The sequence below is a fragment of the Polyodon spathula genome, chromosome 18, assembly GCF_017654505.1.
Source record: "Polyodon spathula isolate WHYD16114869_AA chromosome 18, ASM1765450v1, whole genome shotgun sequence".
NCBI classification, from domain to species: domain Eukaryota; kingdom Metazoa; phylum Chordata; class Actinopteri; order Acipenseriformes; family Polyodontidae; genus Polyodon; species Polyodon spathula.
The window spans coordinates 23,141,591-23,213,679 of NC_054551.1; the positions used below are offsets into that span (position 1 = coordinate 23,141,591).

A 72,089-nucleotide genomic window follows, 5' to 3' on the forward strand; every position below is an offset into this window, starting at 1 on the left:
AAAACTCATAAAACTCTATCTCACCCTGTTCCCATGTCAACCGGGAGCTGCCACCAGTTTACATCTGCAATAATAATCTCACACTGCTGCTGATGGAAAAAACAGGAGCTCTTCTCAGGTTCAAATCAGATGGCCTCTTATATATACATATATGTATATATGGGGAATACATTTCTCAACTTTTACTCAGGATCATTTGCCTCCATGCTCCCTCCTGCAACAATGTTAAAATGAGTAACATATTGTGGGAACAGCCCCCATAGCAGAAGGGAGCATGATCCCTTGTGATTTTTATAAGAGAAATGCTCTTACTCCAAGCAAACACTAACAAGTAAAAGTTGAGAAATGTTTTGCCCATGTGATAATGATCTATGAAAAATTTAGATTATGTTTAAAATGATTTTGCTGTAAGAAAGATGGCACGAGACACAGCAAAGGTAAAGTAGTGTGCTTGCTGTAGACACTGCAGGAAGTTCTGTAACACTTTACTATGTTGTCTGGGTTCATGGCTATAACTAGCTATGAGGACAAAGAGGTTGTGTCTGTGTAGTTTTTTTTTTTTTTTTTTTTTTTACATCATCAATGCTGATGCTCATGTAAAAATTCTGGGAAAGTAAAAAAGACTCCATAATTTTCTCTATTGGTTTGCCGTGTAACATAGATTTGGAGGTTGAATACTAAATACCAAGGAGTCTTATAAATACTGCCAACTATTGCTTGAAACCAAAGTTTGACCTCGTTAGAATGTCATCTCTGGTTACGACGCTGTGTGGGTTATGTGTAGTGCAGCTTTTCACCAGTTTGGGGGAGTGTGGAAATGGGCTAATGTAGTAACCTAAATCCACCTGAGATTCACTCGCAAAATACAGGTTGGAAAACTTTTGGAGATTAGGAATGTTAAAGGCGTTGTAGCTAATGAAATAATCTCATAAATCTTACGTGTCGTGCACTACCTAACATGTTTTTTTTATATATATAGTGCAACCGCACATTAACTGTAAGATTAGTGGAATTATATAATTGACTGACCCATTTAAGATAATTGATCAAGGTGCATGAATAAAGCATAGTGTCAAATCACCTTAGCACAAAATGTGAGAGAAAATAAACAAAATACTGAACAGATTTCAACAATAAATGCAAACCAAACCTGCATTATTAAAAAAAAAAAAATGTGTAAATAGCCAAACTATTAAGTCAAGAGTACAGTTTTGATCAACCCATTAGTCAAGTATGAGCACCCCATGATTGGTAAATGATTAAAGGATAATGACCCATGAAATCTCAAATATGAAATCAATTTTAATTAATATAACATATAATATTTTGCTGGCTATCAATCCTTTACCTACTCGTTAATCTTACTCATCTATCTACATTTTCTACAAAATGGATACAGATCACAGGCCTACTGTATGTTAGGCACTCTAGATGAAACCCCTTTTTAAGTTATGTTAACAGGCTTTTGCATATTAAAGCACCAGGGGCATCGTTTTAGAAAAATTCTGCAGGGGTCGGGGCAAAGTTGTGTCAACACTGAACATTCTCTGTCCCAAATAGCATCATGAATGAGAAAAAAAAAAAAAAGCAGGCAGTAATTGGGTCCGTTTACAACGGGATAGTGCGCTGCGCTTTGTCAATGTCATTCTTATTTAAAAAAAAAAATGATACAAAATGTGCAATGCAAGTATTTTTAAAGCACAGAACTGGTTTATAACAATGTCGTTCCACTAAGTCTCATTTTATAGTAATAAAGTGTGTAATGTTACAGCTGTCGTTTTCACTGAAACTTGTGTGTTTTAAAATATCCCAGTAAAATAAACACTTCACAGGCAAATACTGTAATTACTGCTGCATTAAACAAATAGTACAACATCATTTTTTAAAAATAGTTTTACAGGAGCAGCTAGGGACATTAGACTACTCTAATGTCAGATCATTGAAAAAAAGTAATGGGCTTTACAAAAAGAGTCAGGGGTAAGAATGCTGTTCAACTTTATATTAGAGCGTCCATCCGAATAGATCTCACCAGATTTGATACATACTGAATAAACACCACATTCCTGTGAATGATGAAAGTAGAAATATGCAGCAAAGTTTTAAATAATATGTTTACACAAATAAGCACCATTACTTACTTAATTCGATAATGTTGACCCAAGGGACTTTTTCGACCTGAAAAAAGAAACAAGGACCGGGGGTCACAAATGGAGATTAGACAAATGGGCATTCAGAACAGAAAATAGGAGGCACTTTTTTACACAGAGAATCGTGAGGGTCTGGAATCAACTCCCCAGTAATGTTGTTGAAGCTGACACCCTGAGATCCTTCAAGAAGCTGCTTGATGAGATTCTGGGATCAATAAGCTACTAACAACCAAACGAGCAAGATAGGCCGAATGGCCTCCTCTCGTTTGTAAACTTTCTTATGTTCTTTCTTATGTTCTTAAAAGGTGGGAGCGTCACGCTTTCATCTGGACAAATTTGTCAAAACAAGACTGAAATCCATAAATTTTCATGTAAAACATTCCATAATTATTTATTTCCATATAAATGCATATTTAAGGCATGTAACATTTTAAAACAATAAATATAACAGCAATTATGTTAACCAGAATGTATTTAATACTGTAGTATACCACCTTAAATATTTTTTTCTGCCAATCCACTGCGAAAAAGACACAGATGAGTTTATAGAGAAGTTATGCAAACCCGAAAATGTACATCACAGCCCTATGTCTTGCCTAAATTTTGTTTTTAATTCTGTGGTGTAATGTCTTGATAATAATGTAGTGCTGTTTGATCCAGTCTGTGTTTTGAATGTGGTTTGTTTTAGTTGTATGGTGTTATGCTCCAGTTCCGGGTTTTGAGTATAACCTCTAAAGCCAGGCTTACACTGCACGATTTTTGGAATCGGGAGACGCAGTGCCACTCACACTTATCGATTTGAACTACGATTTCTCACTGTAGATTGCAAGCTACACACACTATACGAGATATCTTGTCGCGGACTGCGCCTATTTTCATTGCAGAATCGTAGACATCATTCGGGAGAATCGTGGATTCAAGCGAGGAGGCGATCGATGTTGTCTGTGCATTGTTTTGCACAGAAAAAAAGAAGAAAACGCGGAGAAGATCCATGTGGGTGCGCAACTGGCTTAATAGACGTGGCCAGTATGAACTGATGATGCAACTTGAGTCAAGGTGCATCCAAAATAATAAAATATAATCTGTTCAAAAAGCGCAACACTCACTTTTAGTACAAAATATTTATTAGATTAAAAGATTGGCGTGGGAGATTGGCCATCAAGCGATCTTCATCAGAATATCAAATTCTAATGAATATTTTGTACTAAGAGCAAGTGTTGCGCTTTTGAACTAACTAGAATACAACTTTAATAGTAGGCTACTACAAGTTTGTTAAAGGTTTAAATATGCAACAACATAATCTACATTCTCTCTATTTCTCAAAAAGATGCGTACCCTTCCTCCTCCTATTTTGAATAAATTAGCAATACAAGCATACAGTAGGGGTTTGAAAGGGATATCGAATACGACTGACTGTAGAAATTGATTGCCAAGAGAGCACACACTACCACACACAGTACCTGCTTCGGCGTTAACAAGTTATAACAATTATTTACTTACCAGGTACCTTCAATGAGTGATCATGATAGGAAATGTCACTCATGTCAAAGAGGGGCACGACCTTTCTCTTCGTCGCTATTGTTGCTTGCTTGTCCTATTGGCTGCTGGCAGCATTCGTCAAGAAATCGGCCTGTAGCACCTCACACACTTCATTAATTGCTTTGTCGGGCACTAAAGTTTTCTGACATGTTAAAAATTTGTTGGGACGTCGTAAGAGCGTATTAATGGGGCATCGTACACCCTCTCACACTTATCGAACATTTTGTCCCAGATTTAAAAAAATTAGTCGCCGACTCCTCAGCTCATTAGCGATCAGCAAAAATTGTGCAGTGTAATCCTGGCATAAGTGAAGTTGTAGACCGTAGACCATGTTGCACTGCTGTTCATCATTTCCTTTGTTTTCCTTTAAAACAGTTCAGAAACATACAAACCACATGGTCTCTGTTTATTCTTTCGATACTGAGGACACTATATATGGCACCTTTTCTTTAGAGTTTATATAAATAATTGTACATGGTCATAAGCAATATTAATAGTTTCTTCTTCCTTGTCTCACTGTGTTTAATTTCTTCAATTTTCCACTTGCTGTGGCAAACATATCCAACATTTCCCTCTGACTCATCATGATATCAATAATATAATAGAATGCAGTGTAATTCTCTGTTGTCGATATAATCACCTGACAATGACGTACTATCAATAAAAAAATTAATGAATGCCGCCTGTGGACAACTTCAGACTCTGAGCGCGAAGAATTACATCACATAGCAACCGTCACTGACTTCATTCTGGATCCGGGGTAGATTAGAAAAGAATGATGTTTGAAAAACATATTTTATTAGTTTGTGAAGAAAACTTTGACAGTCTTACATAGGATTATATTATGTGTCGGGGGGTGGGCAAAACATGGAAGACATAATGCCATGTAGATCGTCTGGAGGGGGCAAACCAAGGTCTGGGTGGGGGCAACTGCCCTGCTCAACCCCCATAACCTATACCAAATGATGCCTGCGGTCCCCACATGTTACTATGTCTGTTAAAATAAAATACCTGTAATTTTTCATTTCATTGTTAACATCCTGGCAATTTTTTTACATGTAACTTTATAGTCTGTTTCGAAGTTATTTTCAAAATTTTGTTTAATGGCTTGGGACATTGCTGAGTCATTGTCGACAGTCATTTCTGTTGCATTATCACACGGTGCTGCAAACAGAAATAAGAGAATGGGCCCTGTATTTAAAACTTAAGCACTGGAACTTTAAATAGCACTTAGATCGTCATCATTTTAACCAGCCTTGAGTTAATACAAGCTGAAAATTACTTGATGGCTCAAGAATATTTTAACTTTTAGACATCAGGTGTCATCAACAACCTGGAAGCATTAATTATAAGTACATTAAATCTGACTGAATTCAGCTAAAATGGGGTCATTATGGGATTTCATTCCATTACGCCGACCTTCGAAGGCTATAAAAATAATAATTGGTAGTGCACTAATGCATAGGGGGCAGAACGATCAGTGCTGATGGCATGGGTCTAGATTTAAAAGTTACTGAACTTGGTTACCAGTTCTTTGTAAATACATGACATGAAAGACATCATTCACATCCCATTGAATTCCAATATATATTTTGCATTGCCACATGCTTCAGTGTGCGGTGTTTCTTTTTCAAAGGTAAATGGAAAAAGTTAACATTTACATAAACATATTTTATCTAAATCTCATGCTGTGATGTTATTTATGTTTATCCTCAGAAAGTTAAATACTTTTGTAATGGTTTCTAGTGCAACCAAAATGATTAGAAGGCTAACCATTAATATATTTTTTTTTCCCAAAAGACACCAAATATGAAACACTGCAACATCTATTTTCAGTCCAAGGAAAGCAATAAGTTTCCAGTCAGACTGGGTCAGAGTAAACCCTGTCAGTCAAATAGGATTTAAAAACAAAACAAAAAACATCTTGGTTGACTGTTTTTATACCATAGCTGGTATACTGTTTCATATTTTATATATTGCTATATATAGCTATGGATATCTGGAAGTTGTTATTTTTATTTTTTTCTGAAATCCTTTTGTGGTTTGAGTCCAGTGAGTATGGCTGTGCTCCATGTTACATCTTATTTACTACCAATAGAAGTACATAATAAGTGCATATAATATGTACTATAATACCTAGAAACAGTGTTGGAATTCATTTTATAACAGAACTGTCTCAAACTTGATTATTTGCTATGTCATGCTGTGACTTTCACTGGGCATATTTTCCCATGTAATAATAAATTGACTTTATTTGAATTATTCCCCCTATCCATTAAACATTTACCCTTATATCAGGCTTTATCATAAAACAAAGAAAATCACATACACTTTGTGTCCTGGTTAATATAAAGTGTGACCATATGACCACTGGATTTTTACAGTCCTGTTTACTTACAGATTCTTAAGTCTGATTGGTTTCCAAGTAATTTGCCTTCAGGGGTAGAAGAGGCATAATATTAAAACACCATTTCCTTAAAGTACTGTATTTATATGGTTGCTTCTGGAACTGTATACATTTCAACCCATGTCACTACAGAGTGAGGAACATTTCAACTCTCATTTCCACATACACTCGCTAGACCCTGTGGTTATCATTTAAAATTTAAATTTAAATTTAAATTAAATTTAAAATACAAGACCTTTCTACAAATATGCTCTCCCACTACTGTATGTATGTAGAGAAAAGAAAGAGTGTTAGTTTTGAAAACACCTGGGTAAAATGTATGATTCTAAGAGGCACCATGAAAACAGTATGATTATTGAGGAACTTTACAATACAGATGTCAGTAGCACTTAATAATTTATAGGATATCAATTGGACAAGAACTGTGCTTAATTGATACATAACTATACTAGAATCAATCAAAACATAACAAGTATAAATGAACAGTAGGTTTTTTATTTATTTTTTTATTTTTATTAACACATTTGTCTGTATCTGTAAGCATGAACGTACAGCCTGTTGGGTAGTACATTTACTGACATTAGGAGGGAATCGTGTATTAATAAGAAATTAATGGGCATGCATGTTTATGAACTGCTTTTGTGGTTAATTTTTACACCTGCTGTACCCAGGCCAACAATGCATTAAACTAATTCTGAAATTACAATTTAACATCAAATTTAAAGTTTAGCTCCAGGGCTTGAACTAAGTGATCCCGTAAGGCATTGTCAGTCAGAGTTCTTCACTTTTGATCTGAAGATGGACATTTATTGGTACAACTCAAGAGGTATGCTCTGTGAAATTCTCAAAGGTAAAGGATTTTAACTTTAGGGACATCTTGTTGACAGCACCAAATACTTGAAGTTTTTGAAGTTTTGTATCACCAGAGACTCTCCCTTCACTATATATATATATATATATATATATATATATATATATATATATATATATATATATATAATGAATCCTGAATCTGTCCTTAGAAACCCTGAAATGTGATTGGTTAAAACCCCATCACATGACCAAAAACAGATATAACTATTGCCCCGTGATGCTGTTTTCAGTGAATTTTTTTTTTTTTTTTCTCCTTCCCTCAAATTACATCATCATGCTGAGCATCCTCCTCTCCACACACAACAAACAAAAATGCCAGACAAACCCACATCTGGACATCGATTTTGTGACTAACACAAAATGAATTACAAAACACTTAAATCATCATAAAAACTTTGCTTTCAGTGTTTTTGACTTCCTAAAATCCAAACAAATCCAAGTCGACGAAAGAATACAACGCAATAAGAAAATCAGACAGACAGTTCTATGCCAAAATAAACGGTAATGTACTATTTACGGTAAGTATACTTCCCTCAGGGGCTATAGTTTCCCACTGTGAGCCTCCTCTCCAATCTATATTTCTCTCTCTCTCTCTCTCTCTCTCTCTCTCTCTCTCTCTCTCTCATATACTCATAGATATATCTCATCTATATATATATATATATATAATAGATATAAATTCTGAAATATATACATTCTCTCCTTTACTTTTAAATGTTAAATTTTAAGAGAGGACTCCTCTCCTCTCTCTCTTTCTCTCTCTCTCTCTCTCTCTCTCTCTCTCTCTCTCTCTATATATATATATATATATATATATATATATATATATATATATATATATATATATATAAACAAATTCTAACATGTTAAAGTAGGTATTTTAGACTCTCTATATAAATGTACATTAAGCAAATGGCCTACTAGCCATAGCAATATATATGTATATATATAAATTGGTTTAAATACCATCATAGAGTATTTCACGTTCAGGCAGGGTCATCTAGAATAATTGCTTAATGTGCATTTCTTTGTGGAAGCCTGGCAAATAGCTGTAGGGTATGTAAATAGAGTACTTTAAAAAACTAAACACTTTCACAGAACTCATAAATGAAGCGCTAAATGAATTACCTTTCCTGGTGCCCAGAAACCAATAAAACATTAAAAAGGTTTGCTTTTCCCTTGGGAACAAAAGAGAAGCTGTGCTGGTTTAAAGTGACATTAAAACTCAATCCAGCTCATTCCGCACATTACAGCATATTGTGTGCTTGTTTATAATTATTAAAATGTACTTTTTAAAAACAATACTGTATCTATTCCTATCATTTTGTTTTGTGTATTTACTAATAAAACATGTAATATTGCTTTAAAGACCCTAACTTAGATCGAATATGTATAGGTCTGGTAGTTATTTCTTTTACATGCACGTTACCCCTTACTGAAATGCATTGTACTGCGTTTTAGAAGCATCATATAATACATCACGCTGCTCTTGCACTATATTCAGCTTGACAGCCTTTGAGGACTGGGCGGTGCCAATACAAATTACCTCCGATGTATTTACCTCACCATGGAGATTTCAACAATTGCCATATTGTTTACAATAAATACCAGTGTTGGAGGTGGAGGACGTGACTGTCGTACAAAATTACAAATGTTTTCATAAAGCTATTTCAGATGCAATTTCTGTATATTCGCTCATGTCACAACAGTTATGCTTAAAAACAGATATGCCCAACAGCAAGGGCAATTTTAACTGTCATTGGTAAGAGTAATGTTGCTTTTTGACTGCAACATACTGTACCTGTACTGTTGATGTTATGTAAGCCTTACCCTGTCCGTCCATCCACACTCTATATGGTGAACACAAAAACTGGCTTCATTTTGCACAAATCTTCATCAAACTTTTATTATACTGTGGCGTTTGCGGAAAAATGAAGGAGGCTCACTCAGGATTGGGACTCTACACTGGGCAAGTAAAAGTGTGCTGCTTTACCAGCCAGTGGGACAACTACTGCTGAGTGCTACTCAGACTGTGACAAATAATAAAAGAAAAAGGAACGGAAGTCCACAAACACACTGTTTCGGCCGTGTGCCACCACCACTAAGTGCAGTCTCTGGTTCCTTGCACTTGTAGGCCTGCTTCTCTTTTTCTCACTCCAGCTCGTCTCTCCATCTTAGCAGCAGCAGCAGCAGCAGCTGCACCTTTAAATGTCTAGGTTGTTATTCTTGTTGGATAACTTTACTAAAAGTTGTAAAGACCTTGTGAACCAATGCATTTACAAATTAGAAGCACTAAAGCAAACATGGTCTGGAAAGTGCAGGGTTAGCGAATAACAGAATATAATAAGACTTCTCTCAAACAGATGCCTGCCTAAAAAATCCATACTTGTGGTGGCCCTGAATAATGGAATGTAAGGAACCTAAAGGAAAGAAAACAGACTATCTTTTGAAATCTTACAGTATCTATTTGACTCTTTTTTGGATAAACATGAATGTAATTTGAGTTTTATTTTTAATTTTTTATCATGTGTTATTGTTTTTCTATTGCATATATCATATGGTAACTAAATAATAATAATATATATATATATATATATATATATATATATATATATATATATATATATATATATATATATATATATATATATATATACTGTGGCACACAACACACACACCATATTACTATATATATATCTATATCTATATATATATTATATATATATATATATATATATATATATAATGATTGAGCATGTGGAATTTTTATTTTGTATTTAGTTTTCTTATCAATAATCAATCTCCATATTTTGTGGCCCACACTGTATATACATTTAACCTTATCTTGAATTTATGGAAAGCATCGATTATGCAGGACTTGAAACTTTGCAAAGCCTTCTGCAGAGGCTGGTTTATTATTAATTTAAAAAATGACAAAGAAGTATTGGCTGTCAAAGTTGGACTTGCCTGAGAGTTTGAAACAAAGAATTATGTCAAAGTCATATGCATTATTTAAAAACTAGGTATTTAAAGCCTTTGCTTTACATTCAATTATTTAGGGCTCTTGTATTACAGCAACTGTCATTATGGTGCACTGTTGACCAGGCTCGAACTGCTGGCCCTCGCAGAATATCTGAAATGAGTAATTATTTGAATGCACTAATTAAAACAAAAGCAATCCTCATTATTAATTAAAAGATTATCATAAGTGTGCACCATTAGAAGACACCTCTTCACCGTATCTTAGCTCAGGGCACTTAGCTCAGCCATTAGAGCAATATGTTGATGGGTACCCTGTATATATAATTGAATCTTCAAGGTTGCACATAACCCTAAAGACTTAAAGAGTTTCAATCAGGAATACAGAAGTTAAGGCTTCAGGACTAAAAACATGGAGCAATCTGGCAGCTGTTATAAACCTTTTTTTTAATGAGTAACATGTTTAACTACATTAAAATTTCATTCATGGATATCCTGCATGTCTTTAACTTCCCACTGCATTCCTGGCTGATCCCTCTTACAATTAGAAAAATGTTTGATAAGTGTATTTCAGTGTGTGTCATAATAATAAAATGTTACTGAAATTCCTATCTATACTATTTTGCTGATATTCAACCCCATGCATCTTGGAACTGTCAGACCTTCAATAATTTTAAAGTGATAGTTACATTAAATCCACGCTATAAAAAAACGCTCTATAAACAGCTTTCATGTTTCTTATTTCCTGCATCACTAAGCTGTAGTACTGAAATCAATTTCTTATGATGAAAAGAGACAATAAAATGCCTTTGTAAATTATATTGGGCAAATATAAATAAGAGATGTTGAAAAATGCAGCTGTTTTTAGATCTTTAAAGAGGTTTTAAACCTTTTGAATATCAATTTGATTGCTTTGTGATATTTTCCTTATTGTTTAACAGTGTTTTAAATCATTGTGAGAGCCTCTGGGTTCTGTTGCTTCAGTACTGGATTTTCATTTTTATCTAAATCTGCCTTTACCTGGCTTTCAATATGTATTGGGAGTTAACAGCCTTACTCATTCCAAATCATGTGACACTGTTATTAATCAAATCTGCAAGCCCCCACTCACTAGATAAATGCAGATGAGATGAAGCAAGAGTTGGATAAATAGATGTCAAAAAATACTGTTGTGAAGTTAAGCCCTGACAGAAGAAAAAAACAAGAGAATATCCTTTCACACTAAAATATTCTGGAACTTTGTTGTCATTTAACATGGACACTAAAACAGACTGTGGAAGGGTATGGGTATTCACTGACACAGGAGACAGAAAGATGTGGCTGAAAAAACCCCACAGGTGTCCAGTTTTATTTATGTTCTTCTTTTTAAATCTTATTTTTACCCTGCAGAGGGCGCTGTTGTCCGTGGCTTGAATGCCGACAATCCAGGTAAACAGTCCACTGCAGGTACACTCGCAGGTGCTCTGTAAATAATAATCATAAAGGACAAAAGGCGAAAGAAAAAGGGAAAATAAAACAAAGTAATAAAACTACAAAATAAAGGTGCTTCACTCTTCAGCGTTTACCCCGACCATCTCGTATGGCTTGGGTCTCCGTTCTATGCTCATGCGTTCCCTCACTACCCTATAGAATTATCGGGATCTGCCCAAGTTCTTTCCTTCTGCAAAAATAATCTTTTCTTTCTTTTTCTTTTTATGTTGTGGTTTTCTCCAGATGCGCTTGGTTCACCCATAGCGATTCCGCTGGCTCTTATTCATCTAGAGAGGGCAGCCTGAGGGAACACCGAGCGTAATCTTTATAGGGCCAGCAATCCCCCAAGGCCTGCCTCTCAGCCACTTAGAGAGAGGGAAAGCCACACACCCTTTTCCCCACCTCTCCGTGTCACTGCCATGCCTGACAGGCGGATCTATGAGACTGCTGCCCCCACTTGCAGTACCACGCATGCACCAGACAGTCAGTACAGGTCTCCAAACTTACAAACTTGGTTGCTCTTCTGGAAGGAGAATCCGCCCCTAACCTACACACCATCAGCAAGCGCATAAAGGCTCCATGTATTATTCTCCTTTCTCTGCTTTTGTTTGGCCTCCTCCTCCCCAGACACCACCTTGCAGTGTGCCATGTCCCTTAGTCACTTCCTCTCTGCACCACTGGGATGCATGATATCGTTCATGTTTTTCCAGCCAGCCTCGTGCAGGTAGCTTTCGGGCACCTGCGGATGAGGCATCTGGCCAAATGTATCATTCACTTGGGCTCTGAGTGTTCATCATAGTCATAGAGCCCTGAGCACCCATCACAGATTAAATCATCGTCAATTGCAAACCAATAAATCATCACATTGCAGATTTTCTGTGCTGAAATCAGGTTTGTGATTGTATATTTTTTGTTATTGATTAATACTTTAAAGTCTGACTACCAGAGAAATACATTTTCTGAACTGGAACAAACCTTATAGAACACGTTCTGTCAGACACTGGGGTCCCAATACTGACGCTTGATCTGTCATACAGCTCAACCTTGATTTAATATACCAACCTAAACATCTATGTTAAATAAATAAAATAAAACAATTTAAATACACTGAAATGTAATATTAAAAGTGGCACTTTAACTGCTCATGGAATCAATCAATCTTTGGAAAAAATGTTGGAATGTGGAACGTTTATGCTTCACATCAACACCGTGGCTACATCATCATTGGGGGTTTTGAAGTCTTAATTCTAACCCAGACATGCTCATTACGATGAAAATGAAGCTAGGGCAGAACAGTGAGCTTTCTCTGCTGTAAAATATCATGTGCTTCACAGGTACCTCAAAATGGGAACAAAGATATGCTTTTCAGATTTGTTTATCGTCAGATACCAACAGCCTCAAAGATTATAACATAAGTACCATTGGACACTGACAGGGATTCTGATTTTTCTTAAAATCCTGAGATCATTTACTGTATATCTGCCAGGCAAGAAAAAAAAAAAAAGACTCGAAGGTGCAATTTGGCAGCACATCAGCTTTGGAAGTACCATTCAAAATTGATTTGTGTTTATATAAACTACATCAAGCAGAAAACATACGCTGGTTAATAAATCTAAATTGATATTTGTAGGAACGAGGCAGACACAAGCCAACAGTTTCTTGCAGGAGAAGAGTTTCCAGATTAGTATTGATCTCTCTGTGGAATATTGCTCTTAATGCAGGTTATAGCTGCTTCACATCAATGTATTTGATGAAGACTGTTTTCTCTTGTTTGCTGTTATATTTTCTTTTTTCTTTCTCAAACCCACTCTTCAGTGTGTTAAGCATGATCAATTAATTGCCTTTCAAGTCCAAATGTATTTAGTTTTGGTCTCAAATGAGCTCATAGCACAAAACCATCACATGTCTAGCACACATCTCAATATCTGCATGAGGGAATCCCATAGCTGCAAAGCAGTGGTGACTGTAGGTCGGGATTCAAATGTGCTTGCAGGCTGTATATGTTTAGGTCTATGAAATCTATCAGAAATGTAAATAAAATGTAGTGAACAAATGCAAAATGGTCATAGTTTAAATTTATGTACCTTGGTTGGCTAGCTATTGAGAATGACAGATCATACAGTATAGGACCTTCCCCTAAGAATGTTGCATTTTTGTAGACCCAACAAGCTAACACTGATACTTACTTTGAATCTCTTTATACAGAATATTTATGTTTGGGAAATGTGTTATATTTTTGTTTTACAGATTTGAGATGAAGCTTTCAAACAAGCAGAAACATAATATTCTACATTAATCATACATTCTGTTGAAGATTTTAAAATTGACTACTTAAAAATGTTAGTCATTGTTTATCTTAATTAATACCGTTCTAATACAATTGTATTCAACACAAACGACCATGCAAAACAGAAATATTTACAGTCTCATAACAGAAGGCCATCACAATCTGCTTCTGCAGGTTAGTTCTTACACCTGTGCATTGATGGGTCCAGAGTGATTTGCAGGCTGTTATCAGAATTATAGGTTACTTCTCAATAGGCTCCAGAGCTGTCGCGATACTCCACCTTCATCACTTGTATTTGGTAAATTCCAAGCTACACGCCATATTTATTTATTTTTTTTATCTCCACAAACATTTTAACTCACCTTGAGTGAGTGCTGCTACTGGTTGTTGGGGTGACGGCCTCTTCACAGCTTTTGCTGATATCCTATTGGTTGTTAAAACAATTCATTAAACATAAACCTTCACTACAAAATCCCTTAAGCTGTTGTGCTTGTAGACTGTTATCCCACTTTGTTGCTGATCCATTCATGTACATGGCTCGCCTATCAAGTGGAACTAACATTGAAGCATCCTTGGTTTCTGAAGTAGAAATGGAATTGTATCACAATAATATTACAGTACTGTATAATGTTATTGTAGTGTTTTTACATTCAGTATGTGCAGGGGTGTCTATTACTAATAGCAAGAGCATGAATACCCTTTTTTCTTTGTTTTAGCATAATCTTGCACGTCAGCGCTTAGCTGATCTGAGATAAGTATTTGGTAGACAAAAGTTATAGGCTTGTCATGCCTGAATATCATGGCAGATTAACTTCTGCCTGAATAGCATTATGTATTTTTTGCTGATATCAATACAACAGTGACCATATTCATTGGACAATGGTGTTTGTTTGATTTGTAAAGCACAGTAAGGGTCTTTTTAAAACATCCTCCAGGTCATTTCAATTGCCACATCTCCATTTAATTAGGATCATATGGGATGCACTTGACCAACTGAACTGGTGAATCGCAACCATAACTCATGTATACAATTCTATACACAATCAAATGAGCTTGCAGGAACATGGAGACTACTCACTGGAGACACATTTTTATTTAATCAGCAAATCAAATCTTACTTTAGGCATCTTGTCAATGAATAATGAAATCCTTGAACTGAGTGTCTAATGTTTTTGTATGGATAGCAAATATTATTCTATATATCATTCACTGCAGTAAAATCCTTTTCTCAAAAAACAATCACACCATGGTTTTTCAATTAAATTTTTTAATAATAATAGTTAATCTACAAAACTTTACTGATATCACTTTATGTCTTCACCTATGATGGAAAGCATATCATCATGGTTGCAACAGAACATATAAAAAGTACAAACAAATGTATTTAAAATTGGAAGTTACTGTTGTTTGGTCTCTATTTTTTAATTACTTAGCACTATATTTAGTGGTGTTATTTGGACTATTTGTATACGTCTTTTACAGGTTGGTAAAAGTTTTTTTTTTTTTGATTAGTTTGCACACATATAGTACAGATCTCCTCAAACACTTTTCACATATAAGTTGGAACCGTCTCCATTTACTGACATCATGTTTCTTACATCGGGCTTCAGCTGTCAGGTTAACCACACAATTTTGTTGTTTCGTAATTCATAGAGTTCGGCAATCTGGCACTGAAAGACTGCAAAGAGGAGTGGATTCGCACCACCTCACTGGTGGCCAGTTTCAGTCGGTGACGAAGCAGGCAAGAGAAGAGGTCCAAGCTCTGCTGACCAGGGGGTGACAGTCTATTTACACGGTCTCGAATCTCCAGCAGCTGTAACAAAGCAGAATCCTGCGATCCCTGAGTATAGGGGTAATCAAGTTGTAAAATCAGATCTCGAATAGCTTCTGGATCAAAGGGCATGCTGTACCCAAACACCTGGATGCTGTTTATTTTCATGTAGCCCAAATTCCTTGATGAATCCATAAAGTCCAGAGGTTCATAATAAATGCTGTCATTGCCATTAACACCAGGTTCCTTGATACGACTCCTCAAGTAGATGTGAACAGTCTCAAAAAACGTTTTCCACTTGTTCCCTAGAGTTAAGGTCCAGTTGTAACACTCCAGGGGAGGTTCAATCTTAGTCCGTTCCCAATCAGGAAAACTGTTCTCATTAACAGGCATAAACCAACTCTCGGAGTGACTGCCTCCAAAAGGGTTGACATATAAAGCGAGCACAGGCTCTAGAGTACTGTTTTTTGTGAGACAAATCTGAATGGATATACCCAGCAGCATGTGGACAAGGTTGGACTTGTACTTGTTGCTCTTGAGGGTGAGGAGCATGCGTTTCCGCCATGAAGGGTCAAACCAGCTGTTGAGGCGCATGTCGTTGCTGATAAAGATGGCATGGACCTCAAGTCTTCTGTCGGTTTTTTGCAAGAGGTATTTCAATTCAAGATCCTGCAGGTCTGTCTCGAATGCAAGGTAGTTCTCTGTCGAGTCAGCCACCTCAGGTTTACAGGTCCCCTGGCTCAGCATATACCCAGGGTTGCAGTTCCCACAGCGGGTGTGGTTGTCAGAAGCACAGGCTGCACAGCCTTGCCCTTCTCCTATTGCACATGGAATGGTCACTTGGCAGGAACTGTGATCATAGGCACAAAGGCAGCTGTGAGTTTCTTCAGAAAATGACCCCTCTTGGTTGTTCTCTGTGCAGTAAAGCAATGATTGAATGTATCTCAACCAATAGGTCAGCGGTCTAAAGATAAAATAAATAATTATGATCAATATAACAGGTTATTTGGATTGCAAATATTAGAGGATAATTGGTATGGACTGTTAAAGTATATAAAGCACCAAACAAGTGATTTTTTTTTTGGATGACATGTTGTTTACATGTTGTAGTTTACTATTTTATATACTGCTTCATAACTTACATGCATGGGATTTATCCTGGTTACCTGTGTATTGCCCTCATTCCACTATGTTTTTTTTTAATAGGATTTTCTACCATTTGTAATGATAAGCAATTGTTTCTTTATGTTAGACTATATTATACAGTAATTCTAGTATAGCTTCTAAATAACATCCCATCTATAAATTACTCGCTATTTACAATAGTCTACTCTTAACTAGGTTTTTAATGTAATTAACATTTTAAAATCAAGTTTGAACTGCTATACTATGTTATACCATTTATATAAAGGCTGCAATACAGTATAATCTGTGGAAATGCATGACTTCATGGCCTGTTTGCCAGTAATGTCTGTCCTCATGCAGTCTTCATTAAAGTGCATGGTGATACAGAGTTCAAGTGTGCACAGCAGGACCCTCTCCTCCCTACATAATGCATTTGCTTTTCCATGCATAATTTCTTCCTGCACACCTCCGTGCACTGTGAACCAGATGTCTTTCATAGATAAGCACAGCTTTTAAACCCCTTGGAATCCAAAGAACTCTCCAGTCTTTCATTAGGCCAAACTCCACAGTAACAAAACTTGATTGTATTTAATCAAATATCATGTAATCAGATTGCTCTCTTGCACAGAATTATTTCAAAGAGATTCCAAGGATTAATTGTCCTCTAGATTTTCACCACTACACTTTATGCTCGCCTCTTTTCTATTTAAAGTAATGGACTCCCCAAAGGTATGATTTTGGCCCTTACCAAAAATCTGATAAGTGGAATTAAAATTTTCTGTCCCTAGGGATCAATTAGGATAATACACATCTCTCAACACTAAGGAATATATGCCATCAGTACTTAGATATACTGTATGTATCAGAAAACCCTTAGATTGGTTAAAGGTAGGCTTGCTACTTCCTGATTTTAATCGATAAAGCTTGTTAAACATTGAATTCCCAAAAAAGTTCGACTGAAATAAATTTACATAGGATAAATATTGGTAAAACCACTTGATATTTTTTACCTAATATAATAATTTAGAAATCATCTCTAGTTTAGGTAGTTTTTATACTTGCTGTCTGTCCCATTTCCATTCTGCTCTGAATGGCAATGGGTCGCTGTCAGTCATCTCAGTAGGCTACTGTAGTTTTACTGTCAGTCATTTCATCCTTGATCCTGACAGATATCGTTAACTGAAACAGTGCTAGAATGCTCTCATTTGTTTAAATGACTGTCAGTCATCAAGACCTGCACCAACTGTGCACTTTCATTTGCCAGTTACAGCACCGTATTATTCATAAGACCCTGATTGACGGCTCAAGTCTCCGTGGCAGGATGAAACAGGCCAGTCTGTCTTGCCTTCCAGTGACTCAGAGTCCAGCTGTCCTGAAGCAGGAGAGGGGTGGAGATCAGACTCAGAATAATAAGTGCAAACTAGTTCTGTTAACCTCCGCGCACTTGCGTTCCAGACTGCTGCTTTACTATCTGTGGTATGTGATTCGACTACCTATGCAGTATTAATTGAAAGGAGTGAGTGTTGTTGTCTTTTCAGCTTTTCACTCATGTGGAAGCACATCCTCCACTGGGGCTAGGCTCTGTCTTATCATCGCTGTTGAGTGACTCAGCTGGCTGCTGTGTGGCAGTTTTAATATATTTAAATATATACACCCTAGCCCATGACTGGCCCAGGACGCTTCTTTACACATTCTCACCAGTACCATTGCTCTCGGTCTTTTTGGGAGAAGGTCCGGTTAGAGAAAGTGACAGTTCTTCTAGTGGACCCCAAATGGCCCAGGAGAATCTGGTTCTCGACCTTATGCCACCTCATAAGATGCTAGCCGTGGGAGATCCCGCTTCGCTTGGATCTCCTCAGTCAGGCTTGAGGCACTCTCTGGAATCTGGAACCTGTTCGGTTCTAATTATGGGTCTGGCCCCTGAATGGGACCACTGGAGAGCTCTAAGGCTATCAGGCGCGGTTGTAGGCAGAGTGCTAGGGAAGAATCCACTATGTTGCTCTATGCCTATAAGTGGAAGTATTTCCAGAATTGGTATCTGACTAGAAGTCATGCCCCTTGCCCCTTGCTGGTTATCTTTCAGTTTCCGCAAGAACTGCTTCATGCTGGTAAGTCACCTTCCACATTGAAGGTGTATTTAGTGGCTATTTTTGCATGTCATGCCCCCATAGATTCGGTATCTCTGGGTGCGCGTCTTTTGGGGACCCGGTTTCTCAAGGGCGTTCACCGGTTGCGCCCTCCTAGGAGGGCCGTTCTCCCCAAGTGGAGATGTTGTATTGGAGGCTCTCATGAAGGCCCGGTTTGAGCCTATACACTCCATAGAGTTGAAGCATCTGTTTATGAAGACAGCCTTCCTCTTAGCTCTCACCTCCACTAAGCGGGTCAATGATTTGTTGGTGCTGTCAGTGCACAGCTCCTGTATGTGTATTTGGGATGATGTCAGCAGGGTGTCATACTTTCCTCCTCAAGGTGATTACAAGCTTCCACATGAATCAATCTGTGGAATTGGAGTCTTTCCATTCACTTCTGTTTGCTTCGGAGGAGGATAGGAAATGAATTTTATCTGCACAGTGCGGGCACTGAGATGTTACGTGGACAGGACAAGAGCTCTGTGACCAGCTCTTGTCACAGTATACAGACTCTAGGACAGCAGCCCCTCTCAAAGCCTTGACTGTCTCATTGGATTGTGGACACAGTCTCTGCCGTGCATGACAGTTCTGGCTTACCCCCACCTGGTAGAGTAGCTGTGCACTCTACTAGAGGGTTAGCTACATCGTGGGCCCTCTTCAGAAGGGCCTCACTGCCGATATATATACACAGGCTAGCTGGGTAACGGCGCATACATTCTCCAGGTTCTACCACTTGAATGTGATAGATCCCTCCTCACCTTCAATAGGCAGGAGGGTCCTTGAGGTTGCACGCTCACACCGCTAACCTTCGGTTATACGGTTCTGATGCATCCCTCTTATGCTGCCATTCCTTCGCCTTCTCGACGGCTCTGGTATACATTATTCCATACATAATGTTGTTAGTGGTCGTCTTTGATTTGAAAGGGAATGTTAGGTTAGGTTGATGTACAAAGAGAAATGGCTTCCTCAGTATGACCGTTTTAATGCCTCGGTAGGCAGGACCAAGGGTGTCATCCCAGGAAGGGGCCTATCAGCAGCTCTGGTATAGAGAGCTCAGAAAATACCTACCAAAAGGCCGGCATATCCCATACATAATTGTTGGTGGTTGTCTTCTCTTTCAGGGAACCAGGGTTATGGTAAGTAACCTAATGCTTCGCTAAATTAGATGTTTCTAAATGGCATAAAAAGTCTGTTTCTTAAAGCATAAAAGTCGATCAAGTCTCTGCTTGAATTGAAAAATAAAGATAAAATTGGCAAATTCTAAAATAAACATATTAATCGTTGATTTCACAAAAAATAAATAAAAATCAAACAGCAGCAAGCCTACTTAAGGACAAGTTTCTAGCTTTTATTTAGACAGATCACCAGTTTTTGGAGGTTTGAAAAGCTTAGGTGTCCCTGTTGCAGCTACAGTCACACTGACAAACTAATCAAACAGACTTCAAACACACTTACCTCTTTAGAACTATCCCTATTAAAAAGTTCCTTTACAAGACATGAAATAGATAATTTAATTAATCCTTTATGTACACATGGAATAACCAATGCCTAACAAAAAACATTCTTTACTCTTCTTACTCCCAATTTGACCGTCAAAATAGCTGACCTACATTGTACTAGTTGCATTATACTTTCTAGTTTCAATACAATTCTTATTTTAATGAATGCCTAGCTAGAATATAATGTACTATGCTACTTTGATCAAAGCTTTCTGCTCACTTAAATGCAACTCAAACAGGGATCAATTTGCACCTACCTGAGTTATAACCCTTTCTGAAAATGTAATTTAACAAAGCAATTCCCCAAACTTTGACACTTTTAAACCAGGGAAATTAAACTGTGCTTTTTTCAAGAAGATTAATAAATTCCAGCATTACAATTAATATCATTGGCTAATGTGAAACCCACTTATTATCAGTCTCAGGTTAGCCAACATTTATATTTATACTGGTATATAAGAGATTAATTTAAGTCACAGCTTGACTATGAGACATGGTTTTACAGGATTTGTCTCACAATTAAATCATTAGATCTGCTCTATTAATGTTTTCAAATCCCAAACCAAAATACCACCCTCCTGAAAAATGTCCATAAAAATACATCAGTTTGCATTCCCTAGTGGCATTAGAATTAGACAGGGAAGATACTGGAATGTATATGAAGTGGAGCTAATTGGTGGTTGAATTGACTTTTAAAAATGTTCAACAATATAGGGCACATTAATACTATTTCTATTTCTATTTTAGAGTACCTACCTCTGTCTTGTAAGAGCGACTTGGGGCTGTTTCTGACACCTTTTACTAAGAGCGAAGAGCTTGTAGACAACTTTTTGTGCCTTACTGTAGAGAGATTTCATGCTGTTTTCAAGCAGATCATACCGCCGCTGAAAGCCAGAGTCCATTGACCATAGGTGTTGTAACGTTGAAACGTTCAGAAAATAGTTCTGTGGTAGTCTTTTCAGAAACATTTTAAACTCATCTGTTAAAAGTAAAGAACAAGTAAAGATAAAGACACTTCTTGTCAAAGTTTGACAAACTACTTGTAAGTTTCTTTAGTTTTGTGGAATTTTCCAAGCTAATGCTATTTGAACCTGACTCAAAGGGCAACATTTTTAAAAGTTTGTAAATGATAACTCCAGTGTTAATCAACAAATCAGTATGTAGCATTGATTTTTAGCATTTTCAAGAGGTCGTTATGCCTATCTCGTTATTAAATAATCATGCTAACGTGATTTCCGAAATTGTTGATTTCCGAAATAATGTTAATATCTTAACGAGCAGTGCTCCTTGCGAATATTTCTTTTGTTTGCGTGGGAATTTAAAAGCGAATCCGTGTTAATTGTCAAAATTTATCAGGAGTTAATTTGCACTTGGAAAAGGAGGGTTTTAATTAACGAAAGACTATAACTCACCTTGAAACAGAAATTTAACAGACCGCGGCTGTAATGCAGACAATACAGAGACTACCTAGATAACTCAATATTTGTAGTTATGAACATATTTTAAACTTTGATACACTTGTGGTTATGAATGAGATTTGTTCACTTGTTTTAACAATTTGTAACATCGCAGGAAGGGATGCATGAAAGTACAGTGGCAGTGGGTGAATCAATAGGCGAAAAGATAAGGCTATGGCAGTAATAAATATCTACAATGAGAAAAAGCCACTAAAGACCTGTGGTTTACGTCTTTTTGATGATGTCGGACTGGACAGGGAAAATTGTAATGTCGGACCTGGTCCGACTTAGGACCGCAAAGAGTTAAACACACACACACACACACACACACACACACACACACACACACACACACACACACACACACACGTCCGTCCTGTTATTTTTTGAAAACAAGACCTGACAGCCCCACATCATACTTTTTAACTATTAGACAAAATATTTACAGAATACTTAAAAGCTGCTGCTATAATCATTATTCATTTATTATTAATAGCGCTATTGTTAAATTATACCAAATCACATTTTTTATTTACAATGAAGGTAACCTATACTGTCGTGGAAATGTATATGTGAAGTTATCTAAATAAATGTACATTCTGCATGAAAAAAATCACAATTTTAAACAAAGTTTACAGATTATACTCAAAATAGATATTGCCCTTATTTTTTATTTCATTTCCATTTACCTGCTGCTCGCTGTACACTAGCAGTTTCCATAACAGGGAATTCTGCTTCCATTCATTTTTCTTGATCTTGTTAACATACATTTTGATTAACAAAATCCCCTTATTTAGTCATTGAGACAGGAAGTGATGTATGTGACCAGCAACAATTAAGCTTTTTAACGAGAAATGCATTCATTAATGACCTCATCGACTCAATTTCAAAGTATTAATGTATTGATTTAATTCACACATTTTGTTTGAAAATCACTTGCTACTAAAGCTCTCGTTACTCTACCACGAGTTTGATACAATAACACTGTATTTTGAAAATCCTGCCCCAGAACTCTTATCCTTAATCCGGTGTGTTTCCTAGTTTTTCTGAAGTCAAATAATACAGTTATCAATAAAAATAGTTAGTGGTTTGAATAAAAAGTATTTAAGTATATATAAGCCATATATCGTGGCAGGGCAGATCCCTTCCTGTAAATAATAGGATGTTCATGTGTGTTTTGGTGGTGGTTGGGAGGGATGGGGTTAATCCCTAGCCCCTCCAAATACATATGAGTATATGGCTGTTCCCAAATAAGGTAACTGGTGTTAATTGGGAACAGACACAGAGAATAAAAGAAGAGCTTGAAGTTGATAGTGTGTGCCGAGCCATATTGTGTGTTTATACCTTAAGTAAATGTGTGTGACCTCAGCTGTCCGGTGTGGTTCACAGTAAAGTAAAGATTTGTTGGGGAAACGGCTTAGCAGTCCCAACCCTTTAGTTAAGAAAAGCTGTGTTTAGTCTAGGTCTCCATGTGGAGAGAGGCTTTTTTTTTGGTTTGTTTCTTTTATTTCTGTATATAATTAGTTATAATTATATAATTGCTTTAAAAGGGCAAAAACAAACCTTAACAAGTAAAACATTTAAAAAATCTAGTGTATGAGTGCAATATAAATATATTTACATAACTCTGTTGGGTACCATTTCTCATTTAAGAGCGAGGAATTCATTAAGTGGCTATTTCAGTCATAGGTGTTGTTTGTGTAAATATTAACTTTTCCCAGAACGAGGGACAGTTTAAATTGGTTTGATATTAGTACACGTGTACACTTGGGGCCATACTGAGACCGCCTGGACTTATTAAAAAGAAGAGCTTTGGAAATATATTGTTCTCAAACATATTATAAAACCTGTCTCCAATTTTAATTTAGGTTCAGTAATAACTGTCACAGCAGGGTGACCTCAACTGGCAATAATATCAAAACATTATGCTGACTACACTCATCCATTGGCTGTTATTGCTGAAATATTTAGTGCTGTTCTGACAATAAATGCATATTTATGATTAATATGGGCTACAGCATTTCCAAGTACTGTGTAATGTTTTCAATTGTTACAATATTGCAGATATACAACTCAATAAAGCTGCTTGTAAGCTCCTGTGTAATTAATACAGCAGGGAAGAAAAACTGAAGAACTCCCATATCCAAGACATGGATGCAGAACCCAATTTTAAAACTATATAGACACGAGGCTCATTGTTTTTTTGGATTATTTTAGTCTCATTCTACGATTATGTTCCACATATATAGTTCATAAAAATAGCACTGTCCACAGAGCATCTGTTTTTTTTTTTTTTTTTGTTCCAAATGCTGTGTCATTTCTTCCAACTTGTATGTACTTTAATACTTCAAACGTTTGTCCCTTTTTATTTACTTTGTTTCCTTTTCTTGCTGTTGTCATATTTACAAATAAAATAACTTAAAAAACAGACGGCTCTAATCCATGGAAACAGTTGTGGCAACATTGGTACACCAGGCAGTTAATTACTGGTTAATAATTGATATAATAATGGAATGGAATATAATATTTTGAAACATGTAACGTCAACACATTTGAATTAGTGGAAACCTTTAGTGCAGTGAATATAATGATACAATGGCTGGTCAGTGAAATATTCCAACGTTTTTGTGGAGCCATGCCTAACAGTGGCACACTCAGACGACTGTATCTCCCTAAAGTGTCTTTTATAAAGAAAACACAAAAGCTTCAGTTTTGTCATTTCAGGTTTGCAGTTAATGTTTCTCCTGTGTTTAATACTTTGGGATTAAAGGCAGCAAAATAGTCTATGGGAATTACACGGTCATTGTAATTAATGTGTCAGCATACATTTTAAAGGTTTACAAAAATGTTGAATCTGTCATTTCAAGGTTGTTTTTAAAAAATCTATTTTGTCTGATTGTTATTTTTTTTTTTTTTTTTTTTTGCAGTCAACACAGACCATGTTAAATAACTATTGTTTCCAGTAAAAGCTTGTTTCATTTTTAAAGATTGTTTCACTAGCGACTCGAGTTCCAATGTTCCAATGTAAAATAGCTTTCTAATATACAGAAGAAACTGTAAATGTTCAATAAATGAATGTACACAGAGTGCGAGTGAACTTTTAATTGACTGAGCGAGTGCTTGACTGACTTTTGATTAATATTACATAATAAATCAGAGGGAGATCAAGTTGGACAAACAAATATTTATTTGATTGCAAAGTTAAACATGCATGTTCCATTAACAATGACTTTCTCTGCTTTGACTGTCTCGGAGGACACTGTGATCTGGGACAAGACCGCTGCCCTCCTTCTACGAAGTTCATTTATTTTGTCCTTAATGTTTCATTGAAGTTAATGTTCTCACTGAATCAGCACCAAAAAGCCTTTCATTTTTTCCCCACCACTTCTTCTGCTAATACATTTAGCTCCTGGTCTGTAAACTTTAGATTCCTCACTCTGTCCTCCTTGGTCGCTGTCATTGTGACCAACTCAGAACCGTACTTACCTATATAAAATACAGTGTGTGCAAACCTAATGCATAATTCTGCAAACTGAATTCCGTGCGTTGTGACAACTTGAAAATTAATCTTTTAGCTCACTTTTTTGTGCATATAATTAGCTTAGTGAATAGAGCTACCACTGGTTCATCTTTGCATGCAGTGTGGCTTCCCCCTGCCACGTGGTAATTCTGGTCATTTCCCTAAGGTCCTCATTAGTGAATGAGGACCTTAGTCTACTTTCTCTATTAAGAAAAAGTCATCAACTGTCAGATTGCTAAAGTTATATTCCATCCCAAGAGCCTGAATGTATGTGGCACTGGTACATAAACACATATCTTTATAAGTTGGTCCCATTATTGTATTTTTACCTGCATCTTCAAACTCCTTGTAGAGGGTGGTCCAAGCCTCACTTATTCGAATCAAGCTTTCCTCCATTGCTTGAATGTCCATGTAAGGACAGTTGCATTCTGGGAAGCTCTGGTCACACCGGCACCAGCAGTCGTTGCCCTTACAGATAAATCCACCTTCTGTGTTACAGGCAATGTAACTGAGAGCAGCTTGCACAAAACGTCCCTTCAGATAGTCTGGGAGAATGACCTGCAGACCTTAAATAATAATACTACTACTAATAATAATAATAATAATAATAATAATAATAATAAATAAATTAATAATAATAATAATAATAATAATAACAGCATGGAAATGATGATGGTATAAGATAAATAGAATGATTTGTTAACTGAAAACATCAGAAATGTCTGCAGCTCTGTGCTTTAGTTTATACAGTATATGATCAAATCAATTTTGGATATATGTCAGTAAATATCAGTAATAATAAAAACAAATAGAAGAATACATTTTCTGACATAAATACAAAGTCTCCGCGTTCGACAAAAGGTGACACCTACCTTGCAAATGGACTTTGTTTTCAGGACTCTGAACCAGAACAGAGCTAACAGAATCAAGGTTGTCATAGTTACTGCATCCAAGGGGACCAGTACGAGTTTCAGTTACCTGGGAAACAACAAATAAAATCTCTACTTTTATTAAGCCATTTATCTAAATACGAAGAAGACAAATTGAGTAAATCAACAAGGACTGGAACCAAATAGATGCACCACACTTTGTTAATTAAGATTTGTATTTTATACATGTAATCTAAAATGTGTAAATGTCAATTGGAATGCAGCAGTGATAACAATGCATTAGTCCATAAACACATAAGTCGAGAGTGTATATTTTTCAGTAATACCTGTATCTCTTTAAAGTGACTGGTTAACACATGTTTTTATTTGCCATTTAAGTGATGTTTTTACATAAGGTTTTTCTTAATCTATATCTACACCATTTATAATGATAGATTATGGGAATAAAACCGTGATGGTTCTGTAAACAAATTATAAAATACAACAAATTAAGCAATACAAGTGATTTCTATTATTCTTGTTAATTAAGAGAGAATCAGGTGTCAGTGAAGTAGTAATTAAACAGTACCACTGTATACATACACTCTTAGTCATATATCATCCAAATGATAATTGCACTACTGTGGACAATACGAAGAAGAATCTAGAATCCCTAAAGTAACCTAATTTCTTAAGGAGTGAGTGGGTCGTTCTTTTCTGTCAGAGAGATAACTTTCTCATGTATAATTACCTCATTATAAATGTTCCACTGGGAACGTTTATTTTTATTTTGTATTTGTTCCTGTTATGTCTGTTTCTCAGGCTGCAGCTCTCTATGTTTGAGCATTTCTTAGTTACCATATTGATTGACACGTCTCAGTAAAACTTTTGTGCACATTCATTCATGGTGGTAACTTCACTGTGTCCTCATTAACGTCGTGGAAGCTAGGTTGAAGATATTTTATTTCCTTGTTTTCTTGTATAGAGTATATCTAATTGATAGAGTGTTCTCATTACTGGTGCAGCACCGCATTGCCATTATAGTTGCACGGTTCTTGGCTTTAACCTGTCAGAAGACATTTGATCTTAGGCTGGAAAGGCTGCAGAACGATAAGAAAAGGTATTATACACAGCAGCCACCTTCTTTATATTGCTTTCTTTTTTTAAATTTAAAAACATCCAAGTCTGATGGGGTCACCTTAGGTTACATTTCATTGAGGTGCTTTTTTTTTTTTTTTTCCAGGAGGTGAGGGAAATGATTTAGGATCCAGTAACTGACCACTATTTAAAGAATAGAAGATCACAATACAAAAATATATAGTATTTAAAAAGTCCTAGGCTACATAATTTGAATGTAGATAAGCTGTGTCCGGAAATGTGAAATAGTTTTAATTTGGTTTCATTTAGTTTTTTTTTTTAAACAGAAATACTCACAGTTCCAAAGACTTTGGAAGCACTTAGATTACAGGACAGCTGTGTAGTAACATTGTAACAACTGGATAACTATCAACGGTTCCTGTTCTTACACGGTAAGTACTCTGCAAGTACATGAAAATGACCTTGTGAACATCTAGGCACATGTCCATGTAATTACACACTTACTACACCAGTAGCAACCATCAAAGGGCATTGCTAAAAACACATTGGCCATTTTGAAAAGAGCTTAGAAACAAGGCTTTAAAGTTATAAGTGTAAAAAGTTGTCAGGATGTTAACAATGAATAGAACAATCACAGGTGCTATTTTAAAACATTGTAGCAACACGTGGGGACTTGTAACGCTATATTTTTTGGATCCCCGCTACTTCCTCTTTAATGTGCATATATTTGTGAAATTCTGAGATTTTTTTGTAATATTGTATGTATACATAATTATTTTACCTGCACAACACTACACCTGCATACTCTGTTTTCCTCTTTTTACTTAAACATGGAATAACTCCCCCAGTTGAAGAAGTGCATTACCAAGTCTATTCACTCGGGTAACTGCAGGGATATTTGATAATTGTAAAAGTGGAAAACCAAGTCCAAAATCCAATTTGTATGACAAAAGGGTCTTCTTTTGAGTTTTAAATGAGTCTAATAGGCTGCATTTATTGTAAACCATGGTGCCACAGCAGCTATTATCTGATGAAAAGTTTCAGTAAGTCAATGGCTCACACTAGAAATCATTAAATTATAAAATTACCTCTAAAGTGCAGTGTAAGAATTATTTATTTATTTATTTATTTTTATTAACCAAACAACCCTGCATATGCATGTTCTGATCTAGCAAGCACTGGGGAACATAGAGATTCATGTTTTGAGTCCCAGTGCCAGAATGACTTACAGACAAATCCTAAAAAAGGAGACATATTCAGGTGTGTTCAAATGCTAGACAGGATAATCAGAAAAAAAAAAAAAAAAAAACTTAAGTGATCATTTGTCCAGATTCATGAAGTCAGGATTTTGTTGACTGGTAACTATATTTGCATTGCAATTCTGAGAAGAAAATTACTGTAGTACAAAAGGGGACACCAAATCCACAGATGTATTACTCTAATGAAACAGGGTGGTGTAGCAGGATAGCATTACAGCCAAGGCTCTTATCGGCAAGAAGGAGACAGAGAGGCTGGAAAGCTGTAGTTTAAGTGCTGCCGTGCACTTTTATTAACAAATAAAACAGGAAGAAAAAAAAAATAATTGATACAAAACACTCTTCTCTTGGAAACATCTCCAAACTCTCCTTGGGTAATGCAGCAGCTGAAGTTATGTATTTAAGAATAAATATCAATGTTTCTGGCTTCCTTTTATAGTTTCAATAGAACTTAAATAACAAAATAACAACAATGTGATTACAATTGTAGCATTATAATATAGATCAGAACATAACATATTGTTTTCCAACGGCAGCACTATATAACTATATAAATAACATAATTTATTTCCAATGGCAGCATTATAATAACATGATATACTAACAATACTTAAAAGAACAAAAGAACGTTTACAAACGTTACTGGGGAGTTGGTTCCAGACCCTCACAATTCTCTATGTAAAAAAGTGCCTCCTATTTTCTGTTTTGAATGCCCCTTTATCTAATCTCCATTTGTGGCCCCTGGTCCTTGTTTCTTTTTTCAGGTTGAAAACATCTCTTGGGTTGACATTGTCAGTACCTTTTTGAATTTTGAATGCTTGAATTGGGTCGCTGCATAGTCTTCTTTATTCAAGACTGAATAGATTCAGTTCTTTTAGCCTGCCTGCAAATGATGTGCCTTTTAAACCCGTATACCTATATAAAATGTATGTGCTTCTTCACTTGCAGCATATGTGAGTAGTGGTTAGAACACTGTGTCCTTGACTGGGAAGTTGTGAGTTCAATCCCAGGTGGTGGACTGCTGCTTTACCTAGATTGGTCCAGTAAAAAGACCAACTGTACAAACAAGTAACTGTATGTAAAAAAAAAAATAATAATAATATCGCAGTTGGCCTGGATAAGGGTGTCTGCTAAGAATTAAAATAATAATTTCTGGTTGGTACTTTGATGGGAGACTGCCTGGCAATATCTGGTACTTTAAACTTTTCTTTGGAGTTTTACTCAGTGGTGTAGTCAATACGCAGGTAAGCGGTGTTTACCCACTTTGAATTTGGGCAATATATCGTTTACCCTCTTCTCATATAAGGGATACAGAGTTTACTCACTTCTGCTCTCCTGTGATGGCCATATCCTGTGTTAAAGACAATATATTTTAACGGTGAGCATCTGTGTCGTGTTCAGAGAATGTGAGCGGAGTGAAGCAGTGATAATTCCGCTCACCGCTCATAATAATATCCTCTGCTCTGCTCTGCTCTGCTCGGCTTTCTTTCATTCCACTCCACTCCTCGTGATTCCCTCTGCGCTCCAGACAAAATAGGCACGCTCCGCTCACATGGTATTCAAAAAGATATATAATAATAATAAATAAACTAGCTGTTTTTCCCCCATTGTGTTACGGCCTACAGTGAAACGTACTGTCTTTAAATTGAGACTTTAGTGAAGACCACATGTGTACGTGAGTACATTAAATATTTTAGATAGTAATTCATAGCCAGTCAGCCAGCATTTTTGGAAACAGCAGCACATATAATGCACAATAAAATAAACATTTTATTTGTGTCATCAGTGTCAATTTCAGGCAGAGGTTCATGGCCGGTAAGGTGACACATCTGAGAGAATTGTTTTCCTCTGTCATCCCGTCTGGTACTGTCAGTGTCAGTTTCTCAACAAAAAGTACAGTAATTGCTCAGTAACGAGGTACAAACAGGTTATTGATCAATCTGTATGATCAATATTTTTAGGGACCCCAGCTGTTGTTGTTGATTCCAACTTAGGCACTTCACATAAGCACTAGCAAGTTTACATCAGGGCTAGCAAGTTTCACAAGGCACAATATTGTTAGTTTCTAACCCTGATATTATTGGATTTTGATTATTTTTAAGCAATTTATTTGATAAGCCCTTGTCAGCGTGCTTCTGTAATACTGAAAATCACTGACTTTTCTTTCAAGAGTTTGTTCATGTAGGTATCAATGTGGCAGAAATGAATCCAAATTAACATGTATTTATACTAAAGTAATACAAAAATGACTACAAAAGATTTAGAAGCGAGTAGTTTTTCGAGATTCATGATTATACTGTAAATTTACAGTATAATCGTAAATCTCGAAAAACTACCCACTTCTAAATCTTTTGTAGTCATTTTTGCATTACTTTAGTATAAATACATGTTAATTTGGATTCGTATGTTGTTTTTTTCTGACTTATGTGAATGAAAAGACACAAATTTGCCCGTTTTCCCATTGGAAATAGTGATATTTTGAAATATCACTGTCCTGGTCACAAAAGCAAAGTTTGTGGGGAATAATAGCCATTTTCTATACTTTTGAGGCATAAGCAATTAGGAAATAACACTTACTACCCAGGAACAAAAAAAATAATAATAATAATTTGTTACATGGTGTAATATACCATGTAAAACCAGAAAACTTGAAACTTTATTTAAAAACAATAATAATAATAATAATAATAATAATAAAATAATAATAATAATAATAAATTATTATTATATGCCTAAAAGTATTTTTGTCTCCAGAATTAAATTATTTCATTAAAAACAGAGGTCTTAATTTAATAAACTACCTTTTGACTTTTGACAAACAATAAAGGAACACTGAAACTAATTAGTTAAATGAATTGACTCACCTTAGGTCTTGTACACAACCAAATAGGCCATTTATGTACCCTGTGCTGCTTATACAAACTATATATATATATATATATATATATATATATATATATATATATATATATATATATATATTACTTTAAAAATGAAACATCATAGAAGTCAAAACAAAATATAGCGAAATTAGTTCGTTATAGTAAATCCTCATTTGTCGTTTACCAGCAAACTTTACAACTTATTTGTTACCACATGTGTAAATGGTGTCAAAAAAAAAAACAAAACAAAAAAACAAACAAAAAAAAAAAAAACAAAAAAAAACCATGCTGAACAAAGAAGTCCCTAAATGCCTTGTATGCTTTTTATTCTAACTTGGTCAAAGAAGCTTGCCAGGGCTACTTACAGCAGATCTCAGTTGCTGATAAAGAATTGCTTGGTACAGCCTTTAGGTCTCGTAAAAAGCTGTGCAAGGCTACGTCACACACGAGATCTTCACTGCTGAAGTCTCGTGAACATATGGTACAGGTTTCAAATTTATTGCCATGGAAAGAAACAAAAACGTAGTTCTTAGTCAATTTAAGCTGCTTTTTAGAGCAAGAAGGTGATTTAACCACCTTTTTGGCCACACATTTCCTATAGTATGAAGAGTGTGCGTGATGTGTGACTGCTACAGAGAGAGAATGGAGTTTCTAAACTGCATGTACACCAAGCGATTAAGCACTTTGTTAGACATTACTGGTGAAACTGTAACATGCATTTAGATTAGTGTGACATGGAAGCTGCTGTATAAAAGAAAATGTTATTGTTGTTGATTCTTGGCATGGTTAGGGGGAGATCAAAGTGATCACAGCCCCTGCATTGTGTTTAAACTGATTCCTCCATTCCTAACTTACAATCAGTTATGTTTACAGTCACATTCAAGGAAGGTGGAAACTGACCCGAGTTTTTTTTTTATTTTTTAAATAACAATCTTATCCAGATGTCCTATTATCTGTGTTATCCCAGTTTAAATAATTTTGTTTGATGATCACACTGTAATTAATTGGATGAGATAACATTTAGTGATGTGATGTATATATATAATATTATATATATATATATATATATAATATATATATATAATATATATATATATATATAATTATATTTTAAAAGATAGTCGTTTAAATGTGTTCTGTCTTAGTCTTATCACGTCAGATAGGAAAGATGTATCCATTATAGCTGAAACTATCAATCCGGGTGTCCAAAACAGATTGGCAGAGCAATTTTGAAAAGCCTAACAGTGTACTCATCTGTTCAATGCTTGGCCCCTGGATTTCTTTCTGACTGCTCCCAATTCCTGGGGAATAGATAGAAATAGATTTTTTTTTTTTTTTCTTTTAAAACTCAGAACCACCACAGACTTGGGTTAGTCACTGACAAATACTTTTCCATTTGCGGTGGTAAAATGTTAGACATTTATGACGCAGTAAATGACTTCTAGCTTGTTAACTTTTCTACTCATCCAGACCAGATTGAGTAGAAAAGAAAACAGACAAACCATTTCATTTATTTGATTGAAAGTGCAAATTTATGTCCGCTATGGAGCTAGCTATTTTAATGATCTAAACACAGATCTTAAAATTGCCAACCCTGAAAATGTATAAACCTGAATTACATTTTTATAGTGTATATTAATATTAAACAGTTAGTTATTAAATACCCCTGGGAGAAAAAAAACAACAAACAGCTGGAGCTAAAAACAACAGTTATTATTCCTAAAAGTAGACCCCATTGTGTGCATGTACGTCATCTAAGAACAAAATAAAATCCTGATTGGTCAATCTCTGGCTACGTTTAGTAAAAAAAAAAGTCTTTCGGCCTTGTACGACTTCTTAGTTAGTGCAAGATTTGGACGGAGTCAGTCAAAAGTAGTTGTTAAAGATGTTTTTCTGTCCAACAGCACATTTTTAGGCTTTTTTTTTTTTTTTTTTTTTTTACCATTATCAACTTTCTACTGACCCACCCACTTTAGGTTTGGTCACACAATTTACCCTAAATCCTGTATACTTTTGCAAATGGATGGTATGAGGGAAAGCAAAGTCTGATAAGTTATATCTCAATAACCTGAGCATTGTAGGAAAATTTCCAATACTGAAGGATGGAAAGAGTTGTAGAAGGCAGCTGTGTAAAAGCTTTTTCAACACCATGGTTAACAGCGGTAGCTGAGTCATCTTGACAATTGTTTGAGGTTAATGAATACAGAATGAAAACGGTGGAGGTTGTCAACATTTTTACCAGCTCTACAAGAACATTATTGAAATATCTTCTGTGGTTACTAAGTGTTTGGAGTCACAAGGACAGAACAGAATGGATTCCCAGAAGCAATTAACTGAAAAACAATGCTTCTTAGTATTAATGTAAAATACTTGAAAAAAAAAAATCAATGCAGTACCAGTAATTAAACAGCAGATTAATGCAGTTTATTGCTGGTTTAGTCACTTAATTGATTTACACAGGAGCGTGTACAATAATCAAATGACTAAGCCAGAACACATTCAAATAAACAGATGTATTTAATAAATTCATTTGAACAGGCTTTACTTGGTCATTCAAATGCATGTTTAGAGGGAGAAACTTAAACAATTATTGAACACAATTGCATTATTTGCCTTTAAAAATAGCTTGAACATGCACTTAGCATAATAAAATACCATTTATCTATCCCTTTTTGAGGTGTTAACTTGGTGGCTGAACCATATAATGGCATTCATAATACTTATATTGAGCTATTTTATGTCAGCCTTTCATGTTGTTATCTTAATGAACCAAGAAGTCATCACTTGCTAGTCTAGTTGTCAGTCTAGTTTTGTAAAAAAAAAAAACAAAAAAAAAATTTTTAACAGTGAGTTCCAAATATACAGTTGGACACTATTCAGGTTGGAAGCCAAAATTTTGGCTATGAAAGCTGTGTAACAGAGCACTTACCTTGATAGCTGTTGAGGCAATCTGAATGTGGTGCAGCTTGCGAAGTGTGCTCTCCCTGTCAATGAAGTAAGAGGCAGCTAGCTGATGAAGAGTTTCCAGTGAGACTGAAGAGCTATTCGTGATGTAGTCGCTCACATCCAACTTTTTGCTCAGTTTCCGCTGGTCCACAAATATGGTCAATGCCTCTTCTCCTGCATGTGAAAAACAACTTCACTGGCCTATTTGTTCTTTAATAAATGCAGTACATCCAGCCAAACAGCTGATCTAAGCAATCATCTGCCAATCAGGAAACCCAATGACACATTTCTTTAAATGAATTGCAAGTGAATGACAGGTCCATTCTATTAAGCATTACGGTTGTATTGTTCCATTTTATGACAGTTTTCTAAATAATACCTTCTGACTTAAAATATGTTAAAAGGAACTTACTGGGAATATCTCCTAATAAGCACCCAGCTGTCTTCACCCAAAACTTAATGTTCCTTTGACTGGTTTAAATAAATGCATATTTATAGCCAAGAACACAAAGCTTTGATCTAAACAAGTTAAGTGGCACAGATAAGGACAAGTTTAAATACCTAAAAAAAAAAAAACCTCTTATGTAATTCTCAGAATGTGTCAACAGCTGTTAAAGAGCACTATTGATTTAGAGCTTATGCCCTGAAAACCAAATAACATTTTAGTTCTCCAATGCTTCAGTATAACTAATACATGAAATTAGCACCAACATAAACCTGGTGAAAACTTATAGTAGACCGACTTATTAACAATGTTTGTTGATTGTGCGCTTTGAAAATAATATATTCTTTACTAAAGAACCATCCATAAATAAGTACATGCTATGACAGATTACTATTTGCTAAATGTAGACTATACTACTAGAATAAGCAACCCTTAGTCATTGTAAAGAAATAATTGGACTTTGCAAGACTGGTAGCCACAAAACAAGTTTTCAGTAGGTTCTAAACATGAAAGCAATTCTGTTTATGTGGGTAGATTAAAGAGAATTTAGAGTCACCCCCAGCAGGTCGTCAGGCTGCACACTACTTATTCTTGTCAAGGTATCTGCAGAATCAACACTGTGGCACTGACACAGTTATAAGAACAGTGGGAGAGATTGTTGTCATATGCTATCTGCTATGTCCAGAGTAAATAAAAAATACAGACACCAGTTTTATAAGCAAGTCAGTGTTACTATACAAAATGACAAGAGGATATCACAGCACACTTGTTGCTCAAGATAATTTTATGTGCCATTTGTCAAAATCGCCTCTTACTAAATCACCTCTGATTAAAATCCGTGCTGTACATTATAAGTATGAGTTAAACCAATTTCTAAACTGCAGGTTTATGGCACTAATCCATATCCATGCAGGTCCAGTTCTCTGCAATATGTTCCTTAAGACCCCTAGTGTTTGGCTTGATGCCAGGCTTTGGGACTTTATTTCATTTCCAGGTGGGTAAGGTTTGTATCTAGCAGTCTGATTCATAACCTTGGCCTTTTTCTGAGCTAGAAAACGGGTAATGTGATCAGATGTGCTTTATGTCAGACTCTTCCCACCAGGCGGCTGAAATGAAGAATCTCTTGTACATGAATCACATCTCTCTTGCTTTAATACATTTTGTAGTTGAAACACTTTACTGTTCCTCCAGTGAAGAACAGTCTTCTAACATCAAGCTGACGTTGATAAATATCTCAGCATGACCTTTGGTGTAAGTTCAGATTATGTTTCCAGTGTTAATATGACAGAAAGGGTTTAAGCAATAAGACACTCCACGGTGTGCATAGCACAGGATGTATCGGATAAGTTAAAAGCTTTTGAAGACGGGCAATTTGCCCATAAACAGTTAACAAAGTAATGGATTTGGTGACTGGTAAAAGACAAGCAGGAGTGCCAAAAGACCTTAAACCATAGAAATAAACAGGACTATAAATCTTCTATCTATAAAATCGATAGTACCTCCCAATGTCCCCGACAGTAAGAAATGGGTCCCGTATTTCTTGATAAGATTTTCAGTTATCAGTTGAAGGCTTGGTCTGCGTCCCAACAGTCTGATGTTCCTGATGAATTCAGGGGTAAGGGGTAAAGCTGAGCCAAAGGAATCTCTTCTTTCAAATGCTAGGTTATTTATCTTCCAGCGACCAAATTCTCTGTTGAAAACAAAATGTTATCATGACATGGCACATACACAATACACATAGATTAGGCAAAGGGGTTAACTGAAATCCTGAGGTGGAGATGGTTCTGAAGGACCATTCAACTAGTGGTTTAATAAAATGAACAATAGTAAAATATTACCTTATAATACTGTTCTGGGGTTTTACTCACTCCACCTGTTTAGTGTGTGTTTGCTTTAGTGCAATGTGTTAATAAAACTATTAAAAACAAAAGTTTTGTTTTCACTAAGCTATTTGTTCTTTGCTTATACAGTAGCTGTGTTTGCCTTGTAGACTGCAAAATTCACATTTTGACAAAAAAAAAAAAAAAAAAAAAAAAAAACTAAAATAGTTTAAACAGGCTTTGAGGGCCTTTCCTGACAAAAAGTCAAGCAAACACCATCATATAAAACCCTTACATAAAGACTCCTTTTATCCATCAAATCCTCCATGTTTGTAATACTTGCTCAGATTGATGCTGCTAAGATTAGCAGTGTATAAACTAGACTCGAGTCACTAAGAATCATTGCAATTATTATGTTTTAAACTTGACGCAAATCTTTCTGCACTACCGTTCCAATCTCATGGCTTATTCATTTAAACTTTTTTTTTTTTTTTGCCAGTGTCCTAATTGCTTACTTGAGGGCTGAGAATGAAATATCTGAAGAAAAAAAAAAATGACATCGAATTTTCAAAAATAAAAATAAGTAGTGGCTGGGTGATTAAGCACAGAATATGAATGCATGTCAAATTTAGATTTATGAATTAAACTAGAAGATACTGAGCTACAATAGCACCAGAAAGAGCCCTTGAGAAAGGCTATTGGTCTGTGTTGTGGTTATGTCTTGTCTCTTTTTGTTTGTTGATTTTGACATTTTAACCAAAGCACAACATTGGAACAACACACAATCAAAAAGTTAAATAAATAAATACATAAATAAAAACATTCCATATGGCCCAGTTGTAACTAAGGACTTTTAAAGCTGCATGACAACATAGCCACTGACTGTAATTTTAATTTATAATAATCCTCAATTTCATTTTTTTTTATAGTCTTATAATGTCATGCCATTATTTTAGCAGTTGTGTTTGCTGAAAAGAGAGGAAGGGAGAGAGCTACACAAATTGATGTGTAAGTGCAGATTGAAACAACAAATCCCCTGCATTACATTCTCCTTCAGTTACAACTGACTGTGATAAGCTTTGCTTTTCTTATCATAAATCCTGGGCAGACAGCTAATTGATGCAAGTGCAAATGCAGCTTGAAGGAAACAATGGAATAATACTGTTTTTAACCTGTCCTTGGGTTGCCATAGGGAACTGCATTAGTCAAGCTCTTCTTTCATTTTTACTCGTTTTTTGTTTTAGGTAATTTAATCTGGGCTCCTTCATTTGAAATCAAACTCAATCTATCACTTTCAGATTTTTGAAAGATAATTTAACATGTCATTTTACAGGGGAAAAATGTAAAGATGTACACAGTGGCATGTAAATGAAAACATTGTTTGATAAGTCTATTTGACGTGTCAGCAGGACATGTGTTTGCTGTGAATTTAATTGCTTTAGGACTAAACAAATATTGCCCTCTGTTCTGACAAAAAAACAAAAAGCAGTTCCCAAGTTTGTATTGCCTTGCTGACGACTGCTTTCTGATGACAAGTTTTAAACCAAGAAAGCTAATTTCCTCTTTAGAGCTCATTAAAATTATTTCAAATTCAGTTATTAAGTAGAAAGACATTGAAAGAGATTTAGGACACTTTCATTATGGGTATTCTCCTATTTCATACTCCTCTAACTAAGTGAATCAGCACGTATAACTCTTCCAATGCTGACATGATGTCGAGAAAGATTAAAGTTTATCAGAATAAGATCAATCCTATAAGGAAAACAGATAGGAGTATGAATCCGATCTGAAAAAACTACTGTGTCACTATATCTATGGGTATAGCCAGTATTTTTCAACCTTTTTAGGCCCCAGTGCTTCAGTGGCTGCATTTGGGCATTGAATAATGCTGCCATTAATAAAACTGCAATAATTTCAGACCAAAACCCCAAATTCACACTAGTAAGTACTATGTGGCCTATATGCTGATGATCTTTACAAAGGGCAACTAAAACAACAAAAAGAAGCAAAGGTTTTACTTTCATAGATTTAAAGGAACATTATTATACATGTACTAACTATATGTATATAGTAACTATATACATATACATTAAACTTGTGATTTTATTATAATGCGGTGAAGGGGTAGATTTTGAGAGAAGTAAAGGTTGATAAGTAAATCTGATGGGGAATCTGAGCCTGTCTTTCAATCTCTAAATGAGAGAAATCAGGTTAAAGGACTGGCCAACTGCAATTCTCAGCTGAGCTTCCAGTTTAATATCAGCAATTATGTGCCTTAATTCCTTAATAAAACCTTCAACGCTGAAAATGTCGTCTCACACAAGTAAGCTGCAACAAACATTGATAGGAAAGTGGCGGCGAGTCATCTCAGGATAATCAGGATGTCAAAAGATGTTCTGCCGCAATTCTGTTGTCTTATCACTCTTATCATGAGATAAGTTCTGTCTCCAAAACCTGCGTCCTTGCAAGATCAAATTGTAATGGATCTCTCAGGAAATTGAAAGTGACTTTCATATTTTCAAAATCAATGAATCTGGCAGCAAATTTCTGTTTTAAATCACGAAGAAAGGCCACAAACCTATGATTCATAAAAACAGAAAGTGCAGTTTAGTGAGTGAAGTCAAAACTCAAATGCTGGCAGAAGAGTTTGCACTTTGAAATGAACTCTCATACCTTTGAGGTCATATCCAAGATACTTTTGTTCTTGCCCTGCAGGTTCAGATTCAGATCATTTAAATACCACCTCAGATTATTCAGGAAGAAAAGTTCACACAGACATGTTTGATTTTCTAATTTCTCTAGCAGATCCTGTGTGGCAAAGTGGTTTGCAGTGTGCAGGTGTAGAGCTCAGAGGGTCAGGATTGGAAGCGCATCAGCAGCACAAGTGATGTCGGCACCAAATGCAAGGGCATAAAAAATGACAGTGGAGGATGATCCAGAGGCATACTTTGTCGCATTTATCGGTTGGTTACCACCGTGTCATGGCCATGGGAGTTTTGGGCTGGCCAGTTACAGCCCTGCCTGAACAGGGAGGCCCAGGTAGCATACCAAGTCATGACTAACGCCAAAGCTACCCAATATGACCTGGTGAAGCAAGCCATTCTCTGTCGCCTGAAAGTTCCCGAACTAATAAACCCAGTATAAACACACACAAAGACACAAACATGATCACAAGTCCAGAGTGAGTGCTAAAGTGCAAGAGGTGAAATACAATTTATTAGTGCACAGTGGTGAAGTGTTGTCTAGGTTGATGCTGTTAAACGACAGTTCCCGGTACGTGTTAGTCATCTAATAAGAACAAACAAGTGCAATTAGAAATGACAAAACAAACAGAGACTAAACACTCACAGTTACTTTTTATTTTCCTTCAGCGGTTCTCTCTCAACCATAACAAAGGAAGAGATCACTTAGCCATATCCCCTTTTGTACTGTCAGCCACGCTCTATTGGTTAGTGAGTGCAACTGTTTCTCCTCCAATCCCCGGCTGCCACATAGCTTCCCATCTAGGCTGATGACTTGGTGTACCGTGTCTTTGCCCCTTTATAGATGGCCGACTTTCACCTTTCCCTGGAATGAACTGTCAGATCATCCAGTCCGGGGCACACTGTTCCCTTTACAGTGTTCTCACAGATCGTGAGGGATATTTATAACCAAGATGTATTCTTTCTCTGTCACAAGGGAAGAGAGAGAGCAGTTCCTCTTTTACTTCAAAACTGCTTTAAACATACCACACTCAAGTACTGTTGCGCAACATCTCCACTGTCTGTAGACTCATCCACTGCAACACTAACAGCCAAACAGTCCTGCAGTTCTGTCTTCAGATTTCTTTTAACTTCTTGTGACAGCACCTCAATTTTGCAGCTGAAAGTCGCAGGACTCAGATGTCATTCTTTGACAAGTTGAATATCACTTTCTTAAATTAGGATAATTCTGGAGCAGAGCGTCCATTCCAGAAAAAAAAGCACAGCTGGATGAAATGTCCTTCAGACAAAGATTTATTTTGAAAAGCCAAAAATAATATCTATTTGTTAGCTATTTTAATAGTACAGTACTTACAGTGAAGTTATACAGGTGTTCAATGTACGAGGACAGCTGTGGCTGTTGCTATGGTACTGTTTCCAAGGTAACTGTAACTTTTTGACCTCTCTTCCTGTAAAGGTACGTGGAAGAAGTCGAAACATGGCTGCACCGGTATTACCTTCAAGTGACTGATGAAATAATGTTTTGGATGGAAATAAAAAAAAAAAAAATAGTGGGAGAATTACAATTAATATTTAAAAAACGGTTAGCTTTTTTTAAAAAGATGTTGCAAAATGCTGCCATAGAACATGCAAAATGCCACATGTGGCATTAATGCCATTGGTTGAAAAATGCTGGGTATTACCACAGGCTGCTATGCAATACTGTATGTATACATGTAAATGTTTATTTATGTTTAATTGCTCACCATGACCATCAGAGCTGAAAGGAGTAATTTAAGCCTATGCAGAGGCTTCAACCTTTTATAATCACCTCCAAGGCATTTAATGGTGCCTGAAGTGAATAAAGCCACTGTGACTTAGTGGGCTTTGACACAGCCTTCAGAACACCACGTAAAATATTGATTTTGCATCACTGAAAATTAGATATATTTAGAAAACATAAGTAAATGTGTTATTAAAGGTTTGACAATTATTAACAAGGGATAACAGTTTATTACAGTAACATTTCAGTGCCAGTTATAGTTACCTTAGGTTCTTGTTCTTATAACAATATATTGCTATGAGTGCTATACATACTGCCATAGCAGCCATAGCATAGCTACGGGGCCTGGGCGTCAAAGGGTCCTGGGAGTCAAAGGGTCCTGGGAGGAAGGTAATAAAACACTTAAAAAATAAAATAAAATACAAAAAATTAAATTAAAAAAATAATAATGATATCTAGATAGATAGATAGATAGATAGATAGATAGATAGATAGATAGATAGAGGTAGTGGACAAAAAAATGGAAACACCAATGTAAAGTCACTTAATAAGGCGTTCGTCCACCACGTGCCGCCAGTACGGCCTGTATGCGCTGTGGCACAGAGAAACCACCCAAGCCATGCCAGGAAAATGTGCCCCACAACATTACGGAACCATCAGAACCCTTCACTGTTGGAACCAAGCACTCAGGGCTCTAGAGTTCTTCAGTTTGGCACCACACGTGCACTTGTCTATTTGTCGAGAACTTGGTGAAGGATGATTCATCTGACCATATCACATTTCTCCACTGCTCGGTAGTCCACTGACTGTGCTCTTGCACCACTGGACTCGCAAACGTGCATTACCAGGTATGAACAGCGATTTATGCACTGCAACCAAACTATGGTATCCCACTCTGTGGAGTTCTCGGCAGACCGTTTTTGATGAAACTGGCTGCTTGCTCCCCAGGTTGAAATTTTCAGTCAAGTGATCTGCATTTGCTCACCTATATATATATATATATATATATATATATATATATATATATATATATATATATATATATATATATAGGAAAAGTCAAAAAAGCACAGGTGCCTAGCTGCCAAATCAGTAGAGAAAAATACATTTAAAAAACTTGATGCACCAAAAAGACTGCTCTGGTAGTTCTAGTGTTAAATGCATGTCAGGGACAAGGCTTTGATGGACCAGCAGCAATGAGTGGCATTTATAGTGGTATACAAGCTCAAAAGAGCCAAATGCATGTTATGCACATCCTGTAACACACAATCGGAATGTGGTGCTAAATGATGCAGTTGTTTGTTTCCTCTTTCACGAGTGAGTCAGGTGTGCATCTGGCTGTGTCCAATGCGCTGGTCATCGTGTTATGAGTCCCATGATAGCTTTACGTTTTTACTATGTGGACATATTGAAAGCACTGTCTAGGAGCAAAAAAAGATGAAGTATCTGAAGCACTGGAGCTTAAAAAGAAGCTTGAATGTTTTCAGTTTGTTTTTTCTTGTAGTCCTTCAGATTTAAAATTTTAGAAACTGTGAATAGTGTCTCAAATGTTACAGCGAGAGACATTTGATCTCATGAAAGCTGCAGAACTGATTCAAAGCACTGCAGAAAGATTGCAGTTTCCCTTGCATTAACTGGAGCACTGACTGCAAATTTGAAAAAAAGAGGGTCAGAAAATTGAAACGACAATTTCATGAATTAAGCGAGGATCAGAGATTAAGAGATACAGATGAAAATTGTAAAATGACAGTGTTTTACTCTTATTTGGACATTGTAACGCAGCAGCTGGTAAACCGATTCCATGGCATGAACGTGACCGTGCAGAAGAGTTCCAGAAAACGTAACGCAGTGACATATCACCGTCATTTCCAAGTCAAATGCTAATTTCCAAGCATCTATAAAGAATGTCATTCAGAAACTCAGTTCAGTTAAAGAGCTTGCCCATCTCCTCATTGTTGAAAACACTGCCTTATTGTCTTATTTTCCTGACATTTGCACACTGTGTTTTTTTTAACCATTCCTGTCACAATTGCCAATGCTGAGAAATCCTTTTCTAGACTTAGGCTGATCAAAACATACATTCGAAGTACCATGTCTCATGAAAGATTATCGGGACTAGCCTTCTTGAGTATAGAAATAACCCTGGCCAAGAAAATTTAACACGGGCAACATTGTGGATGATTTCCCTGTCATGAAACTCAGAAGACAAGTGTTTTAATAAACTGTTTGGTCACTATACGTACTAATTCTGTATTCTGCAGTTACATGCCAGTAAAGAGAGGTAAACGGGGCCCAAACTGATTTTTTGCTGGGGGCCCTTGACATGCAATGTACGCCACTGATTGCTATACATTTATTATGTCTAATATTGTTCATCAATTCCTTTATAACGCAATTATGATGCATTATTGGATGTTTATGACGGATCCTTAAACTAAAGTGTTACTAACATTTTACAACAGGGAGGATATGTATAATAAATGTCAGAAAACTAGTCATTGAGATCGCACGTGACTTTCTCAATAAAACACCAATATAATCTGACCTCTTTCATCAGTGGCATGTTTAACATAGAGACAATTAGGTTTTAATTTGTATTTAAATGTGTCTTCAATGCTCCTGATAGCAATGTATATTACAGAGCAAAATTATACGTAACTGGTATTCTTTTATGTCATTTCTTCACAAAACTGTCTTTAAAATGGGAAAGAATCTTGATAAATGAAAACATTATTGCAAGACATTTGACAGTTTCTGCAGATACATTCATCAATACACCATTACCCTGCCAAAAGTTAGTATTCTGTTAGACCTTTTCTACTGTGCAGCTGTGACTCTGTATAAACACTTTCTATTGAAACACTGACATTGGTAACTTGGAAATGAATCAGATGTTACAAGAATAAATATGCAAATGTGCTGAAGAATTTGATGGAAATAAACATGCTTGAAAAAAGTATTATTAAGTATTATAATTAAATGATAAAACTAGCACTACTCAACTTACCACAACTGAACAGGCTGGTAAAATAAGTATTGTGCATGTCTGTCTAGGGCAGGGGTGGCCAACCTTTCACAGACCAAGAGCCAAGGAAATAAAATGTACAGTAACAAAGAGCAACAACCTTTAAAAAGTGCTTAATTTAGCATTTCACTGATATTTTTACTACAATTACTATCACAAACACTGTTAAATGAAGCTGACCTTTATTTTTTCCAGTACATACGTACTATTGCTATCCAAACAAATACATTTTCACTATATATAAAAGCATAGTTTTGTTTTTATTTCTTATTTGGGTGAGTAGCTAACTGTCGTTTATTTTCTTATACCACATACAGGCAGGATCTGTACTCTGACTTTTGGCATTCTTTGCTACGCACGTTGTTGGAGTTATGAATGCGGCTGTAGTTCAATGCCACTATTTAGATCTGAGATGGATATGTTCTACTGTGTGATGTGAGAGCTGCAGGTCTGAAATTTGCTTTTGGAGTTGATTGTTGTTTGGACATAGGATAGCAATAACATCCCTAAGGCAAGTCTTCACAAACTCACCTTCAGAGTAAGGTTTTTTTTTTTTGCACAGGCAATGTTCCAGGCCGCTTGTTAGGAGTAAGCTAGAGTCACAGTTTCAGATTGTTTGGCAAATTTGGCCAACATTTGCGTCTGTTTATCCATTTGCTTTTTACTGACAGCAGTCATTTTGATGGCTACATTTTAATCAGCTCCAATATGAAAATGAAATACAAACTTTCAGATAAAACTGAAAAGATGTATTCATGAACATAATATCTAACATTTGCATAGCAGAAACACCATATTTAAATGGAAATTAGCACATATAACGCATGAATATCTTGGTGGTTCTAGCATTAACTTTTAAAGACAGCAGTTCAGAATCTTTTGGAAATTCTTTGTCAATGCAGGCATGGTTTTTAGTGAAATAACACTGCAGATTTGAAGATTTGAACTGCGACATAAAGGCAAGTGCACGGTTTCATAACACCTTAAGTAAAATTCCCCCCTTAGTTTTCCCAAACGTTCTACTTAAGTAATATTTGTATTTAAGTATTTCCCTTAAGTTAGTTAACCGTTGCACAAAACGACTTTAGGGGATAACTAAGCGAAAATACTTAAATGTCTTATTGAGACCCTGTGGCGGAGTGTCCCACCCCTTTATGTTTATTAAGTGTTTTATGTTGTATATAGTGTGTTAATGTTGGTGTTTATGTATAAAATACACGGGATATAAATATGGGTTACAAGCACAAGTGCTTAAAATGTATATTTGTATTTAGGCACGAGGATTGCACAACACTTCACATGCAGGTAAAATGTAATACGTGAGCACGGGGAATTACACTTAATTAATTCACCTGCAGCTGTACCGAGACTCCAATTGAATGATTGATTAGCAATCGAGTCTCAGTACAGCTGCATAAAAACATTCGGTTTTCACTCACTCTGGGTTGTATGTTCATGAGTGGAGAACAGGAGAGAGAAGGAGAGATAAAAATAACAATTGCTACAGCGTGCTGGAAGTACCAGTACCAGTACTTGTTTGTTGGGTTGGTCCACATCCGTTTTGTCTGCCTGTTTGTTTGGCCAACGCTCCCTTTGGTTCGTGTGTCTTTTGTTTGTTCACATCTTTTCTTTGTATTATTATTTAATAAATAAACTGAGTGCCACTGCTCAGTTTTCACCACCAGCAAGCGTGTTTTGGTTTCTGTCCCTGGTTCTGATGTCACCCCTGCAAAGCCATCCTTTCAAAGACCCCTTAAATCGAAAAAATGGTATGGCAGCGTTTTTGAAAATGGAAGAGGACAAAGCCACACTTAGCAGAAGGATTTGCAGAGATAAAATCCTTTGGATATAATGGATGATGAGCAATTAATAACAAACTATTGATTTGACAGAAATACTGTCTTTTAAATGTTTGTATAATGCTGGAAGCAGATTAACAGCCCCAAACAAGAAGAAATCACGCATTGATCCAGTTCTCCAAATACAGTGGTAACATTTTGTTTTTTCACAACCGGTGGCTTTTTATTACTATAAAAATGTATATTTAAAAAAAAAAAATTCATTTGGTTGGTTGCATAACATCTTAAGTGAGATTAATGGTTAATTTTGCTAAATACAAGATACTGCTCTCACTTTTGTTACGAACACAGCCATATAAATTGTTTAAACATATATGTTTAGTGTACATTTTTTATAGATTTACCAGTATTTTGTGATGCTCTTCTGAAATCAGAATATATATCTATTTTTTTTAAATCTCATGAATGCTGCGATTTACCATTAAATTTGTTACATTCACACATTCAGTTATTTCTGCCAATTTCTTCTGCTTCATGGCAGTTGTTAAATTCGGACATAGTTTGCCTGTTATTATTTGCTTTCTTTTATTATATTCCTCCATAAGTATTATGTTTTTCCTCCTCTGTCCAGTTTGGGTTTCTATTTTTTTATTTTTATGCTGCCCAAATGTTGCCATGGAGACAGGATTTACAGAGTACAGTAAGCTACTCGCCTATTGGTTGAAATCTTAAATAGTCCATGCATACTTAAGTGTTTTCCCTTAGCTAAGGAAAGCGGTTAAGATGTTTTGTGCAACACCCTTAAGTTTATTCCCTTAGCTAAGTGAAAAATACACTTAAGTGTCACACTTAAGTGAAATAGTTAAAAATAAATGTTTTATGCAACCGGGCAATGGCAAATAAGGCACTGGAGTTTTCCATTGTGTTCAACAAAAAAATCCATTACTCTCCCACTCCGGTAAGAAGGTTCGATATTCATCTTCAGATTTTCTTTTTCGCCATTTTTTTCTGCCATTATGAACAAAACAGAAGCAGGTCCTGTTCAAAGCTTCTGTAACTCAAGTCCTGAATGCACAGTAAAGTATGAGTGGATTTACTAGTTAGTTGCCATGTAACAAAAAAGTGTTGCTGCCACGCTGCTGATTGGCTAAGGTCAGAAATGGATTGGCTTGTGATGAAAACAAAACAAAACAAAAAAAATCTTAGACTTATTGTAAAAATAATACATATATAAAAAAAGAATATAAATAAATAACATATGCATTGTGTAATGAAATATATGGGAAGTTTGAAGAGCCACATTCTGACCACAAAAGAGCCGCATGTGGCTCGGGAGACGTTGGTTGGCCACCCCTGGTCTAGGGTGCAGTACAGTATGCTGTGGGTGCTATAACTAGGCTTCTGACAAAACTAAGCATTCAGAGCTTTTAACACCTGTCTGTGCATCCCTACACTAGCTGCTAGTCAGTTTCTAAATTGACTTTGACATTCTTCTCATCACTTGCCATAAAACTGTTCATGATCTTATACACTGACCCAGTCCCACTGCCCTTCTGACTTCAGTCTGCTTAATGTCCAAAGGCATCATACCAAGGGAGTCTTGAGCCATTACTCTCTAAAACAGAATATAGAGCAATTTGTTTATGTGTACGTTTTTTTTTTTTTTTTTTTTTTTTTTTTTTAATTTAGTAGTCACCAATTGATTTTACCCTGTTTTTTCTCCCAATTTGAAATATCCATTTGTATTTTAGGTTGAGCTCACCATTACCACCCCTGCGCTAACTCGGGAGCAGCGAAGACGAACACACGCTGTCCTCCAAAACATGTGCAGTCAGCCGACTGCTTCCTTTCACTCTGCAGGCCTGCCATGCAGACAACCCAAAGCTACAGCGTCAGAGGACAACGCAGCTCTGGGCAGCTTACAGGCAAGCTCACAGGCACCCGGAGAGACTACAGGGGTGGCTGGTGCGTGGTGATCTGAGGACACCCTTGCCGACGTAAGCCCCCACCGCCCCGGGCAGCACTCGGCCAATTGTGCGTCATCCCCTGGGAACTCCCCCACGTTCAGCAGTGAAATAGCCTAGACTCGAATTGGCAACCTCCAGGCTACAGGCTCATCCTCCACTCCACGCAGAGCGCCTTTACCAGATGTGCTTCTCCTGAGCCCTATTTGTAAGTTTTTTAATTATATATTTGAAGTCCGTATATATATACTTTCCAGGTTTTAAAAACACATATATCAAATACAGGGTAATGATGAAGTATTTACTAAACATGGATCCAGTAACTTATTATAAGTTTTATGATGCTGTAGCAGGGTGAAGGTAAAAAGTTGGGTTAATCTGGCCTCCCGACAGGTGTTGACGCTAGAGCTATCATCCCGCAGGTCTGCACCGAGATGGAGCATACATTAAGTATAGTGCAGTTGCTATCTTTGGGAAGGCAATCACACATGTGTTTTGACGGGGGATGGGGACAGGGGTGGGGTTGGCTTGAATCATAAATGGAAACTTTGTTAAGCAGTGGGTTGATGGTGTTTGGGGAGACGGGACAGGAAGGACGACGTGCCGGAGGTCTGCCTTGTTTTGTTTTGGTTTCGGTTTCCAACTTGCAAGCAGTGGAACAAGTAGAGAAATGACGGTGGTGTATGTGGAACCAGGTCAGTGGACAGAACAGCTGTCGGCTTAACATGGAGAAACCTGGTGAAATGTTTCCTTCCCGCAAATATATATATAAATATAGTGTAGTGTTGGGACTGTTTGTGTGGGACTGTGTTTTGTGTTGTGTTATTAAAAATATAAACTTTGGAGACAGTGACTCTGTGTATTTGTGTGTGTGTGTGTGTGTGTGTGTGTGTGTGTGTGTGTGTGTGTGTGTGTGTGTGTATATATATATATATATATATATATATATATATATATATATATATATATAGCATAATAAGTAGTTTATAGATGTATTATTGGTTTGATATACAAATCAGATACTGAATAAATTAACATTCAGCAGTTTTACTTTTTTTCAATGACAACTAGATAGTGGACAGGTATTAATGAAAGGAAACTTGCTGTCTCCCAAGATCCAGAAAACAGCCTTGCAGTTTTTACACAAGGGACCCTGCCCAGTAATAAGCATCAAGAAACACACAGCACATAGTCCATTAACTCAGAAGCATGTGCAAATTACTTTGACACTGAGAAATTAATTTATTAGAACTGTGCCTGTCTTCATAATCCACATATTGACGTCGATTTATAGTCCATAAAACTGTCTGCAGTTTTTAGAACTTGCTTTCCATTTCTTTTAATATTTTCTACGTTGGTTACTTAAAAATACGGTATAAGAGCACAACAGACACATCCATTGCATCGATCACCACACACTTCAGGTATCATGTTAGACATATTAATACATGAAGTACATGTCAAAAGTGTTAACGAAATCTGATTGATCTTCAACAGCTTCCTATTAACCAATTAAATATCAACCACGTGAGCTACATTTTAAACAGTTGTACCTTTTAATACAATATTTATTTTTTAATTGTATTTTTTCATCCTCAATGCCTGCAAACAGTTTTAAGTTAAAGACTTTTGACTTGGCTTCACCACTCACCTATATATCTTGTATCTGGTAGTGAATCCCTGCCGGTTCCTTTCAACAAAATCAGTGTATTCCTGCGAACGATGGAAGGGTCCCTTGTCTGAAAGGAGCCAGTCGAGGGGGCCGCTTGCATGCTGATCTGAAACCAAGGCAGCAGCTAAAACCCAGCAATGGAGGCTTAATGTTATCCACTCCCATAGAGCCATCAGAGAAAGCAGTTCAGCAACAGCACCACACTGCTATATCATGCCTCCACTGGGGACTTAGAGTCTTCATTCTTTCCATTCTAACTGCACACCTAGGTGGAAAAAAAACACACACAAAACAAGCAATTAGAGTACAGAGACACAGTCTCCCCCAGGACTCCACTTGCTACTTCAGTTTGCCAAGGAAGGAAAAACATGTTCCACGTCTGTGCTTCTCTGGTGTCGGGAAAAAAAAAAAAAAAGGCAAATAGTTAACTAATCATCAGATCAGCCAGCTTCACAAAACATAGCAGTATGACCTGGATTAAAAGCGTATATCTGCTGATATTTAAACTGTTGAGCTAAAGGTAAGGAAGTACTGTACCTGGTGGAAATGAAAACAGGAAAATGGTAGCTATAATTACAGTATGCCCATCTTATCTCCTTTCGTAAATGCCTGAAGTCCTTCCTTGACAGAAAACAACCATTTCCCCTTTTATACAGCCTTGCATGTATTTATTATATATATATATATATATATATATATATATATATATATATATATATATAAACATTTAAATATAATTTATATAAAAAAATGTATCATATATAATAGATACCAAACAATCAAATAATTAATCAAGCAAAGTATATATGGTTGATTTGTCATTGCTGTTAACATTTTTTTTTTTAACTCTATAGAGACATTAATCTATAAACACAGTCTGAATGTTTGCATTTCTGTCATGCCTTGCTAAAAGGGACCCTGGCTATAACATTAAGTGTAGGATTATTGTATCACACATACACAAAGTTCTGCTTTGACTTATTTAGAGCACTGAATGCTGAAATGATTTAAAGTTTGCAATGAAGTAGAAACTACAGGGTCACACAGTGAACCATCTGTATACCTATGCCTCGGCACCAATTTTAAACAAACCCTGCAACTTCAAGCTGCTGTGATAAAAGGAAAGAATTACTAAGTAGAAATAAATATAGAGCTCCTTTGATTAAAACTATGCTGTGTGGAAACATAACAAATAAACCTTAACATTGCTGGTGCATGCTGGTAAACAGGATATTTTAAAAGGTAAAAGCCAGCTGTGAGCTTTTGTTCTGCTTTTAAATACAGTACATGAAGAAAATTTCAAAAATATCACCGGCAATGGAGACTGAAACTCTGATCGGTGGAAACACAATTAGCATAATTAACAAAATAATTTGCATAGATGCCTGCTGGAACATTGAAGTGCTTAACTGTGAATTACATTTTAAAATCAATCCGCGCATAAATACCGGCTTTTTCCCTTAACATTCTAATCTACAACTAATCTGATAACATAAAAAGATACTTAAACATACTTTATGACGCTGGTCTAGAGACAAGGGTAATCACGTCTGGACAGCAAATAAACAGGGAAGACACGATTGGTCCACAATTCTGTCATCGGCTGTATCCAAACAACACACTCCCTCAAAATCAGCCAGTCAAACTCCCAACCCTGTTTCAGTTCTTTCCGCACCAGCCAATCTACTCCCTGCCTGCTTGAATGATGTCCTGCCTCCAACAACAAGTTTCGAGTCAGACTCAGTACTGCATGGACTGACTATTCAACAATTCTACATGTCCAGATAAATTATAATAAGAAAGAGTAAAACCCTAATAAATAAACATGTTAGCAATAATACTAATAATACTACTACTACTACTACTACTACTACTACTTCTACTAATAATAATAATAATAATAATAATAATAATAAATAATAATAACATTTTCTCTACTTGTATGTCATTTTTTTTTAAAATTCTAATTATGTTAGGGAATGTTTTCCTCAGCGGAGTGTTACCTGGCGAAATATCAGAAGGTCAAGGTAAATATAGGTTTTAAAGTTTTTTTTTTTTTTTTTTTTTTTATGAGGAAATAAAGTAATACATTGTTTTCTAAGAGTGATAGAGCCCTCTCGATGTGGGCTCTAGCATGTGGTAGCGCCCTCATCTATGGCTCGGGACGCATAACTCCAGTCGCGGTCATCTACCACATGGTAGAGTCCTCATCGACGGGCTCTGTCTGTGTAACCATAATAAAAGATAAAGTACAGACAGTACATTAGATTAGGAGAAGGAAAACACATATTATAATGAATTATATTTCTGGTACAAAAAATAGAAAATTCCTCTTGGAAACAGTTAACTGCAATTTTAAAAACATGTAGTGTAGCCATGGTATAAGACTTTACTGGTTCAAACTTTAAACTTCATGCTTATCTCAATCAACACAGGCAGCAGATTTTAAGTTACAACATTTAGAAAAAGTGAACTGCCACAGAGATTACATTCACTGCAATATTATACAAAAAAAAAAAAAACTAGAGGTGCCATGAGGGACAAAAATCATACCTTGTATACCTAATTTATTATACTATCGAATATTTACTAAGTACAGTAAAGCTTGTTCACTGCAGTGAGATACTACAAAATAAATTGTATAAATATAATAAAAACTACCCTTTGTACATTTTGTACTTATGTATCTTAACAAAATATAAGAAAAAAAAATAAATAAATGTACTATGCACTAAACTTTCCTCTGGTCAAATGAATTGTGATCAACAGAACTCAGGAAAATTGCAATTCTTTACAATCAGGTACCAATCAATTCTATATGTACAATAATGACAGTCTGCAAATTCTGCATGTTGATGGTGAAAGGGCACAGTGAGTCACTGAATGTATATTATTATGTTAAGCACTGTTTTGAGGAAGTTGGTCCTATTTATATGACCCAGCTCAGCCTAGAAATTCACTGCAGAGTGGGTACTTTGCCTGTAATTTGCCCATAGAGAAAGAAGAAATTGTAGGTCTTCTGCTGTAACTGTAAATCACAATGCTCAATTTGCTGACATATTTTGTCAACAGCCCATTAAGAGAAACTGAATTATTATTTCCACTGATTTCCAAGATTTAGGAATGTTTTTTGCCATCCTTTCAAATATGCTGCTTAAGGAATATTTTTGGTCACAGTCACTGTGATGACATGAAGTAATATAAAACTACATGAAATCTGGAGATGAATAAATCTGTTCAAATGGAAAAATACTTTGTGATTTTAATTTACGTCTGTCAGTTTAAATATATATTTTTACTAAGGCTCAGTGTAAAGCATTTTAAAAGAAATCTAAATCTGGCAGATCAGTCCATCATGTTTTGAAAGTAATTATTGTAGCTCATCACTTTTGTGCATATTAAGCAGTTGTCAGTACATTTAATGAATCTAACCAGTTACAGATCAGATGCATTTATATATAAGGTTTGGTTCAGAATAGAACAGCATGGTCAGGAGATTCAAGGTGTTTACAAGTCTGCATATGGCTCTTTCTTACATGGTGAGAAACAATGTTAACATGATTACAGGCGATATGAATAGTTTAGATGATACTGCTCTATAATATAAATGACCTGGTAACTTGCTCAAGACCTAGAAAGGTTTCATTTGTTAAAACTGAAGACACATTTAAATGCAAAATGTGGGGATCAAAATGTTTTTAAATATGTATTATTATACAGCAAGATGGTCATCTCTCATAGAAAAATAATGATAAAATGATATATTAAAGCCTGGTATGTGAATTTCTAATACCGTGTCACTTTAATAGTATATTCAGTACACACCACAGGAAAGAATACAAAACTACAAAATGTTACAAACTAAAGCAAAGCAAAACCAAATGCAAAATAGAACTAATTACTACCTAAAACAATCCACCATGTTGCTTACTACACTGCACGCTATGTATGTTGTTTTTCCTGCTCCCTTTGGTCTCTTTAAGAAACAGCTGTCCTATCCCAGGTACATATAAATGATCTTAAAATTGAATGCCATTTGTTTTCCTTAAACACATTTTTTAAACATTAAGACACATGATGATGGTATGTTCTGTTGTCACTATTGGTTTCTTGTTGTTATGGGGACCAAATTAAACACAGCATGCCTTTTAGATGAATGTACACAGATTATTAAACCGTATTCTATAATATGAAAACTCATGGTTACTGTTTGTGTCCAGGGGCCCTGACATGTGCCTTGTACAGGAGGCAGTACTATGCATAGCTCTGTTGGATAACAACTCTAATGTGCTTCACACAGTTTTACATCACATTTTGCCTTAGGGATAGATAGATGTAATACAGTCAAGTGACATCTATCTTGCCTAATCCCTGATTTTCTCATTGCTGAGTTCAAATAGAAAAGACAATGCAAAAATGAATAATGTCAAATTGCTGGTGACCAAAGTTCTACAGAAAAAAAAAATAAATAAAAATGTGCATACATCAACCTCTTATGAGTCATTGTAAACTATATGTGCCACCATTAAAGTTGTCGTTTTCTACATCCATTCCATTTAGTCACCCACTCTAACAAACTTTCAATCTCATATTTCAAAGGCAGGTCAATATGAAATCAATGTTCATTACAGTCATTTAATCTCAGTGCAGATTACTAATAAACTAAACTAGTGCTAATGACACTCACAACTGAAGTGCTGAATCTCTAGAGAGACTGCCAATTAAAAAAAAAACAAAAAAACAGGAACACATTCCAAACAAAAATGACTCCTATAAACAAACAAGTCCACTTTATAAATGTTGTAAGATACATGTTGCATAACTGCAGAAATTGCAGACTGCATCAGCATGTACAGAAAGTGTTACTAGACTTTTAATATGTAATATCCATAGTTACATGTCACGTTCCAGTAAAAGAAAAACTATGTACTCCAGTATTCAAGTACTCATTAAAAATATTTCTAAAAACCCTGTACTTCTCTATGTATATGTATACAGACTATGGGTCACCTTTTATGGATCAGTGGATTGTGTTAATGTTAATATCCATATTGATAGACAACCTTGGGATCATTTCTATTATTGTATAGCAATGGATATTTGCCCAAGTCATGTAAACTACCAAATTAAATCACTCCAAACACATTCATTCAAAACTGACAATTATTAACTTCTTGAGATATTTTACAAGGCGTCATCAGCAAATAATATACAGTGCTGCAAGTCACTTTAAGCCATTTTTTTTAAGGAGCTTGCCGTTTAAACTACCAAGAGGCTGAGGCTGCCACTATGAGTGTTTCTTTTACCACAATATTATAGTGACCTGAGACTTAAAGTGACTTTAAAAATAAAATATGGTATGTATGCGCTATTATCTGTAAATGTACACAGTGTATGGGACCCTTAGTTGTGTTTAAGTAAATGCATAGGATGCCTGCAATGCCAACTAATTTCAGTATTCATAAGATTCACTACCTGTTATAAACAGCAAATTGAAATCCTCCCTCCCCACAAAAAAATAATAACAATAAAAAACATCCATTTGGAGAAACTAGAAAAGGCAGAAAAGCCTGCCCTGGTGTTTGAAAAAGAGAGATCGGTGAGATGGAAACATTTAATTTTGTACCAGTGCAATTTATAATTCTATTTAGCACTGCGGTGGGTCAAATAAATACCCTATTTACAAACGTGACAAGTTTGATTCAAAGTGCCGCTAGATTTAAAGGAAGGTGATGATAGTGAAAGCCCAATTCTAAACTTACCACAGTGAATTCCGACACATTTCATAATGTAAAGTGAGTCGCACACACCAGTTAAAAAGTGGTGTGTCATTATCTTGCTTCTTCAACTGGGTTCTTTTTTTTTCTTGTCTTTTGTGTCCATAAAACAATATTCTGTCACATCAAGCAGTCCAGCGTGACTAGCAAGGGGTTAAAAAGTCAGCAACAAAAAAGGAGTGAATGAGCGTCAATCTCCATCAAAAAAGTATTGTACAAAATCTATCCTTGTCCCTGAAACAATCCAATTAGCAACTCGATGATTTGTAAACGAGAGCCTGTTATTTGTGATCATCGAGGAATAAACTGAAATAAACTCAGTAATGCCTTATTTACGAATCACCTTAATGTATGTTTAAATAGTTAGGTCCAGGATGAAATGACAGCCTTGTGAAAAGAGTCGACGTTTTGGAATAGGACTTTACATGACGCAATTATCCACTGAGAAAAAAAAAAAAAGATATACGTGTAAAGCAAATGAGTGTGTGTGTGTGTGTGTGTGTGTGTGTGTGTATATACACACATCTGGGGGAAAATACTGCACGAATGATTGCAAGTGCGTGCGATTTACCACTGTTAACTTGCAAGTGCCTGTGTTGGTTGGTGACAAATTCCTTTATAAAGTCAGCACTTTCGACCTGGGTCCTTTTGACCCTCCCACTCTGCATCATAGTCTAAGCCACTTGAGAAGCCAGATCACAACGGAGATTGGCAGACGTTTTTTTTCTTTCACAGGCACTGGAGGAAATAGGTTACAATTTCAATTTGTTGTTTTGGAAACATGCACATGGAGAGTACAGGCGACTGGACATTATTCAGAAAGGTACATCAAAACATATACAGAAATTTGATAAAATACGCAGCGTTTAGAGTCATCTCGATTCAGACATGTTTGCAGTTGCGTTATTTTAGGTGTAGAAGCTAGCTTTTGTGTTTTATTATACTTATTTTATAAGCATTGAAAGAAAACACTTAATTTTTCTGGCTAAATGCAATTCTGTAACATGTTCACTCTCAAAATAAATAAATAAATAAATAAACTACTTAAGAAGATAGAGATAAAATGTGCATTGTCTTGCGCAAAATGCTTTATTTCTACACAAAACCAGTATAATTAATTTTTCTAAGTGTCTACAGGGACAGCAGGTTTTTCAAATCACCGCATAACAAAGCCTTTGATATACCAATTCCAGTAAAAATTGAAGTAACTTTACCATTATTAATTTTTAAAATAACTAAACGAGATTAACGTAATAACTGTCTGTGGGTCACAATAATCACACATACTGTGCATCGTGACCTATTTTATTCATGTTGGTTATGGTTGCAGACATTCAGCTGCAAATACAAACAACTACAGCGTGTTAAAAGACATTGCCAGTTTATCCTATTTGTAACCCATAGACTATATGTGTTCAATGCAATATTACCAGACAAATCCTCCATTTTGTATGAGCCCATAGTAACAGTTTATCAGGTAACTGGCTTATAAATAATAATAATAATAATAATAATAATAATAATAATAATAATAATAATAATAATAATAAAGTTTTTATTCACAGGGGTCTCTTGTGAGCAGTAACCACTCCCTTATATCTCGGTACATACAATTACATACATTTTACTTGTAATTTCTGAGTTTACCATGCTTTTAAGTCTCTGCTATGCATTTACCACCATGATTTACAATGCCATGCTTTCACTATACTTTACTATGTTTTGCTATACTTTTACTATATGCATATGTTTTGTATCGTATTTTATTACAACATTTAAACTCCTGATTCATAGTTTATCTGTAATGACTTCTGCAGCGACTGAGCTACATGTCTGAAAATCAATAAAAAAATTCTCCACTGATAGCCACCTTATTTATGAATCAGTGGAGTATGTGAATCAGTAATTGTTTAAATAGTTAAGCACAAACATTTATATATACAGTGCTACCCTGTTATAAGGCAATCTGTTATAGTGCGGAATCGGTTATAACATGGTAAGGGCGTGGCTCCCATTTCCCCCATAATGCAATTTGACTCGCAAACGTTGGGCGAACGTTGCTGATATACAGTACAAAGCATGGCTGACAGCAAAAAAAATGAAAATCTTTCTCTGTTAAAATGAAACTCGATGCGGTAGACACAGTAAGAAAAGGTGAAACTCAAGCAGCAGTTTCCAAAAATATAAATGTAGCAGAATCTACATTGTGTGGATGTCTAAAAAGTTGAGGAAAATCAACAGGTTTTCTTGATAAGATTGACTCCAAAGAGGGCTGCTCTAGGAATGAATTAGACTCTGCTTTTTTCACTTGGTTTTGGCAGGAACATCAACAGAGAGATAGGGACATGAAAGCATATAGGGGGTGCCCACATCAGCGTGGGCAAAGCAGAGTGACACAAGCTGCTGTCAGAGTGCAAGAATGTTGTTTTTGAACAGGGGCCAGGAATAATCGTTCCAATAAACCATGGATTCAAGTACCTGCAAATTGTTTGTGTCTTTTTCCTTCAATTTCCACTGTACACTACAATATTAATTTGGCTTGTGGGTATTGTAAATTATTTTGGGAAAAAATGCTAATATTCTTTATAAGGCAAATGTGACAAGGAGAGAATGAAGCGGAGCTGTAAATCTCCTTCCCTCCTTGTGAGGGCGCTGTGCTCATACATATGGGAGCTCCTGACCAGAAGTGCTGACATCCGGGCACAGCAGGGACCGGAGGTCAGCCATCTTGGTAGGTGCCAAAGCTGCTGTACTGCTGGGTATGTTCCTTATGGTCAGCGCTGCAGTGTGCTTCGATTGGGCAGATTTTGATGCAGTGCTGATTGTAAGGAGGGGCCTGGCAGTATTCAGAGGAGAAGTTTTGGGACGCTCGCTATTGCGTTTTTGGAGCTACATCATGTTGCCTTTGTTGTTTGGCTACCTGTTTTGTGCCTTACCTTTTTGCAGACTGCAGGGACTGAATGGGATGACCAGTACAGAGCTAACCTCTCTGCATAAAAACTGATTGGCCACAGACCCCTGGACCACACTGCATGATGCTGGCACCAGCTCCACGGAGGATATTGTATAGCGTGAAAGTGTACAGGACTTGTTTACTAGGTTATTTTAATGTGGATCTAACCATTGCTGGCTAGTCCAGGTTTTAGTTTTTTTTTTTGGTGCAATAAAATAATCCCTTGAGGGTTTCTTTTGATTTGAAAGCGGCTGTTGTGACATAATTTATATTGCACCACTCACTACATCCTGACAGCGAAACACAAATAACACGGTCTCCAAATTATGGACCCCAACAACTGCATTATAATGGGGTAGCACTGTACATAGTATGAAAAATAGAATCTATTACCTTTGTGTACATAACACACCTCTTCCAAATAAACCACAGTATAACCCACCCTGGTGTTCAGTTTGGCACCAGTGCTCTTACAACAGGCCCCTTTCTAATTGTTTTTTTTCAGTAGGACACCACATGGTTAGTCCCACTCCAGCCACTCCCTATAATCTGCAAGACATTTTGGCACAATTTCATTCCAGTGTCAGCTGTGAATGAATCCAATTAACATTTTAATGAATAAATCCCTGAAGTTGGTTGCAAAGTATGTGCAGTCTTTGCAAAGTAAACCCAACTGAGTTTCAGAGTTGCAAAGGAAATGCAAGGCTTTCCAATAGAAGATAATTAGTTCAACATCAATTTCAGACTTTGAAATATTTTTTGTAGTATGACTAGTACTGGAAACAGTAGCATACTAAATATGCATCACACCTTGTGTATTCTATAATATGTATCAATTTCTAAAGGTTGCGTTATAGTAAATACCCAAATATAATGTGGTAGTTATACTGATCAGTTCCAGATGCACATGTTGGGTTAAATTTAATTACCTGACCATCTCACAATACACCTGTTTAACCTGTAACTACTACACACAGGTCCTTTGGACCCAAAGCACTTTTAGAAAGCCCACTTCTCTTCTTCTACTTGCAGCCACTCACTAGTATTTTTATGTCCAGTCAGCACCAGTTGTTTGGTGGAATTCTTGCTGAGCTGGATACTCTGAGTTTCTGCACAGGTGGGTAGTTGGGCAATTTAGACCTAATGCTTTTTGGAGCTACTAGGAGTTAGTTCTAGAGTCATATGAAGTTGATATGTTACACAAGGAAAGAACAACTTTTCCTTTTTTTCTGATTCATTTTTTTAATATATATTATTTTGTACTTGATTTTCTCAAATCCACAAGAAAAAGGTGATCCAGTTGTCCATCATCGGACGTCTCCTGTGCCTCGTGCAAAAATCACATCTGTATTCAATGTGCCTGTCACCTGTGTCCAAGTTGCATCTGAGCAATGAAACTGCTCTGAAATGTTGGAATGGTGTTGTTTTCTTTTGCTAAAGTGTAATTTTTGTTAAATGGATCTGTTACTTTAAGTAACACTTACTTGTCACTGCAGTTACCACACATCAATGCTTAAATAGTGTTGGTTGTAATCAGTTTGATTTCAATCCAGTCAATAAAGAAATACAATCCAGAAGCATATTTATGTAGTGGGCATTTTCTAACAATACACAACTACACGGTGGAGCATGTGTTCAATTTACAACTAGTTTCTGCAGGCTGCAAGACAGATGCCATATTGAATGACTCTAATGACAAAAATATATACTGTATCTAGCTGTAACATTCCCAGTTAATTTTAATTAGCTGGAAGACAATAAGATAATATAAAATACTTTAACACCTTTTTTTTTTTTCATGTAGCGTGTTGGTTGTATTCACATTTTAATTGGACATTAAGCTCTATTAAATCCAGTGAGCATTTCTGCTAGCATTGACATGTATAACTCCCTTATGCCATCTTACTTATTAATATAAAGTTCCTCTGCCTTTGCAGGAAAATGTCTTATAGGAAGCTTTGCTCATATTTTTTTTTTTTTCTTTTTTTGTATTTTTAGTACTGATACAGTATGTAAAAAAAAATGACCGTGTGGCAGGCTGGCGAGTGGATAGAGGCCCAGAGACAGACTGCAGTTCAAAAAAATAACTATTTTATTATAAATAAACACAAAATGAAAGGGCACAAGGGCCAAAACAAAACAATTTAAACACAAAGAAAGACAAAAAGCAAAATTTACAAAAATAACAATCTCCAGGCTGGGCAATGCCTTCACTGGATTCAAGCTCTCCAAACAACAAAAAAAAAAAAAACAACCTGCTTCCTCAGCTCCCTCTTCCCAAATGAGAAGCAGAGGCCTCCTTTTATATCAGGTGGTGGGCGCTGATTGATCGTTAATCAACCTAATCAACTAATCAACCCCAGCCACCTGAACATAATAAACCCAGGCAGGCAGGGGAAGTTAACCCCATCCCTGCCAATTTAAAAGGGCAGAGCTTTGCTCTGCCACACACCTCCCCCCATGTACAACGTACACCGGCCGCAATCGGCCAACTCCCCCCTTCCCCCCACCCCCCAAGAGTCCAATTATGTCCCTTGGGTGGGCTGTTATGGTGGGTGGTGGTGGGCGGGGTTGATGTCGGAGCCCCCAAGCCTTCTTTGGTTGAGGGGGCCCCGAATGTCCAAGGTAGCATGGCGACGGCGGCCCGGCTCCCTCTGGTGGCGGAGGCGGCGACGGCGGCCCGGCTCCCTCTGGTGGCGGAGGCGGCGGCGGCCCGGCTCCCTCTGGTGGCGGAGGCGGCGGCCTCGGCTCCCTCTGGTGGCGGCGGTGGCTCCTCCCTCTCGGGCTCTGAGAGCGGCGGCGGTGGCTCCTCCCTCTCGGGCTCTGAGAGCGGCGGCGGCTCCTCCCTCTCGGGCTCTGAGAGCGGCGGCGGCTCCTCCCTCTCGGGCTCTGAGAGCGGCGGCGGCTCCTCCCTCTCGGGCTCTGGGAGCGGCGGCGGCGGCTCCTCCCTCTCGGGCTCTGAGAGCGGCGGCGGCTCCTCACCCCTCTCTGGCTCTGGGAGCGACGGCGGATCCTCCTCCCTCTCTGGCTCTGGGAGCGACGGCAGCTCCTCACCCCTCTCTGGCTCTGGGAGCGACGGCAGCTCCTCACCCCTCTCTGGCTCTGGGAGCGACGGCAGCTCCTCACTCCCTCTCTGGCTCTGGGAGCGACGGCAGCTCCTCCTCCCTCTCTGGCTCTGGGAGCGACGGCAGCTCCTCCTCCCTCTCTGGCTCTGGGAGCGACGGCAGCTCCTCCTCCCTCTCTGGCTCTGGGAGCGACGGCAGCTCCTCCTCCCTCTCTGGCTCTGGGAGCGACGGCAGCTCCTCACCCCTCTCTGGCTCTGGGAGCGACGGCAGCTCCTCACCCCTCTCTGGCTCTGGGAGCGACGGCAGCTCCTCACCCCTCTCTGGCTCTGGGGACGACGGCAGCTCCTCACCCCTCTCTGGCTCTGGGGACGACGGCAGCTCCTCACCCCTCTCTGGCTCTGGGGACGACGGCAGCTCCTCACCCCTCTCTGGCTCTGGGGACGACGGCAGCTCCTCACCCCTCTCTGGCTCTCGGGAAGGCGGCTCACCCCTCTTTATTGGAGTGACCGGGGCATCTCCCATGTCTACCGCCAGGTAATTAACCACCATGAGGGCAACCTCTGGGAAGGAGGCCGGGTGGTGTTGTTCCTCCCACTGTTCCCACCTCTCCCCATCTCGACGCCACAGCGTGTTGATAACTATGGGGAGATCGTGGACGAGGTCTGCCTCAGGGTGCATCAACCAGTCCCAGATCTCCTGGGACGGTGGTGAAGGTGGTGGTGCTGGAGGTAGTGGGGTGGCCCCTGATGCCCGGGGTGAACACTGCACCTCTTCCTGGGCCTGGTTGTAGGGGCATCCTGCCCAGTTGTGGCCGTCCTCCTCACACCGGCCACACCAGTTTGCCGGTGGCACGTCTGGGCAGGACCGCCAACGATGGTCCTCCTTCCCACACCAGGAACACCAGGGGAAGAGGCTGGCCGGGTCCTCCAGCGGTGGCTGCAGCAGCTTACATTTCTTCAGCTGCTGCTGCTTTTCCTGCCTTTGCCGCTGTCTGCTCTTCTTTCCTTTTTTTTTTTTTTTTCAAAAAAAAAAAAAAAAATTATCCCAAAAATTCCACAAAACAAAACAAAAATACTGCTCTGAGCCTCTAGGTGGCGCTATCCCACTTCTGACACCAAATGTGGCAGGCTGGCGAGTGGATAGAGGCCCAGAGACAGACTGCAGTTCAAAAAAATAACTATTTTATTATAAATAAACACAAAATGAAAGGGCACAAGGGCCAAAACAAAACAATTTAAACACAAAGAAAGACAAAAAGCAAAATTTACAAAAATAACAATCTCCAGGCTGGGCAATGCCTTCACTGGATTCAAGCTCTCCAAACAACCAAAAAAAAAAAAACAACCTGCTTCCTCAGCTCCCTCTTCCCAAATGAGAAGCAGAGGCCTCCTTTTATATCAGGTGGTGGGCGCTGATTGATCGTTAATCAACCTAATCAACTAATCAACCCCAGCCACCTGAACATAATAAACCCAGGCAGGCAGGGGAAGTTAACCCCATCCCTGCCAATTTAAAAGGGCAGAGCTTTGCTCTTCCACAGACCGATTTATCCACCTTAAAAATAATTTAATTATCAGTTGAATGTATACAATTAGCATATTGGATCTTCTTGCAAGAGACTATAATTTACAGTGATTAGATATGTTGTTTCCTATGAGAATGTTATAATGTGTTATTTATTTGTACACAGATATTCATATAATGTACACAAACAGCCGACATGTTTGACTATTCATTTGGTAATTTATTTATGTATTGATAATTTTCCCCTTTTAAATATTTTAAAATGCCATGCTAAATAAAGTTATTGTCAAAGTCAAACCATTTAAATTGTATTTTAAACTTGTCTGTTGAAAATTGTAATAACTTTAAATAAATATAATTTTGTTTCTGTGGGGCTGTTTTTCGTGACATTTTCATTGTTTGCTGAGTTCATTTTAATGTCAGCATGTCTGTGCTGTATAAACTGTGTGCTGTTTAATTTAATGTTACCCAAAGAAGCTCCAAGGGAAATAAAATGCTTTTCAGTCAGAAAGGCAGCAAGCAGTTATTAATTTCCACAGTGGCACTTCCTTTAAAATGTCTGTCAGCAGGCTGCTATCTCAGATCTGCAGTGCAAAGAATGCAAACTGACACACAGTGCTATATTATTTGTTAAGTAGTTGATGCTGTTTTATTTAAAATTAGGTTTTAAGCAGACTTACCTGTTTGATTGAAATTGTACATTTACATTTGTATCTGTTACAGGACCCTTATATATTATATATATATATATATATATATATATATATATATATATATATATATATATATATATATATATATATTATATAGAGAAGCTTATGTATCATTGATAGGGGCATCCATTGTTTGGATTCTGTGATGTCTCTATGGGTCCTGTTGGAGAATAGATTTTTGCAACTTTTCTAAAGGAATAAATAGCACTGTCACATTGAGTAATGGTTCAGTATCCATCATCCATTATTTCATCAAAATGTACAAGATGGTTAACAATCCATATCTTTGCAGTCACTTTCTAAGTTAGGATGTGGCATGGACAGACAATTCCAAATATTTTAGATAGAAGTACACTATTTCTCTATGTGTTTATGGCAGTGATTTTGCATCATCGCTATCACACAAATAAATTTCAACAACCATGCATCATTCTGACAGAGATCATTAGATCTCTTTCCTGACCTGTGAGGGCATTGAGTAAAGGGAACAGAGTACACCCTGTACTGGATGGCCTGACAGTTCATTCCCAGGGTTAGGCAATATCGGCCATCTAGAAAGGGGACTGAGCTACGATACACTAAATCATTGACCCAGGTTAACAGTGAGGCGTCTGCAGATTGGAGGAGCGGGTGTGCTTGTTAACCAAGGGGTCATGGTTGACAGTATATAAAGGGGATGTAATGATGTGTTCTTTTCCTCTGTGAATGGTTACATTACGTAAGCAGGAGAACCGGTGATTGTTTGTTTATTGTTGTGTCTGAATTATACTTGTGTGTTATTATTTAGATGACTAAAAACGACCCAGGAGCTGTCACTAAAGGCCAGCACAAACCTGGAAAACACTTCACTTTGTTTTCACTAAACTATATTTTCACTACGAACACTAGAGCATGCACTGTGCACGGGTGTTTGTGTTTGAATATGTGTTACATGTGGATGAATTAAAACAGGACTGTTATTATTTTGGGGCCAACCTGCGGATTACAGATAAGCAATACATGCCGCTGTATTGCTTCTCATTGACATTGTTATTATTTACTGTTGTTTGCCATCATACATTTGGATTACAAAATACAACCATTAAACAGCATTGCACCTGGCTTATAATTATCAGACTGTTTATTGATCACCTGCACCTGCACACTGTTAACCACATTGCCGCAATCATACTTTCCCTTGTAATTTATTAGTTACATATACAATATTGAATTCATATTTGACTTTGGAGGTCTGTGCATCATTTATGTTTGCATAGTATGCCAGGTGTACTGGTATTTATTAACATAATGTCATTATGTACCCTCCAAATAAGGTGATTTACTATCCTAACTGTGTACTGCATGTCATTGTTGTAAATAATCTACACAATAATGAAACAGGAAATAGCTTTCTTGGCAGCAGGCCATGTGTGATTTGGTGCCTTGCTGGAACTCACGAGGTAACATTAATAGTTAAAGTGCAGATTGATTGGAGATTTGTCAGAAGTGATGTAGTGTAGAAGGCTAGTAAGGCTGGGATATGCCATTAGAAAACCTTCAATAATGTACAAGAACTAGACAGGAAGGCTACAATATGCAGTTACTGAATGCAGACATAGTTGATAATATACCAGATATTGGTGGTGCCTTTCTGCTTTTCAGCAACCCAAACTATTAATTTGCAGCATTTCCTGTATATTTTCTTCTCCATATTCAATAATGTTAAATGGTAAGGTACTCTTCTGTAATTCACTTTAGATGTCATGTGGATGGTTGGAACTGTAACTGCAGTGGATGACTGAATAGAAATGCTAAAACTAAGCCCAGGCTTTGCACCATTAAAATTCAATATCTTTAGTTCACAGCAATTTTAAGGTGCAGTTTCCAAGTTCCCAGCTGGTAGCCAGTTGACATCACATTTGTAAACTGGTGAGACATTTATCAACTATTATCCTAATCCAACATCTTTCATGCCTTTGTAAGAGAGTGTGACTAGAAGCTTAATCTTTTGAATCCATGATCCATCATGTCTCCTTGTTTAAAACGTATCTTTCTTAAGCTGTCAAGCCAGGGAAAACGTACAGTTTATGCAACCATTTAAATGTTTTCCATGCTTAAAGGATGAGCACATTACAGAAAATGTAAGGTTTTTCATGATTATCTGTGCTTTTAACTGTATAAACTTGTTTATAAACACTTAATATTTCATTATATGATACGTGTACTTATATAAGCTGATAATCATAAGTGAATTGCATTCAAAAATTTAATTTTTAAATGAAAATGTAAATCTTGTCAATTTCAATGAAATGGTCACCCAAAGCAAGGGGATTTCAGTCTGAAGGCCAAGTCAGTTAAAAGTCTGAAATGTGTATAACATGGTGTTAGAACACTGGTCTACATATAAAAGTGTCTTTGTTAGATGTTCTCTGAGTTAACTAGCATGTTGCTATCTAATAGTCACCAATTATTGTTAACAGGTGAGGGTCCATGATTACTATAAGAACATAAGAACATAAGAAAGTTTACAAACGAGAGGAGGCCATTCGGCCCATCTTGCTCGTTTGGTTGTTAGTAGCTTATTGATCCCAGAATCTCATCAAGCAACTTCTTGAAGGATCCCAGGGTGTCAGCTTCAACAACATTACTGGGGAGTTGATTCCAGACCCTCACAATTATCTGTGTAAAAAAGTGACTCCTATTTTCTGTTCTGAATGCCCCTTTGTCTAATCTCCATTTGTGACCCCTGGTCCTTGTTTCTTTTTTCAGGTTGAAAAAGTCCCTTGGGTCAACATTGTCAATACCTTTTAGAATTTTGAATGCTTGAATTAGGTCGCCGCATAGTCTTCTTTGTTCAAGACTGAACAGATTCAATTATTTTAGCCTGTCTGCATATGACATGCCTTTTAACCCGGAATAATTCTGGTTGCTCTTCTTTGCACTCTTTCTAGAGCAGCAATATCTTTTTTATAGCGAGGTGACCAGAACTGCACAGAATGTTCAAGATGAGGTCTTACTAGTGAATTGTACAGTTTTAACATTACTTCCCTTGATTTAAATTCAACACTTTTCACAATTCATCTGAGCATCTTGTTAGCCCTTTTTATAGCTTCTCCACATTGTCTAGATGTACAGTCAACAAAAACGCCTAGGTCTTTTTCATAGATTCCTTCTCCAATTTCAGTATCTCCCATATGATATTTATAATGTACATTTTTATTTCCTGCGTGCAGTACCTTACACTTTACTCTATTAAATGTCATTTGCCATGTGTCTGCCCAGTTTTTAATCTTGTCTAGATCATTTTGAATGACCTTTGCTGCTGCAACAGTGTTTGCCACTCCTCCTATTTTTGTGTTGTCTGCAAATTTAACAAGTTTGCTTACTATACCAGAATCTAAATCATTAATGTAGATTAGAAATAGCAGATGACCTAATACTGATCCCTGTGGTACACCACTGGTTACCACACTCCATTCTGAGGTTTTTCCTCTAATCAGTACTTCCTGTTTTCTACATGTTAACCACTCCCTAATCCATGTACATGCGTTTCCTTGAATCCCAACTGCGTTCAGTTTGAGAATTAATCTTTTGTGCGGGATTTTGTATAAATATAGGTAGCACAGGCACAAGTTTGTCATTCCTGAATGTAAGGGAGCAGAAAATGGCAAAATACACTCAGTTAAGCAAAGAAAAAAGTCTGTAATTACTTTAAGAAATGAGGGTCAATTTTTAAGACAAATCGCAAGAACTTTGCAAGTGTCTGTAACTGCTGTGGCCAAGACCATCAAACGATTGAAGAAACTGGCACTCATGAGGACCGAACAAGGTCAGGCAGGCCAAGGGTGACCTCAGAATCAGAGAAAAAGTTCATTCAAGTCACAAGTCTGCAAAACCGGCGATTAACCCCCTGAAATACAAGCTCAGCTAAATGCTACCAGAAGTACAGATGTTTCAACATCAATAGTACAGAGGAGATTGTGTGAAGCTGGCCTAACTGGAGGAATTGCTGCAAAGAAACTATTGTTAAGAGTGCAAAATAAGAGGAAGAAACTTGCCTGGGCCAAAAAACACAGAAACTGGACGTTTGAGGAGTGGAAGTCGGTCTTATGGACCCATGACTCAAAATTTGAAATATTTGGGTCCAACCGCCGAGTTTTTGTAAGACGCAGAGAGAGTGAGCGCATAAGTTCTGCATGTGTGGTTCCCACTGTCAAGCATGGATGGGGCAGTGTCATGGTCTGGGGTTGCTTTGCTGGTGACAGAGTTGGTGATCTTTACCAAGTCCATGGCAAGCTCAACCAGCATGGCTATCATAGCATACTTCAGAGGAATGCCATTCCATCAGGATTACGACTAGTTGGGCAGATCTTCATTCTTCAGCAAGATAATGACCCGAAACACACCTCAGAATCAGAGAACAAGTTCATTCGAGTCACAAGTCTGCAAAACCGGCGATTAACTGCCCCTGAAATACAAGCTCAGCTAAATGCTACCAGAAGTACAGATGTTTCAACATCAATAGTACAGAGGAGATTGTGTGAAGCTGGCCTAACTGGAGGAATTGCTGCAAAGAAACTATTGTTAAGAGTGCAAAATAAGAGGAAGAAACTTGCCTGGGCCAAAAAACACAGAAACTGGACGTTTGAGGAGTGGAAGTCGATCTTATGGACCCATGACTCAAAATTTGAAATATTTGGGTCCAACCGCCGAGTTTTTGTAAGACGCAGAGAGAGTGAGCGCATAAGTTCTGCATGTGTGGTTCCCACTGTCAAGCATGGATGGGGCAGTGTCATGGTCTGGGGTTGCTTTGCTGGTGACAGAGTTGGTGATCTTTACCAAGTCCATGGCAAGCTCAACCAGCATGGCTATCATAGCATACTTCAGAGGAATGCCATTCCATCAGGATTACGACTAGTTGGGCAGATCTTCATTCTTCAGCAAGATAATGACCCGAAACACACCTCAAAGTTGTGCAAGAACTATCTGGCGAAGAAGGAAAGAAAAGGACAACTCAATCTAATGACCTGGCCTGCCCAGTCTCCAGACCTCAATCCCATAGAACTTCTATGGGACGAACTGGACAGAAGAGTCAAAGCAAAGCTACCCACAAGTACCCTAGATCTCTGGGAATTGCTGCAGAAGAGCTGGGAAGACATGTCGGGTGATTTCCTGCTGAAACTTGTTAACCAAATGACTTGTGTTTGTGAGGCTGTTATTAAGGTAAAGGGTGGCTATTTTGAGGAATCTAAGATTTAGAGAATATTTTCAATTTTCTTGAACATTGCTTTGTTACTTCTTATCTTTTGTTTTGTATATTGTAACATGTGTTTTCATTTTCAAGTATCTACAGAAACGTATACGACGTAAAACATTGTCAATTATGAAAAAAAAAAACAGTTTCCATCAAGTGAACTCAAACTTTTGACTGGTAGTGGTACTGGTTATATATACAACATATCGAAACGTTGGGCAGCTGGCTCTTTGAGCTAATATATATATATATATATATATATATATATATATATATATATATATATATATATATATATATATATAGCGCCCCTATTTTGTGCAGCTCTAAAAGTGGGTTAAGTTCAATCAATCTGCCTGTTGTTTTGGATTTCTGGTCTGATTGGTAGGCTGAAGCATACATGATTGTGGAAGGGGTGTGGGTAATTCACTGACAAGGAGACAGACAGGTGTATTTGGAAAACACCACACAGGTGCCCAGTTTTATTTTAAGCCGGCTCTTTTCCTTTCCCTGTAATTTTTCCCTCCGGTAGAGGGCACTGTTGACCGTGGGCTGCCTATCAACGATGATAGACAGCACCACGGAAATACCACAGCTGGTACACGAACAGCAAATGCACTCGCAGGTGCTCAAAGAAATAATAATGAAAACAGAAGGCGAAAAGAACAAGGGAAAATAAAACAGTAATAAAACTACAAATAAAAGGTGCTGCACTCGGCAGCGTTATCCCGGTCGCCGCTACCCGCACGACCCGGATCACCGTCCTACTCTCTCGGCTATCTCGCCTGCTCTTCCACAATACGCCGGGGTCTGCCCAAGGGTTCCCCGCTCTCTCTCTCTGTCTCGCTGATTCCCGGTCCTGAATCAAAGGGTCCGCACCCTTAGCGCGTCTAAGTGGGCAGACCTGAGGAAACAACAGAGCGTTATTTTATAGGACCGACAATCACCCAAGACCCGCCTCTCGGCCATTCAGAGAGGGGGAAAGTCCACACTCACACTTTCCCACCTCCCCGTGTCACTGCCATGACTCACAGGCGGTTGTTGGGCGACTGCCGCCCTCTTCCTGCAGCCCGTGAACACGCCAGCAGAGTCAGCACAGATCTCTCCCTGTTACATATCCTTCCCCTCAGAATGACACCACCGGTTCATTCGAAAATCTTACACCCCCATGCCTTCCCGAGAGAAAAAGTCTGCGTTTTGATGCAGCTTTCCTGCTCGGTGGACTACCCTGAAGGCATAGGGCTGCAAGGCCAAGTACCACCGCGTGATTCTGGCATTGCTATCTTTCATCCGGTGAAGCCATGCTAAGGGGGCATGATCTGTAACCAGGGTGAAGTGTCGCCCCAGGAGGTAGTACCGGAGTGACTCGACTGCCCATTTTACCGCGAGACACTCCTTCTCGATGGTGCTATAATTTTTCTCGCGGGGAAGGAGCTTCCTGCTGATATACAGGACTGGGTGCTCGCTTCCCCGAACCTCCTGCGACAACACTGCCCCGAGACCTGTCTCTGACGCATCCGTCTGCAGGGTGAACCTCTTACCAAAATCCGGGCTGCATAGTACTGGCTTACTACACAGCCTCCGCTTCAAGGCGAGAAAGGCCCTCTGGCACGACTCCGTCCACTGAACCGTATTTGGGGCAGCCTTCCGGGTGAGGTCTGTCAAGGGAGCAGCGAGCGTAGCGAAACTCGGGATGAACTTTCTATAATAGCCCGCTAGTCCCAAGAAAGAGCGCACCTGGGTTTTGGTTGTAGGAACCGGCCAGTCAGCCAAGGCTTTCACCTTAGCAACTAGCGGTCTGATCTGGCCGCCCCCTACTCGATACCCCAAATACTCCGACTCACTCTTCCCAATGGCACACTTCTTTGGGTTAGCAGTGAGCCCCGCCTCCCGCAAGGATTGCAGCACCGCCGCTACCTTACACAGATGACTCGGCCAATCCTCACTGTGGATAACCACGTCATCTATGTAAGCAGCGGCGTACTGCTGATGGGGCCGCAAGATGCGATCCATCATCCGCTGGAAAGTGGCGGGTGCTCCGTGCAACCCAAAGGGCATGGTCCTGAATTGGTACAACCCGAAGGGAGTCGAAAACGCCGTCCTCTCTCTAGATTCCGGAGTCAGGGGTATCTGCCAGTACCCCTTCGTTAAATCCAGTGTCGTCATAAAATGAGCCGTGCCTAGACGCTCCAGCAACTCATCTACTCGGGGCATCGGATAAGCGTCAAATTTCGATTTCTCATTGATTCGTCTGAAATCAATGCAAAATCGAGTTGACCCGTCTGGCTTATCGACTAAAACGATCGGACTGTTCCAGTCACTTTGGGACTCTTCTATTACCCCCAGTCTCAGCATTTCGTCAATTTCCGCTTTTATTACCTGTCTTTTACGCTCAGGTATACGGTACGGCCTCTGGCGAACTAGCACCCCCGGCTCAATATCAATGTGATGATGGGCTACTCGAGTCTGCCCCGGGACTGAAGAGAACACGTCAGGAAACTCTGCCACCAGACCGTGAGCCTGACATTTCTGCGTTGGTGTCAGATTCTCTGCAATCTGTACCGATCCTTTTCTTGCCAACACAGAAAGATCAGGTCCCAGGTCCGTGACGTCATCTGCATGCGCCACTAACAACGCCTCTGGCTGTAACCAAGGCTTTAAAAGATTGATATGGTAAATGTGTTTCTCTGTCCGTCGCTCCGGCTGGCAGATCTCATAGTCCACCTTCCCAACCTGGCGTGTAACCTCAAAGGGTCCTTGCCACTTAGCCAAGAGTTTCGACTCAGAACTGGGTAGTAAAAGAAGTACCTTATCCCCCGGCTGAAATGTGCGCAACCGGGCTCCTCGGTTATATTGTGTCTCCTGTCTGTGCTGCGCCTGCTGCAAATTGTCATGCGCCCATTTCCCAACAGACTCAAGACGTTTGCGCAGGTCCAACACATACCGGACTGTATTGGTCGAATTGTCCTGCTGCTCCTCCCACATCTCTCTGACCAGATCGAGCACGCCCCGGGGTCTCCGCCCATACAGCAGCTCGAATGGTGAAAACCCCGTAGAAGCCTGGGGAACCTCTCTGATCGCAAAGAGAAGGGGAGGAATCAGCTGGTCCCAGTAACGCACATCACTACGAATAAATCTGCGCAACATGTTCTTAAGGGTCTTATTAAAGCGTTCCACCAAACCGTCTGTCTGAGGATGAAACACAGAGGTCCTAATGGTCTTAATTCCCAAAAGCTTACATGTTCCGCGGATTAGTCGGGACATAAAATTGGTGCCTTGATCGGTTAGTATCTCTTTGGGAATCCCCACCCGGGAAAAAACCTTCACAAGCTCGTTGGCAACAGACTTAGCGGACATAGATCGGAGGGGAATTGCCTCTGG

At 37.6% G+C, this 72,089-nt stretch overlaps 1 protein-coding gene across 2 annotated transcripts; it reads right to left on the bottom strand.

Moving 5' to 3' along the window:
* Positions 1 to 15,021: 15,021 nt before the first annotated feature.
* Positions 15,022 to 55,754, bottom strand: LOC121330560 (BMP/retinoic acid-inducible neural-specific protein 3-like). 2 transcript variants are annotated; one of them, XM_041277163.1, is made up of 8 exons: positions 55,206 to 55,754; positions 49,423 to 49,708; positions 36,199 to 36,389; positions 34,238 to 34,428; positions 26,076 to 26,181; positions 25,533 to 25,769; positions 20,983 to 21,205; positions 15,022 to 16,437 (listed from the first exon to the last, which is right to left on the bottom strand). In XM_041277163.1, the coding sequence occupies exons 2-8, from the start codon at positions 49,614 to 49,616 to the stop codon at positions 15,321 to 15,323; spliced, it is 2,259 nt and encodes a 752-aa protein (XP_041133097.1). In that variant the 5' UTR covers positions 49,617 to 49,708; positions 55,206 to 55,754; the 3' UTR covers positions 15,022 to 15,320. The 2 variants fall into 2 exon arrangements, with proteins under 2 accessions (XP_041133097.1, XP_041133098.1); XM_041277164.1 differs by lacking the exons at positions 36,199 to 36,389; positions 55,206 to 55,754 and having other exon boundaries at positions 49,423 to 49,543.
* Positions 55,755 to 72,089: the final 16,335 nt, after the last annotated feature.

Bases quoted from the DNA above. Each gene is read 5' to 3' on its own strand.
- LOC121330560 (XM_041277163.1), bottom strand. From the start codon at position 49,616: ATGGCTCTATGGGAGTGGATAACATTAAGCCTCCATTGCTGGGTTTTA. The intron at 34,429-36,198 runs GTACTATCGATT...TTTCACATGCAG, and splicing joins ACTGTCGGGGACATTGGGAG to GAGAAGAGGCATTGACCATA. The intron at 26,182-34,237 runs GTAAGTGCTCTG...GTTGTTTCCCAG, and splicing joins TTGCCTCAACAGCTATCAAG to GTAACTGAAACTCGTACTGG.